This window comes from Prionailurus viverrinus, chromosome B2 (assembly GCF_022837055.1).
Source record: "Prionailurus viverrinus isolate Anna chromosome B2, UM_Priviv_1.0, whole genome shotgun sequence".
NCBI classification, from domain to species: domain Eukaryota; kingdom Metazoa; phylum Chordata; class Mammalia; order Carnivora; family Felidae; genus Prionailurus; species Prionailurus viverrinus.
Window position 1 is genome coordinate 72,922,571 of NC_062565.1, and position 72,089 is coordinate 72,994,659.

Sequence of the window (72,089 nt, forward strand, 5' to 3'; positions counted from 1 at the left end):
TTAAGACCACCTCTTTTTAATGCTTTAATCCTTCAGATTTCTGGAGTGGAAAGGAGAGAGTTTGGTCTGATATTCCCATGCACACAGGCATCATGAGACTATGAGTGTCTACAATCTTGGCTCAGAGGGGTACATTTGAAAAAAAAAACTTATGTAGGCCCCCAGAACTTCTTTTCCTTCTGCAACTTTTCATTTATTTCCAGATGGCCTCCCTCCCATCAATATAACAACTCATATTTCAAATCTTCATCCAAGATGGAAGAAGGAGTAAACTTTATGTCCAACTTCCCCTCAGTGGGTTTATAACATCTTCTGTGAGGCATCAGAGACCAATGACACACAGGAAGGACATCTGTAGACTTTGGAGAGTTTTAGATGGACCCAGCATATACACAGCAACTGGATACTAACAGAAACAGCAAGAATACATGTGAACGCATTTCAGATCCTGTGTTAATTACATTTCCTTTTAATCTATAGAACAATCTTATTAGGTAGGTGTACAATGATATATAATCCAAATGTTACAAAAGAGGAAACTGAAACACAGAGAGACAAAAGAACTTGCTCAGAGTCACAGAGCTGAAGTAGTAATCAAATTGGGTATGTCTGATTATAAAGCTCTTTCATTAAAAGTCTGCTATTATTCTGCTAAGTAGGGCACAGCTTTGGTGTTTAGCTTGGGTTCTCCAATGTGTTTGGCTTTATTCAATCTTAAAAAAATAATAAAAATACATAAATCTTGGGGCGCCTGGGTGGCTCAGTTAGTTAAACATTGGATTCTTGATTTCAGCTCAGATCAAGTCCCACATCAGGCTCTGCACTGATAGTGTGGAGGGATCCTGCTCGGGATTTCCTCTCTCCCTCTCCTTTGCCCCTCCCCCTCCTTGCCCCTGTGCATGTGTTTACTGTCTCCTCTCTTTCTCTCTCTCTCAAAATAAATAAACATACAAAAATAGATAAATCTTACATAAAGACTAAGAGAAAGGTGAAGCTAAACTATACTAAACAACAGAGATGTACAGTTTATCATCAGGTGACTCTATTTAACAGAAAAATATATGAGCTTTTACTGGGCAAGCATTGTTAGCAGTTTCTGATCCTGGATAATAAAAGGGAAGATGTATTAACATCTTCTCAGATGTTAATCTGTTCTCAGATCTCTATTGAGCAGAGTAAGTGAAAAAGTACAAGATTTCTTCTTAATTTTGGTTGAGGAACCCACTCAATGTGTTCATCCAGTCTTGGATTTTTAGGAAATTTATACCAGAATTATGAAATTAAACCAAGCACCCAATTAGCCTGACTTTTAAAAAAATAACCAGATTCTGTTCACACTTTTGAGCATATCTTTGTAAATAGGTGCTATAGAAGTAGTTTTAATTTTTTTTAATATTTATTTATTTTTGAGAGAGAGAGAGAGGAGAGTGCAAGCGGGGGAGGGGCAGAGTGAGAGGGAGACACAGATTCTGAAGTAGGCTCCAGGCTCTGAGCTGTCAGCACAGAGCCTTACACGGGGTTGGAACCCATGAACCATGAGGTCATGACCTGAGACGAAGTAGAATGCTTAACGGACTGAGCCACGCAGGTGCCCCAGAAGTAGTTTTATCTAATACTTAATTCTAACAAAAATAATAATAGCAAGAAGATTTATATTCATGAAGAAATGATGACACTTCCTCAAACAGTTTAAACTTCTTAAACTCTAAAGACAGTTTTAGCATCAAATGCACTGGCTAAAAAACCAGAAAAATAAAATTACAATGTAATTTACACAGTAACTGCAATAGACATAAAGCTGTTTTTTTGAATATCAGTGGCAGAAAAATTTTGGTTACCTTTCTTGCAAAAAGTTCTTCAAGTCTTGGGTGCCTGGGTGACTCAGTCAGTTAAGTGGCCTACTCTTGGTTTCAACTCAGGTCATGATCTCACGGTTCATGAGTTTGAGCCCTGCATCAGGCTCTGCACTGACAGTGGGATCCTGCTTGGGATTCTCTCTCTCTCCCTCTCTCTCTACCCGTCCTGTACTCTCTCTCTCTCTCTGTTTCTCTCTCTCTCTCTCAAAATAAATAAATAAAACTTAGGGAAAAACGTCATTCACATCTCTACTTCTGTTGTTAATACACCTTCCAAACCATACTACAGTCAAAATAATTTTTACAATGACTCATTTGACCACATTTGGTTTGAGCTCTCTGTTGGTTCTCCAGTGCACATAGACAACTTAGCCTGGCATTCAAGATCCTACATAATATCTTAGTAATCCACTTACTGAGCTTTCCTCTTACCTAAGCAAACATCAGCCAGCATTGGTTTTTTTCTTTAAATATTACATATAGTCTAATTTCTGCATCTTCATTCATCTTTATTTCCTTCCAGATTTCTTTAACTGTTGTCTGTATATCTAAACCCTATTATTTACTCAAGGACCAGCCCACATCTCATCTTTTTAAAATTTCTTTTGTGCTCAACACAAATTTTTCTCTTCCTGCTCAGAATTAGCCAACTTTGTTTTTTATATTACTTAATGTTTATCAATCTCATGCTATTTTGTAACTTATAATATATTCAATTCTTCTCTGTTTATATTGCCAGTTCAAGAGCATGGTGACTATGTATGGTTAATTATAACTAAAAAACAATAAATGATAGAATAATTTATTTTCAGTCTCTGAACAAGGCTTTTTGAGGGGTTTTTAATTTTGATGCGATCTGAATAACTAATTTTTTTAGTGAATTACATTTTTAGTGTCTTATCTAAGAAATTTGTACCTCACCAAAGCCACAAATATTTTGCCAATGTTTTTGAGAAGTTTGGCTTTTACTTTTATGTTTTATGATCTGTTTTAAGATAATTTTTGTATTAATATTGAAACCCATTTTTTTCATGTGAATATCTAGTTGTTCTAATATAATTTGTTGATAAGATTATCCTTTCTTCACTAAACTGCTTTGCATCTTTTTCCAAATCAGTTGGAGAACTGACTTTTGGGTAAATCTGTTTTTGGACTTTATATTCTGTTTCATTACTCTATTTGTCCATCTTGTTGAATACCACACTACACACTAGCTAGGTTACAGTTGCTTAAATAACTATTGAAATCAACTAGTTTTAATTGTTTAACTTTGTTCTTCCTTTTCAGGTTGTTTTGATTCTTTCTTTATGTTTCCAAATGGATTTTGAAAAATTTATCCATTTATATTAAAAAACTGACTGGGATTTTGATTGAGATTATATTAAATCTGTAGATGAATTTGGAAAGAATTGACATTTTAATAATACTGAGTCTTCTGAACCATGATCCTCGTACATTTCTCTATTTATGACCTGATTAATTTCTGTCAGCAATATTTTATAATTTTCACTGCATAAATTTTTCATGACTTCTGTCAAAATCATCCCTACTTTCAGGGGTGCCTGGGTGGCTCAGTACGTTAAGCGTCCGACTTCGGCTCCAGTTATGATCTTGCAGTTCACAAGTTTGAGCCCCGTGTCAGGCTCTGTGATGACAGCTCAGAGCCTGGAGCCTGCTTTGGATTCTGTGTCTCCCTCTCTCTATGCCTCTCCCCCACTCATTCTTTGTCTCTCTCTCTCTCTCTCTCTCTCTTTCTCAAAAATAAATAAAAGTAAAAAATCATCCCTACTTTCATACTTTGACTGCTACTGTAAATGGTATTAGTTATTAATTTTAATTTATGATTATTTATTGATATTATAGAAAGACAATTGACTTTTGCCTATAGATATTGTGCCTCATTTAATAAAACTTTGTAAATTCACCTATTAGTTCCGGTAGCACTTTTGTAGATTGCTTTGGATGTTCTATATACACATTCAGGTCATGTATGAGTAGTAACAATTGTACTTCCTTTCCAATCTGGCTGATAATTTTTCTTGCTTCCTTTCACTTGTTAGACACTTCAGTCCAACGTTAAATAGGAGAGACTGAAAAAAATTAAATAAATAAATAAATAAATAAATAAATAAATAAATAAGAGAGAATGGATATCCCTGTCTTGTTCCTGAACTTAGGAGCAAAGCATTTGTGTTTTACCATTAAGTATAATGAACCTATAAAATTTCCTCATAGTTGCCCTTTTTAAGTTAAAAAGTTTCTTCCTGTTTCTACTTTTATGAATTTTGTATCTGGAATAGATACTGGATTTTGCCAAATACTTTTTCTGTACTCATTGAGATGATTCTATTTCAGATTTATTTTAGTTTTGTTTTCTTGTCAATATGGTAAATTGTACTGACTGATTTCCAATCTTTTTTTTTTTTAATTTACATCCAAATTACTTAGCATATAGTGCAATAATGATTTCAGGAGTAGATTCCTTGGTGCCCCTTACATGTTTAGCCCATCGCCCCTCCACAACCCCTCCCATAACCCTCAGTTTGTTCTCCATATTTATGAGTCTCTTCTGTTTTGTCCCCCTCCCTGTTTTTATATAATTTTTGTTTCCCTTCCCTTATGTTCATCTGTTTTCTCTCTTAAAGTCCTCATATGAGTGAAGTCATGTAATTTTTGTCTTTGACTAATTTCATAGCATAATACGCTCCAGTTCCATCCACGTAGTTGCAAATGGCAAGATTTCATTATTTTTGATTGCCGAGTAATACTCCATTGTGTATGTATGTGTGTGTGTGTATACACACACACACACACACACACATACACACACACCACATTTTCTTTATCCATTCATCCATCAATGGACATTCGGGCTCTTTCCATACTTTGGCTATTGTTGATAGTGCTGCTATAAACATGGGGGTGCATGTGCCCCTTCGAAACACACACCTGTATCCCTTGGATAAATGCCTAGTAGTGCAAATGCTGGGTTGTGGGCTAGTTCTATTTTTAGTTTTTTGAGAAACCTCCATACTGTTTTTCAGAGTGGCTGCACCAACTTGCATTCCCACTAACAATGCAGCAGAGGTCCTCTTTCTCTGCATCCTCACCAACATCTGTTGTTGCCTGAGTTGTTAATGTTAGCCATTGTGACGGTGTAAGGTGGTATCTCATTGTGGTTTTGATTTGTATTTCCCTGATGATGAGTGATGAGCATTTTTTCATGTGTCAGTTGACCATCTGGATGTCCTCTTTGGAGAAGTGTCTATTCAGGTCTTTTGCCCATTTCTTCACTGGATTATTTGTTTTTTGGGTGTTGAGTTTGATAAGCTCTTTATAGATTTTTGATACTAACCCTTTATCTGATATGTCGTTTGCAAATATCTTCTCCCATTCCATTGGTTGCCTTTTAGTTTTGCTGATTATTTCCTTCACTGTGCAGAAACTTTTTATTTTGATGAGGTCCCAGTAGTTCATTTTTGCTTTTGTTACACTTGCCTCTGGAGACGTGTTGAGTAAGAAGTTGCTGTGGGCAAGATCAAAGAGGTTTTTGCCTGTTTTCTCCTCGAGGATTTTGATGGCTTCCTGTCTTACATTGAGGTCTTTCATCCATTTTGAGTTTATTTTTGTGCATGGTATAAGAAAGTGGTCCAGGTTCATTCTTCTGCATGCCGCTGTCCAGTTTTCCCAGCACCACTTGCTGAAGAGACTCTCTTTATTCCATTGGATATTCTTTTCTGCTTTGTCAAAGATTAGTTGCCCATACGTTTGTGGGTCCATTTCTGGGTTCTCTATTCTATTCCATTGATCTGAGTGTCTGTTCTTGTGCCGGTACCATAGTGTCTGGATGATTACAGCTTTGTAGTACAGCCTGAAGTCTGGCATTGTGATGCCTCCTGCTTTGGTTTTCTTTTTCAAGACTGCTTTGGCTATTCAGGGTCTTTTCTGGTTCCATACAAATTTTAGGATTATTTGTTCTAGCTCTGTGAAGAATGCTGGTGTTACTTTGATAGGGATTGCACTGAATATGTAGATTGCTTTGGGTAGTATCGACATTTTAACAATATTACTTCTTCCTATCCAGGAGCATAGAATCTTTTTCCATTTCTTCGTGTCTTCTTAAATTTCTTGCATCAGCTTTCTATAGTTTTCAGTGTACAGATTTTTCACCTGTTTGGTTAGACTTATTCCTAGGTATTTTATGGTTTTTGGTGCAACTGTAAATGGGATCGATTCCTTGATTTCTCTTTCTGTCACTATTGTTGGTGTATACGAATGCAACCGATTTCTGTGTGTTGATTTTATATCCTGCAACTTTGCTGAATTCATGAATCAAGTCTAGCAGTTTTTTGGTGGAGTATTTTGGGTTTTCCATATAGAGTATCATGTCATCTGCGAAGAGTGAAAGTTTGACCTCCTCCTGGCCAATTTGGATGCCTTTTATTTCTTTGTGTTATCTGATTGCAGATACTATGTTGAATAACAGTGGCAAGAGTGGACATCCCTGTCTTGTTCCTGACCTTAGGGGGAAATTTGTCAGCTTTTCCCCATTGAGGATGATATTAGCGTTGGGTGGTTCATATATGGCTTTTATGATCTTGAGGTATGCTCCTTCTATCCCTACTTTCTTGAGGGTTTTTATCAAGAAAGGATGCTGTATTCTGTTAAATGCTTTCTCTGCATCTATTGAGAGGATCATATGGTTCTTGTCCTTTCTTTTATTGATGTGATGAATCACGTTAATTGTTTTGCAGATATTGAACCAGCCCTGCATCCCAGGTATAAATCCCACTTGATCGTGGGGAATAATTTTTTTAATTTATTTTTTATTTTTATTATTATTTTATTTTTATTATTTTTTTCAATATATGAAATTTATTGTCAAATTGGCTTCCATACAACACCAATGCTCATCCCAAAAGGTGCCCTCCTCAATACCCATCACCCACCCTCCCCTCCCTCCACCCCCCATCAACCCTCAGTTTGTTCTCAGTTTTTTTTGTTTTTTTTTTTTTAATTTTTTTTCAACGTTTATTTATTTTTTTGGGACAGAGAGAGACAGAGCATGAACGGGGGAGGGGCAGAGAGAGAGGGAGACACAGAATCAGAAACAGGCTCCAGGCTCTGAGCCATCAGCCCAGAGCCCGACGCAGGGCTCGAACTCACGGACCGCGAGATTGTGACCTGGCTGAAGTCGGACGCTTAACCGACTGCGCCACCCAGGCGCCCTGTTCTCAGTTTTTAAGAGTCTTTCATGCTTTGGCTCTCTCCCACTCTAACCTCTTTTTTTTTTTTTCCTTCCTCTCCCCCATGGGTTTCTGTTAAGTTTCTCAGGATCCACTTAAGATTGAAACCATATGGTATCTGTCTTTCTCTGTATGGCTTATTTCGCTTAGCATCACACTCTCCAGTTCCATCCACGTTGCTACAAAAGGCCATATTGCGTTCTTTCTCATTGCCCTGTAGTACTCCATTGTGTATATAAACCACAATTTCTTTATCCATTCATCAGTTGATGGACATTTAGGCTCTTTCCATAATTTGGCTATTGTTGAGAGTGCTGCTATAAACATTGGGGTACAAGTGCCCCTATGCATCAGTACTCCTGTATCCCTTGGGTCAATTCCTAGCAGTGCTATTGCTGGGTCATAGGGTAGGTCTATTTTTAATATTCTGAGGAACCTCCACACTGTTTTCCAGAGTGGCTGCACCAATTTGCATTCCCACCAACAGTGCAAGAGGGTTCCCGTTTCTCCACATCCTCTCCAGCATCTATAGTCTCCTGATTTGTTCATTTTGGCCACTCTGACTGGGTTGAGGTGATATCTGAGTGTGGTTTTGATTTGTATTTCCCTGATAAGGAGCGACGTTGAGCATCTTTTCATGTGCCTGTTGGCCATCTGGATGTCTTCTTTAGAGAAGTGTCTATTCATGTTTTCTGCCCATTTCTTCACTGGGTTTTTTGTTTTTTGGGTGTGGAGTTTGGTGAGCTCTTTATAGATTTTGGATACTAGCCCTTTGTCCGATATGTCATTTGCAAATATCTTTTCCCATTCCGTTGGTTGCCTTTTAGTTTTGTTGGTTGTTTCCTTTGCTGTGCAGAAGCTTTTTATCTTCATAAGGTCCCAGTAATTCATTTTTGCTTTTAATTCCCTTGCCTTTGGGGATGTGTCGAGTAAGAGATTGCTACGGCTGAAGTCAGAGAGGTCTTTTCCTGCTTTCTCCTCTAGGGTTTTGATGGTTTCCTGTCTCACATTCAGGTCCTTTATTCATTTTGAGTTTATTTTTGTGAATGGTGTGAGAAAGTGGTCTAGTTTCAACCTTCTGCATGTTGCTGTCCAGTTCTCCCAGCACCATTTGTTAAAGAGACTGTCTTTTTTCCATTGGATATTCTTTCCTGCTTTGTCAAAGATTAGTTGGCCATATGTTTGTGGGTCTAGTTCTGGGGTTTCTATTCTATTCCATTGGTCTATGTGTCTGCTTTTGTGCCAAATAGTTTTTTTAATGTATTGTTGGATCCGGTTGGCTAATATCTTGTTGAGGATCTTTGCATCCATGTTTATCAGGGAAATTGGTCTATAGTTCTCCTTTTTAGTGGATTCTTTGTCTGGCTTTGGAATCAAGGTAATGCTGGCTTCATAGAAGGAGTTTGAAAGTTTTTCTTCCATTTCTATTTTTTGGAACACCTTCAAGAGAATAGGTTTTAACTCTTCCTTAAATGTATGGTAGAATAACCCTGGAAAGCCATCTGACCCTGGACTCTTGTTTTTTGGCAGATGTATTCTTTTTATTATTTTTTAAATGTTCATTTTTTTTTGGCAGAGAGAGAGACAGAGCATGAGCAGGGTAGGGGGAGAGAGAGAGGGAGACACAGAATTTGAGCAGGTTCCAGGCTCTGAGCTGTGAGCACAGAGCCCAATGCAGGGCTCAAACTCACAGACCGCGAGATCATGACCTGAGCTGAAGTCGGACGTTCAACTGCCCGAGCCACCCAGGCACCCCTCAGATTTTTGATTACTAATTTGACTTTCTTACTGGTTATGGGTCTGTTCAAATTTTCTATTTCTTCCTGTTTCAGTTTTGGTAGTATATATGTTTCTAGGAATTTGTCCATTTATTCAAAATTGCACATTTATTGTCATATAATTGCTCATAATATTCTCCTATTGTTGTTTTTATTTCTGCTGTGCTGGTTGTGATCTCTCCTCTTTCATTCTTGATTTTATTTATTTGGGTCCTTTCCTTTCTCTTTTGTGATCAAACTGGCTAGTGATTTATCCATTTTGTTAATTCTTTCAAAAAACCAGCTTCTGGTTTCATTGATCTGTTCTACTGGTTTCTTTGGTTTCGATAGCGTTAATTTCTGCTCTTATCTTTATTATTTCCCGTCTTCTGCTGGTTTTGGGTTTTATTTGCTGTTCTTTTTCCAGCTCCTTAAGGTGTAAGGTTAGGTTGTGTATCTGAGATCCTTCTTCCTTCTTTAGGAAGGAAGATTGCTATATACTTTCCTCTTATGACCGCCTTTGCTGTACCCCAGAGGTTTTGGGTTGTGGTTTTATCATTTTCATTGACTTCCATATACTTTTTAATTTCTTCTTTAACTGCTTGGTTAGCCCATTCATTCTTAAGTAGGATGTTCTTCAGTCTCCAAGTATTTGTTACCTTTCTAAATTTTTTCTTGTGGTTGATTTCAAGTTTCATAGCATTGTGGTCTGAAAATATGCACGGTATGATCTTGATCTTTTTGTACTTACTTAGGGCTGATTTGTGTCCCAGTATATGGTCTATTGTGGAGAATGTTCCATGTGCACTGGAGAAGAATGTATATTCTGCTGCTTTAGGATGAAATGTTCTGAATATATCTGTTAAGTCCATCTGGTCCAGTGTGTCATTCAAAGCCATTGTTTCCTTGTTGATTTTTTGATTAGATTATCTGTCCATTGTTGTGAGTGGGGTGTTGAAGTCTGTCACTATTATGGTATTACTATCAATGAGTTTCTTTATGTCTGTGATTAATTGATTTATATATTTGGGTTTTTTCACATTTGGTGCATAAATGTTTACAATTGTTAGGTCTTCTTGGTGGATAGACCCCTTGATTATGATATAATGTCCTTCTGCCTCTCTTGATACAGTCTTTATTTTAAAGTCTAGATTGTCTGATATAAGTATGGCTACTCCGGCTTTCTTTTGTTGACCATTAGCATGATAGATGGTTCTCCATCCCCTTATTTTCAATCTGAAGGTGTCTTTATGCTTAAAGTGGGTCTCTTGTAAACAGCATATAGGTGGATCTTGTTTCCTTATCCATTCTGTTACCCTGTGTCTTTTGATTGGAGCATTGAGTCCATTGACGTTTAGAGTGAGTACTGAAAGATATGAATTTATTACGATGATGATGCTTGTAGAGTTGGAGTTTCTGGTGGTGTTCTCTGGTCCTTTCTAATCTTTGTACCTTTTGATATATGTATATGTATGTGTATATATATATATATATATATATATATATTCACCTTTTCTCCACTCAGAGTCCCCCTTAAGATTTCTTGCAGGGCTGCTTTAGTGATCACCAACTCTTTTAATTGTTGTTTGTCAGGGGAACTTTTTTTTAAATTTTTTTAAATGTTTATTTATTTTTGAGACAGAGAGAGACAGAGCATGAACAGGAGAGGGGCAGAGAGAGAGGGAGTCACAGAATCTGAAACGGGCTCCAGGCTCTGAGCTGTCAGCACAGAGCCCAACGTGGGGCTCAAACTCACGGACCGTGAGATCATGACCTGAGCCAAAGTCGGACGCTTAACCAACTGAGCCACCCAGGCGCCCCATTCAGGGGAAATTTTTATCTCTCCTTCCATTTTGAATGACAGCCTTGCTGGATAAAGAATTCTTGGCTGCATATTTTTCTGATTCAGCGCACTGAATATATCCTGCCACTCCTTTCTGGCCTGCCAAGTTTCTGTGGATAGGTCTGCTGCAAACCTGATATGTCTTCCCTTGTTGATTAGGAACTTTTTTTCTTGCTGGTTTCACGATTCTCTCCTTGACTGAGTATTTTGTGATTTTGACTATGATATACCTTGTTGATCGTCGGTTTTTGTTGAATCTAATGGGAGTCCTCTGTGCTTCCTGGATTTTGATGTCTGTGTCTTTCCCCAGGTTAGGAAAGTTTTCCACTATGATTTGCTCACATAACCCTTCTACCCCTATTTCTGTCTCTTCGTCTTCTGAGACCCCTGTGATTCTGATGTTATTCCTTTTTAATGAGTCACTGATTTCTCTAATTCTTATATCATGCTCTTGTGCCTTAATCTACCTCTTTTTTTCTGCTTCATTATTCTCTATAAGTTTGTCCTCTACATCGCTGATTCTCTGTTCTGCCTCATCCATCCTTGCTGCTGCTGCATCCATCTGTGATTGCAGCTCAGTTATAGCATTTTTAATTTCATTCTGAGTAGTTTTTACTACTTTTATCTCTGCAGAAATGGATTTTAGTCTATTTTCGACTCCAGCTAGTATTCTTATTATCATGATTCTAAATTCTGGTTCAGAGATCTTGTTGTATCTGTGTTGGTTAAATCCCTGGCTGTCGTTTCTTCATGCTCTTACTTTGGGGTGAATTCCTTTATTTTGTCGTTTTTAAGGGAGAAAATTAATTAATGAAGTAGAAAAATTAAAAAATTAAAATTAAAAAATATTAAAATTAAACAATTAAACACACACACACAAAAATCTAATAATTGATGCTAGCTCCTAGGTGTGTTTTGGCCTGGGTGTTGAAAGTGGTTTGACAGATTAGAGAAAAAAAATAGGGGGGAAGGAAATTGTTTGAGAATTTGAAAAAATGAATACGCTGGAGTGGACTAAAATGAGATGATGGGAGTAAAATAGAGTTTGAAAAAAATTACCCAGAAGTAAAGATATAGTAGGAAAATAATTAAAGAAAAATATTTTAATAGAAATTAAAAACAAAAATGAATTTTTTTCTGTGTTCAAGAAAAAGAAAAGAAACAAACAAGAAAAAAGAAGAAAAAAAACTCGTTTGAAAATTTGAAAAAATGAAAACACTGTAGTAGACTAAACTAAAATGATGGAAGTAAAATAGAATTTGAAAAAATTTACACAAGTGTAAAAAATATAGAAAAAAATAAAGAAAAATATTTTAAATAAAAATTGAAAATAAAAATGAATTTTTTCTCTTTCTGTATTCAAGAAAAAGAATAATGTAAAAGAAAAAAAAAAGAAAGAAAATTGAATAGACGGACCTGCTAACAGATTGAAATGGGACTGAAATTACTTTGTTTTCCCCTAGAAGTCAGACTATGTAGCACTTTATCATCCATAAACTAAGTAGGCAGTGAGACTTGTGTTCTTGAAGAGTGAGGTTGGCCCAGTTGGGCGGGGCTCGGTGTAACGGCTCCATTCTCCACTAGATGGCGCTGCTAGCCTACTGGGGTGGATTGTTGCAGTACTTTTAGGTGCGTATGTGCATGCGCGGGAGCAGTGAAAATGGCATCACCCAGGTACCCAGTCTCTATATGGGAGCTCTGTTCTCTCCCATGAGCAATCGTGCACCCGACCTCTGTCTTCAGCTTTCATCCACTCCCACTTTTTCACTCTCTGTGACCAGGCCCCAGGCAGTACCTCTCTCCCGAGTTTTGTCTCAGATGCGGCTGTTTTCCCCAGCCCCTTACTTCTGAAGGACTGCAGCTTTGACCTGTTCTGCCCCTCTGTGGGAGGGTCTCACTGAGCAATGGCCGAATGCCGGCTGCACCCAGGAATATCTGCTGGACCCTGCTGGTGCTGGTGCCCCGAGACTGTGGCCAGGTGCCAGCCTACCCCAGAAAAAGTTCACGAGATAGTGTAGCAGCAGCGTTTCAGGGATTATGGAAAATCACAACACACATCTGCGACCAGGCTTCACCCTTAAGGACCTTGTTCTAGCACCAGTGGATGTGGCCATTTTCTGGGATCTGCTGGGACCAGGTGGCTTCAACAGTCTCTACCAAATGTCCTTCCAGCAGTGGAGCTGCTTTTCCCTGTGTGGCCTGAGAACCTCTCTGACCCCACTCTGTTCATGGGGATTTGCCTTTCCATCAGAGCACCGCCAGGTATCGAGCTGCAGAGTTGCAGACTCTGTGCTCCCCTTGTTTATAGTCTTAGTGGAATTTAAACTCTCTCCTTTCTCCCTTCTCCCTTTTTAGTTTAGTCCCTGCAGCTGTTTCCAATTTTCCACTTTCTCTCCAGCTACTTTTGGGGAGGGGTGCTTTTCCCATATTCTTCCCCCACTCCCAGTCTCCATCCTCTCTCCACTCGCCAAAGCACCTCCCTTCCTGAGCCTTCTCGCTCCCCAAGTTCACTTCTCTGCGCCATGTACCTGCTGAATTCTGTGGCTCAGGTTGTGCAGATTGTTGTGTTAATCCTCCAGTCAGTTTTCTAGGTGTGTAGGATGGTTTAGTGTTGGTCTGGCTGTATTTCATGGACGCAAGACACACAAAAAACTTCCATGCTGTTCCGACATCTTGGCTCCTCAAAGTCAAATTTTTTTTGAGAGAGAGAGTGCAAGCTTGGGAGCGACAGTGAGGGAGAGAGAGAGAGAGAGAGAGAGAGAGAGAATCCTAAGCAGGCTCTATGCTGTCAACACAAAGTTGGACACAGGATTCGATCTCATAAACCATGAGATCATGACCTGAGCTGAAATCAAGAGTCACATGCTTAACTGAGCCACCCAGATGGCCCTGATTTTAAAATCTTAAATCAACTTTACATTCCTAGGAGAAACCCCGTCTGGTCATGAAGTATTAACTCTTTATATATTGTTATATTTGATTAGTTAAGATTTTATTTAGAAATTTTGCATCTATATTCATGAGGAATACTGGTCAGTGGTTTTCTGATTTGGGTATCATGGTAATCCTGGCCTCAAAGAATAGTGAGGAAGTACTACCTAAATTTTCTTCAAGAATTTTTGTAGAATTGCTATTAGTTTTTTCTTATTTTTTTTTAAATAAAATGTACCAGAGAAACCATGTGCTCTTGGAGTTTCTTTGTGTGAACTTTGTTGTTGTGTTGTTCTTAACCTAAATTTCAGTTACTCTAATAGACATAATTCTATTATGTTTATCTGTAATTAAGGTTATCTATTTCTTGAGTTAGCTTGAGTGAGATATGTAAAGTAGCTTGGGTCTTTCAAGGAATTTGTCCATCTTATTTAAGTAATTGTAATTTTTAGCAAAAAGTTTTCATAATCTCTTAGTATCCTTTAATATATGTAGAACCTGTACTGATGTCACCTTTCTCATTCCTGGTATTGTTAATTTGTATTTTCCCTCTTTTTTCCTAATATCTCAGTCTAGGGGTTTATTAATTTCATTGAATTTCTCAAAGAACTAGATTTAGGTTTTAAATAGAAACTATTTCAAACCATTGTTTTAGTTTTATAAAAAAATTTTGTTGATTTCCCCCTGGTTCTGGATGGCAATTTTTTTTCAACGTTTTTTATTTATTTTTGGGACAGAGAGAAACAGAGCATGAACGGGGGAGGGGCAGAGAGAGAGGGAGACACAGCATCGGAAACAGGCTCCAGGCTCCGAGCCATCAGCCCAGAGCCCGATGCGGGGCTCGAACTCACGGACCGCGAGATCGTGACCTGGCTGAAGTCGGACGCTTAACCGACTGCGCCACCCAGGCGCCCCCTGGATGGCAATTTTTGTCTCACTATTTTGAAAATGTTGCTTCACGGTCTTCTTACTTCCATTGTTTACAACAGGACATATGCTTTCATCCTTATCTTCATTCTTCTGTACATACTATGTCTTTATTCTCTCCCTGAATTTAAAATTTTCTGCTTCTCACTGGTTTTGAGAATTTGATTATAATGTACCATGGTATAGTTTTCTGCATGTTCCTTATACTTTGGGATTCTTGGACTTATGTACTTAATAGATTATTTTCAAATTAAAAAAAAAGTATCCATTAGGTTTCTTTCTTTCTTTCTTTCTTTCTTTCTTTCTTTTCTTTCTTTCTTTCTTTCCTTTTGCCTCCCTCCTTTTCCCCACTTCTTCCAGAGTGCAAATTATATACATACTAAGCCATTTGAATTTTTCCCACGTTTCTCTGATGCTGTATTCATCTCTTTGTTTCATCTTGGACAGTTCTATCACTTTACTATCAAGTTCATGTATCTTTTATTCTGCAGTGTCTAATCTACTCTGGCATTAATCCCATCAGTGTATTTTTTTATATCATACACAGTTTTCATCTCTAGAAGTATACTTTTTTATGTCTTTCATATCCCTATTTAACTTTTGAATATATGTAATATATTCATAATACATACTTACTATTCCTATCTGCAATTTAACATCTGTGTCAGTTCTGGCTTGGTTTTGATTAATTAGCCCTCATTCTGGGTCATATTTTACTGCTTTGTTGTTACCTGGTAATTCTTTATTGGATACTAAACATTGTGAATCTTACTCAGTTTGGTAGTGAATATTTTTTATTACCACAAATGTTGTTGAGCTTTATTTTAGAATGAAGTTGTTACATGAAAAAAGTTGATTTTTTGTTTTGCTTTTAATATTTATTAGGCAAGACTAGAACAGTTATTAGTCTATGGCTAACTATTCCCCACTATTGAGGCAAGACCATTTTGTGTATTCTACCTACCGACCCATGAATTTTGAGGTTTTCCAATTTGGTTAGTGAGAACAGATATGATCCCTTCTCCTGTATGAGTGGTGAGGAATGTTATCTCTATCTTTTTTGGTAATTTTTCCTCTTTTCTTGGGTAGTTTCCTCACATGGCTTTGTTGATCACTACTCAACTGCATACTTAAGATGGACCCTCTTCAAAACTAGATCTCTCTCTGTGATTCTCTTTCCTCTCTGGTACCTCTTCCTGGGAACTCTGGCTGCCTTGTTCTCCCCAGAATTTCAGCTCTGTTTTCTCATTTTACATAGTTTGCCAGTCTGTATCTGGATTCCTCCCTGTATTGTGACCTGAAAAGTCTCCTAAATAACATGCTGGGGCAATGGTAGGTCTCATTTGTTTGTTGTCCCTTTTTTCACAAATCAGTGTTTTTCACTGCCTGATGTGTAGTATCATGTAAACCCTTTTTCATATGGCTTGTCCATTTTGGGTTGTTTCAGGCAACAGAGTAAATTTAGACTCTTTTACTTCTTCTTGTTCAGACGTGGAAGTCCAAGATAGATTTTAGTCCAAATATCCCTTAAGAAAATGAAAATATACATTGTTATCATTTTGTGTGAAACTTATTCACACCTAAAAACTGCCAGGGTTCTTGCTTATTATAGTAATGACAGTAAACAATTTTTTTCTTAGAAACCTTGAAAATAATTGCAGTCTCATACCCTTGGCCTAAAAGAAATGAGGGTGGAGCAAATGAGAATCAGGCAACAGGCTAATGATGAAATTCTCAATATATTTAGTCTGTCTTTTCTTTTTGTCTGGTTTTCATGCTAATCTGAATTTGTGCAAGATTCCAAATATACTTGGGATACAGAGATTCCTCTGTTCCTTTTAACTCTTTCTTTTTTAAAGTTTTATTTATTTAAGCAATCTCTACACCCCACCTGGGGCTAGAACCCACAACCCTGAGGTCAAGAGCTGCGCAGTCCTCCAACTGAGCCAGCCAGGTGCCCTTGTTCCTTTTAACTCTTAATATGGATAGGTAGGGAAACATAGTAAAAATTAACTGAAATGATAAATGATATGGGTTAAATAGACTATTGGAGGCCATAATCAATTTTTGAGAATTAATTGTGAGCTTGCATTAAAATAATTTCATACTACAGAAAGTAGTAGTAAGAATAGCCTATCCCAGCCCTCTAGAAATGTCAATTCTTTCACTCTGTCTTGGTAGAAGTGCAAGTGGTGTGGCTGACATTTGAGAGCCGAAGGCCATGAAAAGGCCAGTAGTGGTGCTACAGATAAGATGCACTGTGGATATGAGGAAAAACCCAAAATGGTAACACATTCTGAACCTCAGTTCATCTTTTTGAGTATGAGCCCTTGTGCTGTGGCCATAAAATAAACGTATTTGAAGGTGTGGTGGAGTATTAATAGTAATATTTTATTTTGTAGAGTGTGTTTTGCCACCTAGTTTCTGTTCTGATAATCTATTCTTGTTCTGCTCTGAGACATTATCATTGTGGATAAATATTTACATTTTTCTTTGTCCAATTCATTACTTACGTCTCATCTTTCCCGGTTACATTTACCTGTTCAAGTCATAAGGGTTGAACTTGGGATATGAAAATGTCAGCCTCCAATTTTGTCAGAACAATAGAAGAGTGTTGCCCTTTCAGGGATGAGGGGGAGGAAGGGGAATGAGTGCACTGAAATGTCAACCCAGGCTTTGGACTGTGTGAGGGTAGCCTGCCACATGTGCTGCTTTCCAAGTTTGTCCCTCCTACTGAATCTGTGTTTTGAATTATTTTTCCTCTAGATGTGTTAGTTCTTTTTTCCAACTTGAACCTTATTTTATTTTCCTTGCTAGGGCCCATTTTATTATTCCAACATTTCCCATTTTAGTATCGTCTGCAGAATTCATTTAGACCCTGTTTACTTACTTGCTGAGGTCTCTGAGACACAGAGTGGGACCAGCCCTGAGTCAGGCCATGCATTCCCTCTCTTCCATGCAGCCCTCATCACCCACGCTGGCCTGCATAAAGAAGGATTTAATCTCCTACAAGATTTCCCTATGGAAGGTGATTTTTTAAGCTTCCCTATAACATAAAACTGAAGTGGAAAGTGGGAAGAATAATAACAACAATATGCTTGACTTTGCTGCTTGGGAATAGAACAATAAACATTTATATTAATCATCATTCAAGGCATGTCCAGACCTTGGCTAAGTAGTATGGGTGATATAAAAGGAGGAAAACCTTTGACCCCTTCTTTGAAAAGGATGTAGTCTAACTTGGAGGAAAAAAGCATACACACATACAAATGATATGCATGTACTTCTGGAACCATGAGAAGACACCACGTATGGATACCCTGACTTGAGAGATGCAAATGAATTGCCCAGAGGCTAGAAAGCATCCACATGGATCATAAAGTTCAGGAAAGATTTGGCAGAGGTTAAAGAGCTTGTATGCCAAGTATTTATCCATAAATTCATACTGTCCTATTCCAGGTATTTATTGAGCATCTGCTGTGTGATTGGAATTCTCCTAGGGGAGAATAACAGACAGAGCCTATGCCATCACTAAGCTTTCAGCTGACAAGAAAAAATATAGTGTGATCTGAGCTACCAAGACTTTTAATTCTGGGATGCTTTTCCTGATACCAAAAGCCAAGAAGGCAAGATATGATCTGCATGGGTTGTCAGGTATATAACTTTTTGACTCATTTATTCACTTACTCACCTTGAGTGTTTACCCTGTGTAAAAAATTAGACAAGACGTTATATAAACATGAAGAAGAATTGGACTTCAACCCTCACTTCAAGATTTCAGTCTGATATAGACAAGTATACTGAAAATATATAGTGCAAAGTAGAAGACAATTGCTCTGTTTTTACTTGACTTACATTTCAGTAGGCGACATAAGTCTAAGAGAACAATTCAAAAACATTTGTGTTATATGGGAAAGAGGTTTGAGTCAAATGTGCTGGCAGGAGAAGTAGCCATACTGGGGACTTGGGTAGAAATCTGGCCTCACCCTGTGGTGAGGAATATTCAAAGAGCCACCAACCATGGCCATCTCTCCACTTGAAATGTTTGAATCGCACGGTTAGTAATCAGAGAAGTATGAGAGCAGCAGCAGTAGCTGGAGTAACAGTATATATTTCAGACATATTCTATGCTAAGCCCTTAGTTAATAATTTTAAATTGCAGAATCTCATTTAGTCTTCCCCACAATCCCATGAGATAGCTGATATTATTTTCTATAATTCACATAAAGTAATCTCAACATTAGAAACTAACAAGGCCCCTCCCAGCTAGTGGGTGCTGAGAATGAACTCAAACTTAGGCATTTCTACGTCTAAGATCAAAATTCAAGAAGTAGTCACTGTCATGGGACCAAAGAGGTCTGGCTTTGCACAGTGGCCAAAAACAATGATTCTTAACCTCAGATGCACATTAGAAACACCCAGAAAGCTTAAAAATACCATTGTTCTAATCCAATAGACTCAGAATCTCTGGAGGTAGATTTCAGGCATCAGAATTTCTAAAAGCTTCCCCAGGTGATCCAATAGCAGCCAGGCTTGAGAACAAATGACTTTAGATCTTCCCCAGAGCAAAGGAGAAAAATCAATATCCTATATTAATATATGATATAATATAATATATTATATATTGTATTGTGTTATATATTTTATTATATATTATTATATTGTATTGTATTGTATATATATTGCATTGTATTATATATTGTATTATATGTTATACTGTATTATATATTATATATATTATATTATATATTATATTATATGTATTATATATTATATATTGTATATTATATTATATGTATTATATATTATATATTATATTACATATTATATATTATATGTAATACAATATAAAGAAATGTATTGTATTAATTTTATTATATTATATATAATCTCCATAGTTGTGATAAGAATTCATATGTACATCCATAAGTAAATTCTGAGAGCTGAAACCTACCCTAGGAAATATCAAATTCCCTGCTGCTATGAATTGTCCTACAATAGGCAAAACCCACACCATTTAAAGAGATTATGACCTGGGGTGCCTCTGTGGCTCAGTCGGTACCCACTCTTGATTTCAACTCAGGTCAGGATCTTGCAGTTCAGTTCATTAGATCAAGCCCTGCGTTGGGCTTTGCACTGACAGCACGGAGCCTGCTTGGGATTCATACTCTCTCTCTCTCTCTCTTTCTCTCCTTCCCTCTCTATCTCTCTGCCCCTCCCCTGCTCACTCTCTCTCAGAATGGGTGAATAAACATTAAAAGAGAGAGATTATGACCTTCCACTAAGTGCTCCAAGAAATCAAAATGTCTATGTCTTCCTTACCCCAGTGGGTCTGACAGAATTTTTTACATCAGGACTCTGTGGTTTATTTATAAATTATTGAAAATACTTTTTATTAAGTAGAAGGAATGACCACTTCATTCAGAATATAAGATTTTGGAAGACCTAACATCAGGTGAGGGTCCTTTAAATGAATACTGAGCTCATTACCACAACCATCCTATGGTTTTCCCTTGCCTTTCCTTGGCACATACCTCAAGGACACATATTATAGAAGCTTAAGAGAAATGTTCAAACACATATATAAGAGATCATGTATGAAAAAAAATCTGTCCTGGACATTACTAATGATCCATAGAAAAAATAATATTTTCCTATATATGATAGCTCTCTTAATTTAGAATTTTAAAGAAAATCCTGATCTCTTCATTTGACAGTTAAATTTGGAGAGTTATAACTATACATAATCCTGGAATATACTGGAAGTGAAGAAGCAGGTAGGAACATCTCTACATTGGTGTTATAAAATATTAAAGTTTCAGCAACATCCTTTGTGAAAATTTTGGTTGGTATATTGAAAATTTAAATCTCATTCCTTGCTGAAGGTAAAGGATAAGAGATAATTACTGATAAATATATCAAATTTATGGGGCGCCTGGGTGGCATCCGACTCCTGATTTTGGCTCAGGTCATAATCTCATGGTTTGTGAGCTGGAGCCCCACATGGCGCTCTGTACTATCTGTGGAGCCTGCTTGGGATGCTCTCCTCTCTCCATCTCTCTGCCCTTCCCCTGCTCATGCTCTCTCTCTCTCTCTCTGTCTCTCTCTCTCTCTCTCTCACTCTCTCAAAATAAATAAATAAAACTTAATTTTTTTAAATATCAAATTTATCAAATTATACAAAATATAAAATGTCTTTTAAAATTCAGTGTTGGGCTTAAACTAATACTTTTCTCTTAAGACACAGCCCTAATTCACAGAGGCTACACATTTTCTTAAATGCTGCAAATAAATTTTGCATTTTAAAGATGTCAATTAATTCATTCCAGTAGATTACAGGATTTTAGATCTCAAGCCAACGCTTTTACTTGACAATTGAAATTGGTTCCTGGAGTATTATTATTTTAGGCCAGCTAAATCTAATGACCTTTCTGCTCTCCAAGTTTCAAGCCACAGATTTCAGGAAGAGAGACCAATGAAATGTGTATCCTACATTCCAGCAGGCAAAAGTAGCAAGGAGCTTTTCCTGTGGCTAGTAAAAAGCATGTTTCTTAATAGGAAAATGACTGAGCACTGTAAGACATCGAGTCATTTCCTGGCCTGTGTTTTACATGTGGCTTTCTATTATTATCTGATACACTGACTTTGCACCCTTGATACGTCTGGCCTTCATCTCCATCTGCATTAGAAATCTGCTCTTAAACCTCTTTCCTCTACCGGTGAATTCAGTTCCTTGCTTCCCATCTCTGACCAAGTATTGAAAAGGAATGGAGGATGTAATAAATGGGCACACTAATCAAAAAGGTAGTCTCTTCAAAGGAGACTGGAAGTCATTGTTAATACTTTAGTTTTATGCAGGGTTCTGATATCAGTCTCTGTGCCATCAAGTTGTCAATTGCCAATGCTTTTTGTGTACAGTCTGTAGCATCCCACTAAGAGACCACTCCTCCCTTCCCTGCCCTTAGTCCTTTATAGTTCAGCACTTCTCCATATAATCTCCAGAAGTATTTTTCTGTGAAATAAAGGGACTCAGAAACAGAATAAAAGAGAGGCTAATGGGTGAGGCAGAGATGATAACGTGCATATATACCTTCTCTCCCCCGCTCCTTTCTTAGCGAGCTGTATTTTTAGTATTTGACTTCTCTCTTCCTAAACACTTTGGCTTCATTCCTCCTAAAAGATCACTAGTTTACATCTATTTACAGTTTATAAAACAGTAAAAATAGACAGCAAGGGCCATTTATAATTGAAAGGATAACTTACATTGAAATGGATGGACCCAGATTATTCTTCATATCCTTTAATTCATCATCAACTTACTGGGTGTTATGTATGGTAGTGGCTGTGAGATGTAAATATAAATAAAACCATATTCTTTTTTGAAAAACACATTTAAGTTCTACTCTTAGCAAAATTCAATTACACAATACAGTGTTATCAACTACAGTCATCATGTTATACGTTAGATCCTAAGACCTTGTTCATCTTATAGCTGAAAATGTGTATCCTTTTACCAACCTCTTCCTAATTCCTCCCACCCCTTAGTCCCCCACAACTGGTTTTCTACTCTCTGTTTCTATGAGAATGACTTTTCCTTTTCTTAGATTCAACATGTAAGTGAAACCAACCAATATTTATCTTTCTTTGTCTGGCTTATTTTACTTAGCATAATGCTTCAAGATCCATGTGTGTTGTCACAAATATTAGAATTTCTTACTCTCTCATGGCTGAATAATATAATAATATCTCATTGTATATATACGCCACATCTTCTTTATCCATTCATCTATAAATGGGCACTTACATTGTTTCCATATCTTGGCTATTGAAAATAATGGGAGTGTAGATGTCTCTTTCGTATCCTGTTTTCATATACACCCAAAAGTGATTGCTGGATCTTATGGTAGTCCCATTTTTAATTTTTTAAGGAACCTCCATCCTACTTTCCACAGTGGTGGCACCAACTTGCATTCCCACCAGTGGTGCACAAGAGCTCCCCTTTCATCACATCCTCACCAACACTTAATTCTTCTTTTTGATAGTAGCCATTCTAACAGTTGTGAGGTGATATTTCATTGTGATTTTGCATTGTCCTGATGATTAGTGATGTGAAGTACCTTTTCATGTGCTTTTGGCCATTATCTGTCTGTTTTGGAAAGATGTCTGTCCAGTTCCTCTGCCCATTTTTAAATTGGATTGTTTTGTTTTTTGCTATTGAGTGGATGAATTCTTTATATGTTTTGGAAAATAACTTATCAGATATAAGATTTTGTCTTTAGGCTGAGTCTTAGATCTGTGTATTTTCTTCCTTGTTATCTCTATTTTTTAAACTTCCTGAAACTGAAAATGTTCAAAAGCAAACCAGACTTATGTTAATTTGTTTAGTGTCTTCTATTTCCTTGGAACTACCATCTACTCAGTTTTCTAAACTGGAGGTGATCTCTGATTCCTTTATCCCCCTCACTCCCCGTAAGCAACCAGTAACAAAGTTTTGTGGATTTTCTTTAAAACATATGTTTTGAAACTGTAGGATCTTCCCTAGGATCATCATGGTAAGTACTAGTAAGTACATGAGCACTATCATGCTCATGGTAGGTCCATCATATGATGGACTGTCATGGACCCCCATATGGTCTTCTTGTATCCAATCTTAGTCTTAACGTTTATTTATTTTTGAGAGACAGAGTGCGAGTGGAGGAGGGGCAGAGAGAGAAAGGGAGACACAAAATCCGAAGCAGGCTCCAGGCTCCGAGCTGTCAGCACAGAGCCCGATGCGGGGCCCAAACCCACGAACAGCAAGATCATGATCCGAGCTGAAGTCAGTCACCCAACTGACTGAGCCACCCAGTCACCCCAAGATCCAGTCTTAGTCGTTAAGTCCATTCTTCACATCAGAGCAAGTTCTGACACTACTTTCAGGCAGACAAAAATCTTCAATATCTTCTCACTGCTTTCAGGACAAAGATGAAATTTATTGATACGCCTTTAAAAAGTATAGTTCCTGCTCAGCTATATAGTTTTTGGGGTTTTTTATTTTTTTTTTGTTTTTTTGGGTGTTTTGCTTTGTTTTGGGTTTTTTTTTTTTTGCACACATGCTTTGCCCCCATGCACTCTATGTGCCAGCACAATTCTATTCTTTCAAGTCCTAGTGCCTGTCGATTCTTATATACCTCTACTTTCACATGGGCTTTTTCTTTTGTCTGGAGTACCTTTTCCTCCTTATTCTGAATAATTCCTCTTCAAACTTCAGGACTAACTGAGACCATATCTCTTTTATGAACTGCCTCCTGCTTCAGTTCTTGGTCAAGTGCCTCTGCTATATCACTTCATAGCACTTGACACCTTTCACCAGTTATTTTAATCACTTGCCTTTGGTAGTAGCTCACCATAATATTGCCACTATTTGATATCATACATGATTATTCTGAGTAGTAAATATGAACCAAATGAACAAATGAATGAAACTCACTGAATCTATAAACTAGAAATTATAGTGATGGTCTGCCTTGTCTCATGGAAATCTCTTCTAAAGACAAATGATATGAAACATGCAAAAAGACTGAGAAAACATCATGAAAAACAAATAAATACTAAATAAAATAAAAAGTAAATAAATGTGGCCTTCAGGTAAACATAGTAAGGAGATTTTATCTATTTTAGATTGTAGTTAATCGCTGAAATGATTCTGGATTATCCTAAATTTTAAAATCCATAAAGCTCTCAGAATCTGAGAAAATCCTATTTAGATTATTTCTAAATGGGCATACAAATCTTTGTATGAGCAGATATGCATAACATGTTTTATTTGTGTGTATTATGTGATATTCACAGTGACATAAGAATTGAAAATTGTAAAATGTTAGTGATTTGGAAATTTCAACCCGTAAATCTATAGTTATGTTGGGAAAACTAAAATTGGAATTTTACTTTCTTTTCAAATAGCTTTTATTTTTCAAGCTTCAGTGCTTTTCTTGCAAAATTTATTTTGTTCCATTGATTCTTGCATTCCTGAAAAATCTTTCCAGAGACATGATTTCCAGATTCTACTCTAACATTATCCTTTGCAAATTTTACTAGATATTTTTATATTATTTTGATATTCCTGTATTCCTAACCTTTTCTCCACATAGGCTTTACTCATTTAATAGGATAATGAATTGTATTTGGAAAAGCTCGTGGGGGTTATCTTACAGCAACCCCATCTCCAGTTACATGGTTTTCCAGCCTTAGCTTGAGCACTTTCAGGAACTTGGCATTCTTTATTTCTAAGGGAATTCTTTTTAGAGTTGAAAAGGTTTTACTGTTATTACTCTGTGTTACTAACATCTATCTGTTGGTCCTAGAATTTCTTCCTATGGCAAAACTGGTTGTCCATAAGGCAACACTTCCCATTATCTAATTAATTAAAACAATTCAAAATGGACTTGAAATGTTTATTGCTACATTTTTTTTCTAATTTATGCCACTTTTTCTAAATATTCAGTTAACAAAGTTAACTCTGTTATTCCTTATCTATGTTCCCCCCACACAAGCCCTTATAATGTCAATATAATATTGCTTTGTATAGATGACATTCCCTACCTAGTAGATAAAAGTCCTTCGTTCTCAAATGGGTACCATTACTTAGGTTTTGGATTCTGCTATGTTCTGGCTATTGTTCTCAGGATACTTTCTTGTTTGCCAATGTCTCTCCTCAAGTGAATCTTCTAGAACCAGATACAGTGTTGTAAGGCTGGAATGGTAATAATAGATCACAATTCTGAAATTCTTTTGAATTGATACCATGCACAGAACAAGAAAGTGACAGGCTTACGCAACTGAGTGGCTTCCTCCACATCTCTCAGCTCTTGAGTCATAATGCTAGGACCAAAACCTATGGCACAGTGATTTAGCTAAAGTCTAACTTTTATGACAAATATTGGGTTCCAGTGTCAAAGATAGGTTCAAATTATGCTGCTGCTAATTCAGGGCTCCCAGTTTGTAACTAGCTTTCTGAATCCAAGTGAGAATTTATCAATTGCACTTATTCTTATAGTTTGGCTTACCTAGCTTAGATAATTTTGAATCATAATTCTGTTGTTCAAAAGACTACATTATTTCTTTCAGCCAAGTCTAATTAAAATGTATAACAGGATCAAATCTTATGGCCAACCAGTGGTGAACATTTTTCTGATCTACAAGACACTATTAATCATTAATGCAATGCAAAATTATAATTTGGCCATATAATCACCCAATAACTGTATAAATCTAGCCTATTTTAAAAAATTCTACAAAGGTATTATAACTAACTGTCAAAATGCCTTGCCTAAATAAATTCCACTATATGTAATTTATGACCCTAATCAAACAGTGAAGGAATTTGGATTTGTTTTAGTGAAAATAACACATTATTTTCCTTATTAAAAGACTTTCTTTCAGTCTTAGTATTACAGCCTCTTTCCCTTCATTGCTCATCTTCTTGCTTAAGGAGTATCTATAAATCCCTTTATAGTGTTCCTATTATTTTTCACAAGTCTCAGTTTGTTCTGAGCTTTATTGTCATGGGTGCTATTTTTAGAGGTGGATACCACTCTTGTATGTTTACCCTTCCATGATTTTCCATCCATCTGTGGTACATATTCTTTGAAAGGATTGCCTTTGATAAATCCAATACATTTCTAATATCTGCATTTATTTATATTATCCTGAGAGTAAACATCAAGGCTCTGGATTAGGGACAAGGTATTATCTCTTGTAGCAATAACATTAATTCTCCATGCCCTATTCTTCCCCCTTTGGGGTGATGCAGTCAGGGTCACATGGGCATATATGTGCAAGGGAATTTTTTGCCTTACAGGATAAGAAGCCCCAAATTATGAATGTGGGAATTTATATAGGCTACACAGTTCCCCCTCCCTCCTGAAAAAGGCAGAGAAATCTTTACTCCCTAATGATTTAAAATTCTTTGAAATGTGGAAAAAAAAAAGACTCTGGGTTTCGTCCTTTGAAATGTAAACAAACACCAAGGAGGTAAATCCTTTAAATCTCTCTGGAGATCGCTCACTATTCACTCATCTTTTTTTTAAAAAAATGTTTGTTTATTTATTTATTTATTTATTTATTTATTTAGAGAGAAAACTCACAAACATGGGGAGGGGGCAGAAAGAGAGAGGGAGAGAGAAAATCCCAAACTGTCAGCGCAGGGCCCCATGTGGGGCTCCATCTCATGAACTGTGAGATCATGGTCTGAGCCAAAATCTAGTCAGATGCTTAACCAAGTGCGCCACTCAGGTGCCCCCACTCACCTTTTAACTAGCAAGCCTTTTCCTTTAATCCACCTTCCAGTTTTCTTTTCTCTGAAAAGCCTAACTGTACAGAAACACAAAAATATTCATTTCTCTACACTGTCCATGAGATCTCTAATCCTTGTGTAAGGAAGTTCCAATTAAGAAAAATATGCTATAGGGGCGCCTGGGTGGCTCAGTAGGTTAAGCGTCGGTCTTTGGCTCAGGTCATGAATTCGCTGTTTGTGAGTTTGAGCCCGCATCAGGCTCTGTGCTGACAGCTTGGAGCCTGGAGCCTGCTTTGGATTCTGTGTCTCCCTCTCTCTCTGCCCCTCCCCTGCTCACACTCTGCCTCTCTCTGTCTCTCAAAAATAAATAAATGTTTAAAAAAAAAAGGAAAAAGAAAAATATGCTATTACTTTCCATCATAAAATGTTTAAATAATTTAGCAAGCAGATTTTTAATATGAAGAAATAAAGGTTAATAAAAGGGGAAAAATATATTGGGTACATGTAGAAAGAGGAGAAGAACACATATATTCTTTGTCCAAATGAGATCCTTGCCTTCAAGTTTTCATTTAGGTTGGTAAGCATCTTGTGTTTTTAGACAGCAGTTTCTTATGTCTCACAAAGAATGACCATCCAAGCGATCCATGTAGACCTAATTAATGGCTTAGTGATATATATAAGGTGAGATTTTTCTCCACTTTTCTTCTGCACATTCTTTACTGTCTTATCAAGATTAGTATGATTGTCTCATTCTTCTGACCATTATATCTACCACCATTCTCCATACAGCAAACAGGAATTTTTTAAAACTCCAATATGGTCTTTAAAATGTCTAATAATTTCTTTTTTTACTTAAAATATATTCTAAACTATTACATTTAAAATTAAATTCAAATCTGTTAATTCTCTCTGCTTGATCTGTCATGAGCTTACCTCTCAGTATCACCTTTCCCTATTTCCACTATTCACTCTGCGTTAGGCACAGTGACCCTCTCTGAGATGTTTAAAACAACAAAAAGCCAGGATCTTTCCACTTCAAGCCTTCCTATATCAATCTGTCTGACGGAAGTGTCTCTTCAAATGATAGCCAACCCTACCCAACCACCCCCAAATGTCTTCCCCTTCTTCTCATCTACTACCAAGTCAACAAGTTGTAGCAGATTTGGCTAATTGTCCATCAACAACAACAAAAATGTGGTTCCCCTTCTGAAACATACAGTCATTAAAGGGAAGTAGTGCATTTCTCATCTTTCTTGCAGTTAGGTGGAGCCATGTAAGTAGTTCTGGCCAAGGAACTATGAGCAGACATGTCATGTGACACTTAAAGGTTTAGCTGCTAAAATCTTTGCCTATGCTTCTTTATCCCTTCTATACTTTCTCTCTGGCTAGAATTAGGGTAATCCCCAGGTGCCCTTGAAAACAACATGTTGAAAATGTCAATGGCTCCATCAGAATGGGTTCTTGACTATTTGTGTGTACAAGGATGATCCCACTAAACTGTTCAACTACCTAATACTTCCACATGAATAGAAATAATCTTCTATTATGTTTACAACAGTGTACTTTTTGGGTTCCATGTTTTATGTCAGTTAGTCTAACTGTATTATTAAAGAGAAGTATAGCCTTAAACTATTTAGAAGGCAGAGTAAGTGCCTACAAAGTTTATAACTCTAGAAGAGGTTGGACAGCAGAACATTAGTAACATGGGTTGTTTGTTATTTACTACATTTGGGAAGATATTCTACACAAACACTATAGAATTTAAGCAAGATTGACTAATTCATGAATAGAAACAAAAGGGTAAAGAGTCTAAAATTAAACAGTATGAAACAAGATCTAAAAAGGGCATAAGTAACAAAGGGTCATCCAGGGTTCTCATTAACTGAGGAACTCAGCTTTGAAAGATTTAAATTCAAAATTCTTCCTTTCCACTCAAGTGTGTCACTTCATGTGGCCTCAAGATGGCTGCCATGAAGGGAGACATAGAGGCATGGAAGCAAAGAAATAAATCAGTCTTGAGAATTATGTCTAGGAGAAAATGTAAGTTATAGTTACTGGCACCTGGTGCTGACTGGAGGCAAGTAAATCAGAACCCTACTGTTTTTGAAAGACTTATGTTTCCAAAGAAATGTTGGATGGCTCAAACCTTATAGCAACTCCTTAGCTATCAAATTTGTATTGTAACAAGAAGGGAGTTGTGAAATCTGTGCATCCTTCAAGGAGGACATACTCTTCAACACCACTGTTGAGATATGGCTCTGAAGGACAATAGATGAAAACAGCTTCTTCCAGATAATAGTCTCTGGGTAAATAAAGGACTTTTCATCACTGCTAGGGTAGAGACCTCCACAATAACTGCCAATTAGGATGCCTTATTGCTATGAATGAGTGATTGCTATCTTGTATTCTTCAACATTTTGAATGGTAGTTCTTATTTCCATCCTTGCTCCACCTTATAAAATAGGCATGTCAGGTTGGAGGATGCAAATAATTGACCTTTTAGTTCATAGGTCATTAAATTATGAGAAGTCACATCTAGAATGGATGGAAAAGATAGTGCATCTCCTATATAGAGAAGGACTTTGTAGTGAACACAGCAACTGGGTTGGATTTTGAATTGTCTCCTTGGGGATGGGGTACAGAATAATATTTGGTGGTAAGAGAGATAGATTATAGAAGAAATGGCTATCTACCAAAAAACACGTTTTTTTCTTCCATGTTATGAAGTGCTGATGGGAAGCAAAAGACAAAATTTCCCACACCCTCCTGCATCCAGCTGACCAGTTCTAGTCATAAAGTGAGTAGATGAGCCTTGGGTTGCTTCCAAGCCTAGACCATTAAATGTCCCTGGCTTTCTCCTTGACCATCCACCACTAATTTTTCTCCATTTCAGCAAGCTAGAATGGAGACAACTTCTAGAGTGATCTTAGAAGCCATATATTAAAGATGGCAGAGTCTCTTTTAATTTCATTCTGAAAGATGGCATGGAAGAGGGTTGTTTTGATGACAAACCTACCTGCTCAATGTGTCTTAAGAGCAAGAACTAGGTTTCTGTTGTGTTGGAGTGATGATACATACATGAAGCTATTTGTTGAATGTTAGTTCCACAGAGAACATTCCTACTCATATATTACCTATAATAAGGCCTGGGCACATAGAAGATGGTCTTGTCAGTAAATATTTTTTGAATGAGCTAATAAATGTGTGTGTGTGTGTGTGTGTGTGTGTGTGTGTGTGTGTATTCATTCTTACTCACCCAAACTCACCCATTTTCTGTTCATTATATATACTCGATGAGGTTTCTGTTTTTCTCTCAACTCTTAATATAGTAAGTGCATTGTAACATTTTTCTAATTTTATCACCTCTGGACAGTTTCTCAGAACTGTTACACACACACACACACACACACACACACATACACACACCATAGAGAAATAGAATTCCTGGAATTAGCATGGGGGATAAAAACCGCTGGAACTACCAATTCATTCTTTTACCCTCTGAAGAAATTTAATGTAGTCTTAAGCTACTGATGATGTGATGGTCTTTCTTCTAATATGATAAACATTGAAGGTTGTTGACATTTGACTGAGAATTTATTTGGTTCTTTACAAAAATATCTAGGCTCTTTCTCATTTCCCTCTTTTGGCTCAAGCTAACAATGAATTGGCCACAGATTTTGGAAAAGGGTTTTCCTTTTTATCCCTAGTTCTATGTTTGGTTCAATGCATTTCTAGAGTCTAACTCCTTCACCATATGGCCTCAGAACTCTCCTAAGAACTAAAAATATAGGAAATGAACAATACAATATTATTAAATAAAGTACTGATTCATTTTAACTTAGAAACTTATGAGATTTATTTTTCATTACAGCAGAAAGACTGTTTTCAACAGACCTGCTATTTCAAGCTACATAGAAATTATCATGTCCTTATCATCAGAGTTTAAATGATCAAAGTTGACCTTGTGGCCACATTATTGTAATTCATGTTTTTGAAAGAAGCAAATCTCAGGTCTTTGATTTTCTTAGTATCTGAAACAATGCTAAGGTTGGGGATGAGGAGGTGGAATGTGTAGCAATAAATTAAAACCCTTTGTAGGGGATTTTTATTGCTCAGCAAAAGCATCATGGAACACAGATTCATTCTTTAAATGCTTTGTGTGTGTGTGTGTGTGTGTGTGTGTGTGTGTGTGTGTGATTTGTTTAAAGATGTTTTTACTGAATAAGAAACCTTCGTTTTAGTAAAACACAACAAAAGTTCCAAAAATAAGTGTTTCTAAAAACTATTTCATGGAAACAAAAATAATTTTTGTATTTTGAGATAGATATACTCCAAGAAAAAAAGCAGTCATATTCTTGGTAGGCCTGCAAAACTAATCAAGTTATAGATTTATGTGAGAATTTGCTAAATGTGAATATCTCAAATTTTAGCTATAGAGAATTTTTAGTGAAGTTCTGTGCAACACCTAACATCCAGTAGGTGACAATTCTCCCAGTTTGCTTGGGACTGAGTGTGATGGTCTTTTTTAAAATTTTTTATTTTTTAATGTTTATTTATTTTTGAGAGAGAGACAGAGACAGAGAGAGGGAGAGAGCAGGGGAGGGGCAGAAAAAGAAGGAGACACAGAATCTGAAGCAGGCTTCAGGCTCTGAGCTGTTAGCATAAAGCCTGACGCAGGGCTCAAACTCACAAGCTGTGAGATCATGACATGAACCAAAGTTGGATACTCAACCAACTCAGCCACCCAGGTGCCCCGGGACTGAGCATGATAGCCTTAACATTCTCCTCAGTTTGACTAAACTTTAGATATGCTTTTTTTTTTACTCTAGGCCCAAATCTCCCTTTCTCTTTTTTTTTTTTCAACGTTTATTTATTTTTGGGACAGAGAGAGACAGAGCATGAACGGGGGAGGGGCAGAGAGAGAGGGAGACACAGAATCGGAAACAGGCTCCAGGCTCTGAGCCATCAGCCCAGAGCCCGACGCGGGGCTCAAACTCACGGACCGCGAGATCGTGACCTGGCTGAAGTCGGACGCTTAACCGACTGCGCCACCCAGGCGCCCCAGCCAAATCTCCCTTTCTTAGAGCATTAACTTTAGAAAACGTTCCACTGAAAATTTTCTCTGCCTCTTTGAAATTGTAAATCTTCTCACAGCCACTTGACAGTTTCACAACCCAGGAATATCTTTCTGGGGGACCTGAGAATCATCTCTTTGACAAGTGACCATCAAGAAAGATAGCATGCTATTTCTTAGTTTTTGTGGGAAGGTAGGAGCCTAATTTCAAAAAACAATAATTAACAAACATAAATGGCCTAATCCCACTGACCAATTTCCCTCCTAATGTCCTCCAATACTTTCCCACTAGCTTGCTCCAAAGCTTAAAAACTCTTTCTTTTTTGTAAAATTTTTAAAAAGCTTATTTATTTTGAGAGAGAGAGAGAGAGAGAGAGTGAGCAAGGGAGGGGCAGAGAGAGAGAGAGAGAGAGAGAGAGAGAATCTCAAGAAGGCTCTACACTGTCAGTGCAGAGCCCAATGCAGGCCTCCCACCCATGAACCATGAGATCATGACCTGAGCCAAAAGCAAGAGTCAGACACTTAACCGACTGAGCCACCCAGGTGCCCCAGCTTAAAATCCCTTTCTCCCAGGGGTGCCTGGGTGGCTCAGTCAGTTAAGTGGCCGACTTCGGCTCAGGCATGATCTTGTGGTTTGTGAGTTCAAGCCCTGTGTGGGGTTCTGTGCTGACAGCTCAGAACCTGGAGCCTGCTTCAGATTCTGTGTCTCCTTCTCTCTTTGCCCCTCCTCCACTCATGCTCTGTCTCTCTCTCAAGAATAAATAAACATTAAAAACAATGTAAAAAATTCCTTTCTTTGAGCCCTGCATCAGTGTCTGTGCTGACAGCTCAGAGCCTGGATCCTATTTTGGATTCTGTGTCTCCCTCTCTCCGACCTTCCCCTGCTTGCACTCTGTCTCAAAAATAAATAAACATTAAAATTTAAAAAAGAAAATCCCTTTCACCTTTGTTTCAGTAGAGATGAGTTCATCCTCTCTTATTGCAGGAGTTTGAATAAGGTCTTCCTTGCCTTAACTGCACCTGATGCATTTTTCCTTTGACAGGATTTTCCCAGAGATAGTGTTAAAAATCCAAGTCCCAGGAAACCTCTCACTCCCTGGGACAGTTAAGCTTGTTTCTTAGCATAACCCTTTAGTCCACTTCTAGATAGTTCTGAAGTCTGCTGTTCTCTTAGAAGAGCAAGAGTTGTCAAAGACCATGCTGCTCTATGTGCTGGTGTGAACATCATTATTCTGCTGGCTATTATTTTTAGGTGTTCAATATTTGTACAGTAAATATAGATCACTTAACAAGAATATAGACACACTAATGTCATTGCAGCATTTGCCTTCATTGTTAGATTCATGCAGAATAGAGGATGATACTATTCACTTATTTATTCATTAATTTATTCATCTATACATTCAACAAATATACATTGAGAGCCTCCCATTTATCAGCCTAATAGACTTTGTCCTTGACCTTTAGTAGTTTACCAACTAGAAGGAGCTATAGCAATGATTCAAAAACAACAAAAGCAACAACAATCCCGTGTGTGTGTGTGTGTGTGTGTGTGTGTGTGTGTGTGTATCTTTGTCTCTCTGTTTCTCTCTTACACACACACACCACAATTTGAAATGTGAAACCTCTGGATAAATTTAGAACGTGATATGAGAGAATGCAAAGTAGGCATTGATTATAATTTTCTATTTTAATCCTTTACAATCATGTAAAGGTTCTAAAACTCTTTAGAAGATTTGAGATTAGCTTTTTAGCATGATTATTCAACTATTGTCCTGAATGTCATGACTTGGTCCAATATATTTTTGTCAATATACCAAATTGTTAAGAAGGAAAGAACACATGTATCTACTGAGGCTCTTACTCTAGCTACTATAAAAATAATTTGGCATATGTTTAGAAACCATTTTGGTATCTTGAATTTCAAAGATTTATTTACAATATTAAGTAATGAATTTCAAATTCATGTTTTAGAATATGAAGATGAGTCCTTTGGGAGGGGTTATCTTGTGGGCTAACAGGCCTCACATGTCCAAACACATGGAATTTTGCTACGAACATCCATTTTTCCTATTATTCCAGGAAAGAAAAAGTGATTACTATTCCAAGTAATACAGGAGAAATAATGATATGGCCATGTATGACTAAGATTTGTGGTTGAAAATTGGAATATAGGCCACTTCTATGCCTTTCTTTTGGTACAGTAGGATAATAGTTCAATGTGTGTGTGTGCATGTGTGTGTGTGTGTGTGTGTGTGTGTGTGTGTGTGTGTTTGACCTGTGGAGTGCTACCTCTAAATGAGTAGATAAAGCTAGAGCTACTATGTGCTTGCTATGACTATTAGGTTAGAACTTAGGATGCTGACAAATGACTGGAAAAAAATGTTTTGCAGCAATGTTTTCCATTGCTATCCTCATGTTGGTTACTCTAGCATGCTTTATTTAACCTCTCAGAGATTCTTATGGACTCATCAGATAGAATTAGATTAAAAATTTGTGACATTTTTCAGCAGAGGGGTCAGCTAACAGGATGTGTGCCTCATAATAAACAAAATAACTATATGCCTGAACACTTGTTAGTCAAGTGCAAGCCTAGGATATGGATGTGAAATTACTATTTGTGTTGGCTGGACTATTTTAATTGCAAATAACAGAAAACTCAACATAAACTGGTATAATCAAAAACCACAAATGAATTTATTGACTTCATAAACTCAGTAGTCTCAAAAAAGGATGTTATGTACTTGGCACAGTGAATAAGTCACTAACCATCTCATTTTTTCTTTCTCTCCTTGCTCCATCTTCCATGGCACTAGTGTTCTTTTCACAGTTCTACATGGTGGCCCCTTTACCTTCTTTTATGATGACTGAAGTCCTGCACCTTACATTATCTGATCAATTCATGCAGTTGAAGAAAAACTGTACTTCCATGTGATCTCCCTGGCTTGAAATGGGTTATGTTTCATTCTTAAATACCAAACCATGGTGATGAGATGATTTGACTGGATTAATCCAGTCTGCCAGGCCCACCTCAATAACATTGCTACTACACTGTGGGGAGAGGTAAACTCCTTCTCCAAGGAAAATCAGGCTACTTTTGATAGAAGGAGGAAATAGATCCTTTGCATTCTAATATTTAGAAGCAAACACTAATAATTTATACAAAGTCCCTTTATAATCTATACAATGATTTGTGGTCAAATATACTCTTTCAAAATGGTTCATAGACACCAAAATAATGTACTTTTAATGTTCTTTCTTTTTCCCACTCACTTGGTGCTTTCCAGAAAGGACTTTAATGATTATTCTCTAATCGGCTACTTCTTTTTATCCACCCAAGGCTCTCCAATCTCCCTGCATCTACTCATTGATGCACATCGAACTCCTATTCTTTAATCACTCACACAGCAGAATTTGATGGTTTATCAGGTAGAATCTCAGGGAACCTTTATAACTGGAATCCTCACCATTGTCTAAAAACTACTTTTCCTTTTCTTGAAGATACGTTATCATAAACCATAATTATCTTTTCTAATCTTTTCCTCTTGGAAAGGAGGGAATTTGTTTTTATCCAGTCCCAGAAAAATATTCCTTTTTTATAAAAATAAGCAGAATTATTTCTTAAGATGCTAAGAGAAAGGTAAAATTAATTTGAATTTAACATTTCTACCCTGTTACAATATTACCAACTTATATCTTTGATAAGAAGAGATGCAAAGAGAAAAGAAGGCTGTGAGTTACTAACTCTACTCAATTTTCCTACTTTCAGAGAAATTAATTAAAAGATTAGATGATAGTAGTAATAGCAAACATACATATAACATCTATTATGTGTCAGACAATGTTCAAACACATAATAATTTATTTAATTCTCACAATAGCTCTATGAGGTAAGTAACATTATGATCCATATTTTACTTTTTTAATTTTATTTATTTGTTTTGAGAAAGAGAGAGACTGTGTGCGTGAGCTGGGGAGGGACAGAGAGAGGGAGAAAGAGAATCCCAAGCAGGCCCCCTGCTGTCAACACGGAGCCCAACACAGGGCTTGAGCTCATGAACTATGAGAACGTGGTCTGAGACAAAATCAAGAGTTGGGCACTTAACCAAATGAGAACCCAGATGACCCAGTATTATCCATATTTTAAATAGAACTATATCACAGAGTTGATATAGTCAAGCAACCTGCCCAAGGAGCATAACTAACAAGTGGCAGAATTGAGGTGGGAACCTGGACAGTTTAACTTCAGAATCTATGTTTCTACTTTGAACATATATTACTACAGATGATTAATTTTTCTGAGTTGGTGGTAAGCCACAAGTGACTTAGATGAAATGATAGAATATATGGTCAGAAAGATGTTTTTATTTAGTTTGCTCTTTTTATATAGATTAGGATCTTGAATGAGCCTATTCAGGGAGAATCTGAGACTTTTGTCAACTTTTATAATAATTCCAGGGAATACCAACTACTTATGTGTCCCACCTGGTATGTGAAAGCTAAGAGGGGATCATTGAATTTGAGGATATGATGGGCTTTCATATCCTGTAGCCCAATATCTTATCATTTTGTATCATTTCTGTGAGTCTCCCCTAGAGATTCTCTTTGTTGTATTGTGATAGAGATCTAAGTTTTGGTTAAGTATCTTTGGACACAGAGAGAAAATAAACAGAATTGGTCTTTTAATAATTATTAGAACTCAACTGACATATAGACTCCATAGAAAGAAAAAAAGTAGAAATAATTTAGCCTACATTATATGCTATTTAGGTTTTTCTATTCTCCATCTCTCTCTCTCTGGATTTCTCTCTCTCTCTCTCTGCTTTTCCTCTTTCTTCTTTTCTCTCTCTCTAACTTACTGCTATTAAAAATTTGAATAACTTGGATAAGTGTATTTGGGTTTAAAAGAATGAATGTACAAAAGAAAGCATCAGGCTTCATGATTTTATGAAAAACAGCCATTTTTTTAAACATAGGAAAAAATTAAGGGATCTATAAAAAAATCTGCTATCTGTATTTTGTCAATAATTCAGAAGCTAATTTTTAGCATATGATAAAATAAGCTGTGTATTATTATTTTATCTTTTAATTTAACTTTATTTTTTATTTTTTAAAATTTACATCCAAATTAGTATAGAGTGAAGCAATGATTTCAGGAGTAGATTCCTTAATTCCCCTTACCCATTTAGCCCATTTCCCCTCCCACAACCCCTCCAGCAACTCTCAGCTTATTCCCCATATTTATGAATCTCTTCTGTTTTGTCCCCCTCCCTGTTTTTATATTATTTTTGTTTCCCTTCCCTTATGTTCCTCTGTTTTGTCTCTTAAAGAAGTCATATGAGTGAAGTCATATGATTTTTGTTTTTCTCTGACTGACTAATTTCACTCAGCATAATACCCTCTAGTTCCAGCCACATAGTTGCAAATGGCAAGATTTCATTCTATTTGGTTGCCAAATAATACTCCATTGTATATATATACCATATCTTCTTTATCTATTCATCCATCGATGGACATTTGGGCTCTACCCATACTTTGCCTATTGTTGATAGTGCTGCTATAAACATGGGGGTGCATGTGTCCCTTCTAAACAGCACACCTGTATCCCTTGGCTAAATGCCTAGTAGTGCAATTGCTGGGTCATAGGGCAGTTGTACTTTAGTTTTTTGAGGAACCTCCATCCTGTTTTCTAGAGTGGCTGCACCAGCTTGCATTCCCACTAACAATGCAGCAGAGATCCTCTTTCTCTGCATCCTCACCAACATCTGTTGTTGCCTGAGTTAATGTTAGCCATTTTGACAGGTGTAAGGTAGTATCTCATTGTGCTTTTGATTTATATTTCCCTGATGATGAGTGATGAGCATTTTTTCATGTGTCGGTTGACCATCTGGATGTCTTCTTTGGAGAAGTGTCTATTCATGTCTTTTGCCCATTTCTTCACTGGATTATTTGTTTTTTGGGTGTTGACTTTGATAAGTTCTTTGTAGATTTTGGATACTAACCCTTTATCTGATATATCATTTGCAAATATCTTCTGCCATTCTGTCAGTTGTCTTTTAGTTTTGCTGATTGTTTCCTTCACTGTGCAGAAGCTTTTTATTTTGATGAGGTCCCAGTAGCTCATTTTTGCTTTTGTTTCCCTTGCGTCCGGAGACATGTTGAGTAAGAAGTTGCTGCGGGCAAGATCAAATAGATTTTTGCCTGCTTTCTCCTCGAGGATTTTGATGGCTTCCTGTCTTACGTTGAGGTCTTTCATCCACTTTGAGTTTATTTTTGTGTATGGTGTAAGAAAGTGGTCCAGGTTCATTCTTCTGCATGCCACTGTCCAGTTTTCCCAGCACCACTTGCTGAAGAGACTGTCTTTATTCCATTGGATATTCTTTCTTCCTTTGTCAAAGATTAGTTGGCCATTCATTTGTGGGTCCATTTCTGGGTTTTCTATTCTGTTCCATTGATCTGAGTGTCTGTTCTTGTGCCAGTACCATACTGTCTTCATAGGTACAGCTTTGTAGTATAGCTTGAAGTCTGGGATTGTGATGCCTCCTGCTTTGGTTTTCTTTTTCAAGATTGCTTTGGCTATTCAGGGTTTTTTCTGGTTGCATACAAATTTTAGGATTTTTTGTTCTATCTCTGTGAAGAATGCTGGTGTTACTTTGATAGGGATTGCACTGAATATGTAGATTGCTTTGGGTAGTATTGACATTTTAATAACATTTCTTCTTCCTATCCAGGAGCATGGAATCTTTTTCCATTTCTTTGTGTCTTCTTAAATTTCTCTCATCAGCTTTTTATAGTTTTCAGTGTATAGATTTTTCACCTGTTTGGTTAGATTTATTCCTAGGTATTTTATGGTTTCTGGTGCAGCTGTAAATGGGATCAAATCCTTGATTTTTCTGTCACTTCATTGTTGGTGTATAGGAATGCAACCGATTTCTGTGTGTTAATTTTATATCCTGCAACTTTGCTGAATTCATGAATCAGTTATAGCAGTTTTTTGGTGGAATCTTTTGGGTTTTCCATATAGAGTATCATGTCATCTGCGAAGGGTGAAAGTTTGACCTCCTCCTGGCCAATTTGGATGCCTTTTATTTCTTTGTGTTATCTGATTGCAGAGGCTAAGACTTCCAATACTATGTTGAATAACAGTGGCGAGAGTGGACATCCCTGTCTTGCTCCTGACCTTAGGGGGAAAGCTCTCAGTTTTTCCCCATTGAGGATGATATTAGTGTTGGGTCATTCATATATGGCTGTTATGCTCTTGAGGTATGCTCCTTCTATCCCTACTTTCTTGAGGGTTTTTATCAAGAAAGGATGCTGTATTTTGTCAAATGTTGTCTCTGCATCTATTGAGAGGATCATATGAGAGGATTAATTGTTCTGCGGACATTGAATCAGCCCTGCGTCCCAGGTATAAATCCCTCTTAGTCGTGGTGAATAATTTTTTTAATGTATTGTTGGTTCAGGTTGGCTAATATCTTATTGAGGATCTTTGCATCCATGTTTATCAGGGAAATTGGTCTATAGTTCTCCTTTTAGTGGGGTCTCTGTCTGGTTTTGGAATCAGGGTAATGTTGGCTTCATAGAAAGAGTTTGGAAGTTTTCTTTCCATTTCTATTTTTTGGAACAGCTTCAAGAGAATAGGTGTTAACTCTTCCTTGAATGTTTGGTAGAATTTCCCTGGAAAGCCATCTGGCCCTGGACTCTTGTTTATTGGCAGATTCTTTATTACTAATTCGATTTCCTTCCTGGTTATGGGTCTGTTCAAATTTTCTATTTCTTCCTGTTTCAGTTTTGGTAGTGTATATATTTCTAGGAATTTTTCCATTTATTCCAAATTGCACATTTTATTGGCATATAATTGCTCATAATATTCTCTTATTATTGTTTTTATTTCTGTTATATTGGTTGTGATTTCTCCTCTTCCATTTTTGATTTTACTTATTTGGGTCCTTTCCTTTTTCTTCTTGATCAAACTGGCTGGTGGTTTCTCAATTTTGTTAATTCTTTCAAAGAACCAGCTTCTGGTTTCATTGATCTGTTCTACTGTTTTGTTTTTTTTTTTTTTTTTGGTTTTGATAGCATTAATTTCTGCTCTGATCTTTATTATTTCCTGTCTTCTGGTTTTGGGTTTTATTTGCTGTTCTTTTTCCAGCTCCTTAAGGTGTAAGGTTAGGTTGTGTATCTGAGATCCTTCTTCCTTCTTTAGGAAGGAAGATTGCTATATACTGTCCTCTTATGACCACCTTTGCTGCACCCCAGAGGTTTTGGGTTGTGGTTTTATCATTTTCATTGACTTCCATATACTTTTTAATTTCTTCTTTAACTGCTTGGTTAGCCCATTCATTCTTTAGTAGGATGTTCTTCAGTCTCTAAGTATTTGTTACCTTTCCAAATTTTTTCTTGTGGTTGATTTCGAGTTTCATAGCATTGTGGTCTGAAAATATGCACAGTATGATCTTGATCTTTTTGTACTTACTTAGGGCTGATTTGTGTCCCAGTATATGGTCTATTGTGGAGAACGTTCCATGTGCACTGGAGAAGAATGTATATTTTGCTGCTTCAGGATGAAATGTTCTGAATATATCTGTTAAGTCCATCTGGTCCAGTGTGTCATTCAAAGCCATTGTTTCCTTGTTGATTTTTTGATTAGATGATCTGTCCATTGTTGTGAGGGGGGTGTTGAAGTCTCCTACTATTATGGTATTACTATCGATGAGTTTCTTTATGTTTGTGATTAATTGATATATTTGAGTTCTTTCACATTTGGTGCAAAAATGTTTACAATTGTTAGGTTTTCTTGGTGGATAGACCCCTTGATTATGATATAATGTCCTTCTGCCTCTCTTGATACAGTCTTTATTTTAAAGTCTAGATTGTTTGATATAAGTATGGCTACTCCAGCTTTCTTTTGTTGACCATTAGCATGATAGATTGTTCTCCATCCCCTTATTTTCAATCTGAAGGTGTCTTTATGCTTAAAGTGGGTCTCTTGTAAACAGCATATAGGTGGATCTTGTTTCCTTATCCATTCTGTTACCCTGTGTCTTTTGATTGGAGCATTGAGTCCATTGACGTTTAGAGTGAGTACTGAAAGATATGAATTTATTGCGATGATGATGCTTGTAGAGTTGGAGTTTCTGGTGGTGTTTTCTGGTCCTTTCTAATCTTTGTTGCTTTTGGTATTTATTTATTTATATATATTATATATTTTCATCTTTTCTCCCCTCAGAGTGTCCCCCTTAAAATTTCTTGCAGGGCTGGTTTAGTGGTCACCAACTCCTTTAATTTTTGTTTCTCTGGGAAACTTTTTATCTCTCCTTCCATTTTGAATGACAGCCTTGCTGGATAAAGAATTCTTGGCTGCATACTTTTCTGAATCAGCACACTGAATATATCCTGCCACTCCTTTCTGGCCTGCCAAGTTTCTGTAGATCGGTCTGCTGCAAACCTGATCTGTCTTCCCTTGTAGGTTAGGGACTTTTTTCCCTTGCTGCTTTGATGATTCTCTCCTTGCCTGAGTATGTTGTGAATTTGTCTTTGATATGCCTTGTTGATGGTCGGTTTTTGTTGAATCTAATGGGAGTCCTCTGTGCTTCCTGGATTTTGATGTCTGTGTCTTTCCCCAGGTTAGGAAAAGTTTTCCACTATGATTTACTCACATAACCCTTCTACCCCTATTTCTCTCTCTTCCTCCTCTGGGACCCCTATGTTCTTGATGTGGTTCCTTTTTAATGAGTCACTGATTTCTCTAATTCTTAAATCATGCTCTTTTGCCTTAATCTCCCTCTTTTTTTCTGCTTTTCATTCTCTTTAAGTTTGTCCTCTATATCGCTGATTCTCTGTTCTGCCTCATCCATCCTTGCCGCTGCTGCATCCATCCTTGATTGCAGCTCAGTTATAGCATTTTTAATTTCATTCTGACTAGTTTTTACTTCTTTTATCTCTGCAGAAAGGGATTCTAATCTATTTTTGACTCCAGCTAGTATTCTTATTATCGTGATTCTAAATTCTGGTTCAGACATCTTGCTTGTATCTGTGTTCGTTAATTCCCTGGCTGTCGTCTCTTTGTGCTCTTTCTTTTGGGGTGAATTCCTTCATTTTGTCATTTTTAAGGGAGAATAGGAATTAATGAGGTAGAAAAATTGAAATTAAAAAAATTAAAATTAATACAATATTAAAATTAAAAACTCGGGGCGCCTGGTGGCGCAGTCAGTTAAGCGTCTGACTTCAGCCAGGACATGATCTCGCGGTCCGGGAGTTCGAGCCCCGCGTCGGGCTCTGGGCTGATGGCTCAGAGCCTGGAGCCTGTTTCCGATTCTGTGTCTCCCTCTCTCTCTGCCCCTCCCCCGTTCATGCTCTGTCTCTCTCTGTCCCAAAAATAAATAAACATTGAAAAAAAAATTAAAAAAAAAAACAAAACAAAAACTAAAAACACACACACAAAAATCAAATAGATGATGCTAGCTCCTAGGTGTGTTTTGGTCTGTGTGTAGAAAGTGGCTTGACAGATTAGAGAAACAAAAAACAAAGAAACAAAAAAAAAAACAAAAAAACAAAAAAAAAAGTGGGGGAGAGAAAAAAAGGAAATTGTTTGAGAATTTGAAAAAATGAATAGACTAAAGTAGACTAAAATACACAAAAGTAGAGAATATAGTAGGAAAAATTATAGAAAAATATTTTTAATAAAAATTAAAAAGAAAAAATATGAATTTTTTCACTTTCTGTATTTAAGAAAAAATAAAAGAAATGAAAAAGAAAACATCAAAAAAAGAAAAAAAGAAAAGACAAAAAAGAGAAATCGTGTAGTAGATTGAAATAAAATGATGGGAGTAAGATAGAATTTGAAAAAATTTACATAAAAGCATAAAATATAGTAATAAAAATTAAATAAAAATATTTTTAAAAGAAATTGAAAGTAAAAATGAAGTTTTTCTCTTTTCTGCAGTCAAGGAAAAGAAATGAAAAAGAGAAAAAAAGAAAAAGAAAAAAAGGAAATTGTTTGAAAATTTGAAAAGGTGAGAACCCTGAAGTAGACTAAAATAAAATGATGGAAGTAAAGTAGAATTTGAAAAAATTTACACAAAAGTAAAAAATATAGTAATAAAAATTAAAGAGATATTTTTAATAAAAATTGAAAATAAAAATGAGTTTTTTCTCTCTCTGTATTCAAGAAAAAGAAAAGAATTGTAAAAGAGAAAAAGGAAAAAGAGAGAGAAAAAAATTGAATAGATGAATCTGCTAACAGATTGAAGTAGGACCAAAATTGCTTCGTTTTCCCCTAGAGGTCAGTCCATGTGGCTCTTTATAGTTGATTAATTAAGCCGGTGGTGAGGTTTGTGTTCTTGAAGAGCGAAGTTGGCTGAGTTGGGCAGGGCTTGGTGTAACAGCTCTGCTCTCCCCTAGATGGCACTGCTAGCCTACTGGGGTGGATTGTTGCGGTGCTCTCAGTGCACATGAGCAGGAGTGGGGAAAAATGGCGTCACCCAGCCATCCAGTCTGTTCTCCCGGATCAGCAATCGACACCGGACCTCCGTCTTCAGCTCTCGTCCACTGCCCGCTTTTCCCCTCTCCGTAACCAGGCCCCAGGCAGACCTCTCTTCCAAGTTTTGTCTCAGATGCGGCTGTTTTCCCTGGCTCCTTACTTCCGAAGGACTGCAGCTTTGACCTTCTCTGCCCCTCTGCGGGAGGGTCTCACCGAGCAATGGCCGAATGAGCAATGGCCGAATGTTGGCTGCACCCAGGAATGCCCGCTGGACCCTCCTGTTGCCAGGTGCCAGCCTGCCCCCCCAAAAAATTGTGAGAGTGTAGCCTCAGCGTTTCAGGGACCATGGAAAATTGCAACACACATCTGGCACCAGGCTTCACCCTCAACAACCTTGCCCCAGCACCAGCGAATGTGGCTGCCTTCCAGGGTCTGCTGGGACCAGGTGGCTTCAACAGTCTCTACCAAATGTCCTTCCAGCAGTGGAACCACTTTTCCCCATGTGGCCCAAGAACCTCCTGGACCCCACTCTGTTCCTGGGGATTCACCTTTCCCACCAGAGCACTGCCAGGTATCGATCTGCGGAGTTGCAGCCTTTGCGCCCCCCTTGTTTACAGTCTTAATGGAATTTAAACCCTCTCCTTTCTCCTTTCTCCCTTTTTAGTTTAGTCCCTGCAGCTGTTTCCAATTTTCCACTTTCTTTCCAGCTGCTTTTGGGGAGGGGTGCTTTTCCCATATGCTCCCCCCCTCCTCAGTCTCTGTCCTCTCTATGCCTGCAAAAGGAGTTCCCTACCTTTCAGGGCTTCTTGCCCCCTAAGTTCAGCACTTCGTGTGGCATACATGCTGAATTCTGTGGTTCAGGTTGTGCAGATTGTTGTGTTAATCTTCCAGTCAGTTTTCTAGGTGTGTAGGATGGTTTAGTGTTGGTCTGGCTGTATTTCATGGACACGAGAAACACGAAAAGTTTCCATGCTGTTCCGCCATCTTGGCTCCTCTCAAAAATGAGGTTTTTTTGGAAGATTTTTCTGTTGGGGATTCAGATAGGGTTTACATTTCAGAAAGATGACCCTAGAAGCAGAAGGAAGAAAATAAAGTAGAGGTTGAGGGGAACAAACCTGGAGTCAGGAGGATGTTTAATATGTTGGAGCAGTGAAGCTCACAAGAGGTCTAAGCTGTGTATTTTTAAATGTAATTGTTTAAATGATGATTTCTGTCTTTCAGTTGTAAATGTCTACCTTATTTAACAGACATACATCCTAAAGTTTGGAAATTTCATGTTTATATATGGAAATAAATCTTTAAGTTGTATGTTGATGATGAAAAATTTAAATTGCATCACTAATGTTGCCAGATGGTTGGATTTATTCCATACTTAATAACTTCTAAAACCCATGAAGTTAAAAGTTTCTGTCATATTTATATTAATTTTAAATTTGTGAGAGTCCTAGAACTATCCATGGCACCAAATCAACTGAAACTCCTCCTCATTTATATAAGTCAAAGAATGCATTTAGTCTAATTTATTGATAGCATTTATATATCCACAAATGTAAAATAAACTCATTTGTCTCTTGAGCTCACCTGCCACTCCTTAGAAATATTCCTCTGCTCTGCAACTATTGTAACATTGGTCAATAAACACTTTTTCATTTGAGGATTCGAAGTAATCTTCAAGGATTGTTTATATGTTGGCCCCTTCTTACTAGTGCGCATACTATTAAGCCAGCACTTCACAGAGCTGACCCAAGCTAAAATTGTGATGTAAATGAAGTTGGTCTTTGGTGCTCCTCCTTTATTTTCATTTTGGGCCCTCTTGCTCTAGTGCCTAGTTATCACACCCAATGTGTTGACATTACCAAAGTTTTCTCTTGATCACCTCAACTGGACCTACTCACCATCCCAGAAGCAGTACTGCCCCTTCTGCCTTGATCTTGTATCCAGCAGATCCACTGGTGTTTCTCCCATTGCTTGTTTAGGTATAGACGGCTCTCATTGACAAGGAGGGATTGAGGGTCCAGATATTGTTTAGGAAAATAGTGTGAATGATTTGAAAATGGATAGATGATAAAAGGAGATGGTAGAAAAAGAGTGTGCTATACATAGATATTTTACAATAATGGATATAGTTGGTTCTTGCTTATCTCATGGAAAAAAGTTTGTATAGAGAATTTTTCCTGCAATGAGGTTTTAAATCTAGTTTATCTTCCCACAATCATTGATAGATTCTATTAAATATTAATAATCAAAATCGATTCAAAGGTTGTAAATGAGATAATCAATTAGTTTATTTAAAAGATTTTGATTATAAAGGTAATAACTTTTTGAAGTGTATTATGAAAGTTGAGAAAATAAAAAAGAAATTTAAGGAATATATTCTCCTCCATCTCTGACTGTTAGGACACCACTTTTAAATGTTTGACACATTTTCTTTTAGTATGATTTCCATATTAGTTTCTACATAGCTAAAATAATGCCGAATATATAACATACATCCGTCTGTTTATGTAACATTTTATTGTGATTAGAAAATCTTTTACTGAGCTGTATTATACATCCACTGGCTTTTGATGTATAATTTACTTACCTAATCTATTTTTATGTTGTCTTCATTTTTTTCTTATGAATAATGCTATTTAAAAAACACCTGAGAATACATGCAAATAGAACATTTTTAACCATAAGTCACTTTTTTTGTTTATATAGAATTTATGGCCAGATAAGTCTCCTGAATCTCTTTTCTTCAATTGTTGTCAGGCCAGGTCTACCCCATGTCATCCTTACACAATTGGTTTCTTTTGCTCCCAGATCAAGACTTTACCTTGTTCTTATTCAGTTGTTTGAACCCATCATTGATCAGAGTACTCCTACATCTCAGTTTTGTCATTTGATATTTTAGTTATTTCCTTCACCTTTAAACTTTATACAGTTTTAATCTCCATGGCTTCTATGTTGTCATACAAAATTCTTCATAGTAAAGAATAAAGAACCAAGCCCTATGTGGAATACCCATAAACACTCTGTTATAGGTAGACTTCTATCCATTTTCAATATCATTTTTGTATTCGGAATATCAGCCTGTTGAATATAGACTCATATTACTTATGCTACTCCAAAGTAGCATAAATCTGACTTACAGAATTTAAATCCCACTGTATGGACAGTATTTCCTGAATTGCCAGCTTATATAACATTACAATCCCTGCTAGAAGCAGATACTCATCTTTCTCCTCACTCTAGAGCACAAGGCTTTACCTTTAATAAGTGCTCAGAGAATGTTTATTGAATGGGTGAAATTGGGTATTAGTTTGAATATCATGAGTTATTCTTAATGATACTTTTTTAAAGGCTTCATGTAGCATCTATATTTGCAGGTTTTCAGAATTTCAGGGTCCTCTGAAAATCTTTATAGTTTTGAAAATTACAATTTACAATCACATTCCCAATATTTTTTTTGAGGATGTAATTGATCTAGGCCTAAACAACTGGACTGATTAAAGTGGCTGTTAGTCTTTTTAATTTCAAATTCCCCTTCATTCTTTTAGACTTTCTCTTGTCAAGGATGACAGAAGCTAACTAGAAGTTGAAGAACATGTTCCTTTGTGAAGATTACAATGAACTCTTCAAACATTGACAATGGTTCTTGTGTGTCTTTCTATACTATACATTTTTTTAGGTTTATTTATTTTTTTGAGAGAGAGAGAGGGAAGGGGAGCAGCAGAAAGAGAGGGAGAGAGAGAACCCCAAGTAGGCTCCTCGCTGTCAACACAGAGCTTGATGCGGGGCTCCAACTCATGAACTATCAGATCATGACCTGAACCCAAATCAAGAGCCAGATGCTTACCTGAATGAGTCACCCAGGGGCCCTTATGCTATATGAAGCTTTATGAAGCTTTTTGGACACCCTGATTTGCTATTTAAATTCAGCATATCCTGAGCCTAACTTCCTCAACACTTTTCCTATGGAATTTTTGTGTGTGCATCATTCTTGATGACCGTGTTATACCTCATCTTATTTTAAGATGTACCATATGCAGGGCTGATATAAAACTGCTACGTAATGTTAAGTGGGACTGGTTGGTTGTTACTACTGTTCCAATTTATATGTGTCCATGCCATGCTGATTATTTAATATTTTGAATCTAATCTTGTCTCTTTAAATGCCAGAGCTGGTAAAACAAGTCCCTCAGCAGCCATGTTATTTTTTATAGTTGGTGCATCTTTTTATTGCTTCCAGTTCCGTAGCCAGAATTTTATTTCTTAGAAGCTCAAGTTTCTCTAAGGCCACCTAACATAATATGGAAAGCTCCTTATGTACAAAACTTTGTGCTAGGAATTAAGGAAGAACACCATAAAATCACTTTTTTTTTCTTACAGTCCTTTTCTTACAGTCCTAAACTTATGATTTAGGTCAGATTTATAGTTATATCTCAATGTTCAAAAATTAAAATGTAAATATAAATTTACAGATTCTAGACTTTATGTTTGATATGCCAGCTTTTTATTCAATAGTATGAAAGGTAACATAACAGGATGGGTTTCTTTGTATATTTATTTTTTTGGTACTCTTCACTAAAAAGGCTTTCATGTTGGCTATGTATAAAGTAGCAACTGTAACTTTTCCTTCTCCAAATTTCTGAGACACTCCTTTTACTGAAGTCAAATACTTTCTACTATAATTAATTGATTCATCAAGTACTGACAGAACACCTTTTCCAAATATCAGACATAATACTAAGATATTTGGTTTAAACAATAAATGTGGTAACTGCATTATATTTTTAATCCCACCATTTATTTATTTTGTGGCCTTTCCAATCAGATGAACATATTTTTTCTTTTCCTTCCTTTTACTTACATATTCCTTTTGAACTAAGAAAGCACCATTTGTTAACCCCATATCACAACTTATGATGGAATATAAAAATATGTCCCACGTGTAATTAAGATTGTATGATCATTTTGTTTGTTGTGGTTCTTAACTACTGAATACCCATAACAATCTTCTGAGGAGGCTTGTTTGTTTGCTTGGCTGTTTATTTTTAATTATAGACAAGAGTTCTACTTCAGGTCCACTCATTGAATCAGAGTATCAGTGAGGTTGATGTGCAGCAATAGGTGATCTTTTAAAAGCTCTGCAATGAAATCTTATAAGGATCCAGTGTTGAGAACCATTGCATATACCTACTGTGAAACATTTCAAACTTTATGCATTAATAGACCTTCCCTGTTATTTTCTTCTAGGAATTACTAGATACATTATTAACACTCTATTTCCTAGCTGTTGTCTTTTGGGATATATGGTTTTAGAGTTTTATTTGGCATGTATCGTCTCTATCCTTAAGATTTCTGACTCTGCATGAAAGCCTTTTGAATTATCTTTAAATATTTTAATGGTCTTATGTTACTTTTACTCATTTTTGTGATGGTTTCTATAGATGATGACTGTCTCCATGAATATTTAACCAAAGAAAAGTAATAAACTAAGGTAATTCTCTGCCTAGTTTAATATCTATTTTATATGGTGATTCACATGGCATGTTTGTTTTTTTTTGGTAAATATTAGGCTGATTAAAATACAATAAAAAATTTTTAAAAGCATCTGTTAAACTCCTTCAAAGTGGGTAGAATTCTCTTAAGTAATAAAATATAGGTTCCTTTTTATTATGATTATAAATAGCATACCTGTTGAGAATGTAGATTACAAATTACAAATGTTTCATTGTGTCTCTAGTAGAGCATTGTGGAACACACAGAAGATTTAAAAAAAATTAATGTTTATTTTTGAAGGTGACAGACAGAGTGTGAGTGGGGAGGGGCAGAGAAAGAGGGAGACACAGAATCTGAAGCAGGCTGCAGTCTCTGAGCTGTTAGCACAGTACCTGACATGGAGGTCAAACACACAAATCGTGAAATCATGACCTGAGCTGAAGTGGGATGCCCAACCAACTGAGCCACCCAGGTTCCCCCACACAGAAGATACTGATGATAATAAATACTTTCTCTTTCTTAAATTCAGTTTCTTATTTATTTACTTACTTATTTGTTTGTTTATTTTGTTATTTATTTTGTTTATTATGTTATTTATTTTTTTCAGATTTGAAATCTAAGGGTTTTAGAATAATGCCTTATCCTCAGTGTCAGAGATGTTGACCTGAAGAATGGAATTTGAAACTTGGTTCTTTTAATTTGTTGCATGAATTGAATCCTCAAAGCTTTGTCTCTATCAATAGTAAGGTAATAATAATAATATTTATCTCACTATTATTTTAAGGAGTTTCAGTGGGATAGTATAAGTTAAATTATCATGGTTATTGCTTGGCAAATTACAGGGAACTTTTTGAATATCTACTTCACAACTTAGTATTGTACTTATCATTATAGCTATTAGTTTGAATGAATAAATTCTCATAACCTCATTAGGAGACTAGGGTAAGTGGTCTATTAACTTTATGAACAAGGGGGAGAGGGCTTACAAAATATGCTTTGTTACTATTTCAGTATAGGTGACTCACAATCTTCAAACATTGCACTGTTACACAAAATGACCTTCACAGGTCATTTTGTAAATAGTACTTGAGGTATGCTTGGGTTGCAAGGAGTAAAATGGGGGACATTAGTCTGACACAACATATTCTGTGGAATCAGAGTGTAACTTTTATTTTCTCATTTAGCTTTCATTGAGTGAAGAATACAATTTCAATTGAGCACTGAATTGGAGATTCAGAGACCTGGGGTTTTATTACCAGCTCCATCACTGACATATAGTGGGCCATTAGGAAAAAATTACTTTTCTGCTTTGAACATCAGAATTCACTTCTTTAAAATAGAAATAAATTTAGTGGCTTGGAAAATAATGTTAGATTTAACAAATATAGATACATTCCATATTCTAGGGCATTTGATTTAATGAAATTCATGCTGTGTTCATAATGCACACATTATGAAAACACACACATATATATATGCACATATATATATGGTTACTTGCTATATATAATATATAAATATTTGCTATATATAATATATAAATATTTGCTATGTATAATATATATATTATATATAGCAAGTAACCACACATATATATATATATATATATATACGCACACACACACACACATATATATATATAGTGATGATGATAAATAAACTACATAGGAAAGTATATTAGCCACTGTAGCCATATTTTTGAAATATGCTATGTGGTATTATGAATATGGAAGAACAAATTTATCTATCCCCTTCAAGAGCATGGCCAGCCATCCAAATTAACCCTTTCCAGTGTGATCCAACCTGGCACCAGTACCCAAAGAAGCTGACCTGAATGCTCATGTTTGATGTTGGTGCTTGAAGGCAGCGGTATCATTCAGTATTTGTATGATTGAGTATGCACAGGTGTATGTTAGTGTATTTGTAGGTCCCCAAACTGGGGATCAATAGGGTGTATATAAAACAAGACATAAATGGGTTTAGCTACAGAAAGACTGGGATGAAACAAGGCAGGGAGAGGAACAATTTCCTTCAACAACGAGTGATTCTAAACCAGTCTTTAAACCCATCAGGAGATTTTGTAAGAACAGAGGCCAGAAAAACGTATAGAAGCCTAGGGAGATGGATAGCCAGACACAACAGGGAGCTGATTAATTGTTCCCTGATACTTCTGTGGACGTGCTATGGTGAGAAGGCTATGCATGTGAAGACAAGTATAATAGTAAACTGGGAGGAGGCTTTTTCCAAGCCCTTAACCAAAGAGGAAGGAGATTTTAATCAGTTCCAAACTGACTCAGTTGTGTGGCACTAATCAGGGTGAGGCTGTAACTTACTATCCTGAGCAGAAAAGAGTAAGGCATTGGTCACCAGAAAAGGTCAGTGAATAACAAATATAGTGATATTTCTGGTTGTTAATGTCTCTGAGTTATTTATGCATCCTATAAACATGGATTTACATGGTTTTAACCCACTAGATAAAGTTACGTTTAAAAACACATATTTACTGGGGTGTGTGGGTATCTCAGGCGGTTAAGTGTCCGACTTCAGCTCAGGTCATGATCTCATAGTTCATGGGTTCGAGCCTTGCATTGGTCTCTGTGCTGACAGCTCAGAGCCTGGAGCCTTCTTCAGATTCTGTGTCTCCCTCTCTTTCTGCCCGTGCCCTGCTCATGTCTGTCTCTCTGTGTATCTCAAAAATAAATAAACTAAAAAACACATATTTATTATTAAATAAGTCTGGAAGACTAAAGTGGCAAAAATACTGAAGAGCAATCTAAAGAGAAGAAGCAATGAGATATCACTAATTTAATGCAATAAATCACAACTCCAAAAAGAGAATTAAAAACTGTGAGGCATCTGCGTGGTTCAGTAGGTTAAGCATCCGACTCTTGATCTTGGCTCAGGTCATAATCTCACAGTTCATGAGTTCAAGCCCCATACTGAGTTCTGTAACAATGATGTGGAGCATGCTTGGGATTTTGTCTCTCCTCTCTGCCTTTCCCTGCTAATGTGCATGCTCAATCTCTCTCTCCCATTCTCTCTCTCTCTCAAAATAAATAAACTTGAGAAAAAGGCAGAAAAACTGCTAAAAGATATCTGTTTTCCATAGAAAGGAAATTCTATTTGTCTTTTAAATAATGGCAGATGTAACTGGATAGACTTTTTTGTTGTTGTCTTTTAAATAATGGCAGATGTATCTGGATAGACTTTTTTGTTGTTGTTGATAGGGACGATTCGTCTGAAGCATAGCTCAGAAAATATAACAAAATTCAGACATGTTAAATTGAACATGAAAATAAAAATCCTTTATTTTACATTTATTTGCTGAGTGCCTACTATGTACCTGTCATCAGTCTAAGCTTCAGGGTAACAAATAGAACATAGATATTGGCCCAATCCTCATGAGCTTTACATTATAGTGGGAGAAAGATAACAGTAAATAAAATTAATTAAAAATCAATAAAACAATGAATAAACAGAAAGTCTATAAACCTAGATTACACTTGTGAAGGACAATAACAAAGTTCTATGTGAAAATTATTTTAAAAATTAGCCCTCTAAGAAAAGATTAATGGATTGATTTATTTGTATTTTTACCAACTAACTTCTGGGAAGTTGGCAGTATGTTCACTCATCCCTGAATCTCTCTCCCTCCCAACCTCTCTGTATTATGGAATAATATAACAGAGTGAGGCATAAAAACCACTCTCAAGTGAAATCCATCAAACTGTCCCTGAATGTTCCAGGGGAGAAAGCAGGTATCAAATTATATTATCCTTAGTGCTCAGGGAGATCCAAGTAACCAGAGATTCCTACGTAATATTGGCTTTTTTTTTACTTGCAAATGCCAATCAGTGAAAAATATAATCACCACCAGTACATTTTGGTGCCACTACTTTGATTTATGCTAAGGTACCACCAATTTTGCCCATCATTGCTTTTGTACCATCATTGCAAAAGTAAACACAGCTCTTCCACAAGGTCCAAAAAAATTATGAAATTCAAAAACATTACTCAACACTTTGAATATTTCAGTGCCACTTGTGCTTGAATGCCAAACATTCATATAAAACAAGATCTTCCTGGCTGCTTAGTTGGTGCCCATACCAACTAAATAGAAACAAATGAGCAAGTCCAGCCATATCTGTAGATTCATTGATTTGTAAAAGTATAGTTCTGAAGATACTATCTCATCTCCATGCATGCAAGGAAAATTCTCATTTGACAAGATGCTGTAACGTTGAAAATTGACACTGATGTGTGTGTTTTTACTGAATTTTTGTCAGTAGGCTTTATACAGTGTCAATGGTCCAAAGCTTTATTAAACTCCAGCTACCATGTGGTCTTCTCCAGCCAGTGAAATATGATAATATAACCTGTGATATATTTCAGTGTCTTCTGAAACTCTAGTTTGAAAAGCTATTACAAATAGTTTTCACTGTTAAAGACTTCAACCGCACTATATTTTAAACATTTAAATATTCTTTTCTTTAACTTCTAAATGTTTGGTCTCAAAATGACATTGCAACTTAACTGTCACTATAAAACCATTTTTAAATATTCTGTTTCAAAAGATACAATAAAGTGGGCCCCTGGGTGACTCAGTCAGTTGAGCTTCTGACTCTTGATTTCAGCTCAGGTCATGATCCCAGGGTTATGGGAAGGAGCCCTGCATCAGACTATGCGCTAAGTGTGGAGCCTGCTTAAGTCTCCGCCATTCTCTCTCTCTCCTTCTTCCCCTCTCCCAAGCTCATGCTCTGCTCTCTCTCTAAAAGAAAAAAAAAAGTGCATATATATATATATATATATACACACACACACATATACATATATGTATATATACACACACTATATATATACACACATGCACATATAATAAAGACTATATACAATAAAGAAATAAATATAAAGAAATGCATATGTACAATTATTAGCATATATAGAGATGAGGGAAATAGCATTTTGTCATAGTTTTATTTCTGGGTTATAGTTTTAACCAGGTTCTTTGGAATAGATTTTTCTCATTCATGAGTCAAATAATATGAAAGTTTTATTTTTCTCAGCATCTTTACATATAGAAGGTGCATCTGTGGGTTGAGAAAATTAATGTTCTTATATCTTTTTAGTGAATAATCATTCCTTAAATATAAAATATCTTTCCTTAATTTCACAATATTAAATATTTAATATTAAATTAAATTAATATTAAAAATTTCAAAATATTAAATATTCTAAAATAACAAGCTTAAGATAATAATTAAAAGTTTAGAATGTTTTTCAAAAATTTTAAAATATTATGCAAATCCAGACAACTTGAACTTCTTTTTGTATTTCTATATAGGTACAAGGAGAATTTCAGGGTATCAACATAAGATTTATTGGATCATAATGATTTTACAAATATTATAAAAAATATAAACAGCAAGACTAATAGAAGTCTAAGTACTAGTTAAAAGTTTACTTAAAAGATGAAAATGAACATATTTATATGATAACATTAATTTTAGGAAACAAGAATACACAAGCACGTGTTCCGTTAGCAGTAAGAGCAAATGACATCCTACATGGCCTGTGGTTTCTGAAAAAGTTGACCATATACTTGTACATGAATAAAAGTAAAAGGTCAAATAATGTGTTCATATTTTTATGGAGATAGTTTTGGCCTTGAAGAACTCCTGAAATGGTCTTGGGAACTTCCAAAGCTCTTGCTTGCCCTTCTGGAAAAGAGGGAGTGACCCGTGAGTATATTAAGCTGAATTATAGAACAGTACTAACAATTACAATTTGCACATTTTCTCTTTGACAAAAGTTTTCAATTCAAACTACATTCATATTAATAAAGTCACAAAAATATTTTCCAAGGAAAACATTGATCCACATATCTATATTTATACATACATGTGTATATCTGTGTGTGTTTGATTTATAAGAAGAAATTTCTGCTTTTTCATATCACAATTGACTTTAACTGTAATGAGAACATGAACTTAGTTAAATTTTTTTGGCAAATAAGAATAAATACTAACTTTATGAAAGTGTTTTTTCCTATGACATCCATGTATGCTATTGACAGGGCTTCTAAAATAGTGTCTTGGGCAGCACCAAAAAACTCTGCAAGCACAACATGCTAAGAATACCAGTCCCACAGTTGTAAAAATCATCTCTTCAGAACAAATGCCCAAATGTGTAATCAAGATGATAGAGTCAGAACAAAAGAATGACACTTTTAGAAACAGCGTGATAGTCAATGAATTGTTAAATCGTGTTCTCTGGCATGGAGGGAACTTTAACTCTAGTTCAGTTACCCATCAAATGCTTAAATATATTCTACAGCCTCCTGACAAGTTCAGTCTCTGCTTAAGTGCCTCTGAATTAATGGAGAATGTATAATTCTTTAGTTTGTCATTTTTATATGGCACTTTTGCTAAAGGTCTTTCCTTCTATAGAGCTGATATTGGCCTTTTCCTTCCCATGTATGCCCTTTCATACTAGTTTGATCTTTAAGACACAGTAAGACAATAACTAGTTACACAAGCTTTGAAAGTCACCTAAGTGATCTAGCTTCACTCTTCCATAATAAATACTTGGATTTAATTATCCTTAAGGTTTCTTTAGGTTGTTCCTGCTCTAAAAATTGGCAGTTTTCTCTCTGCACACATGCACGTGGGGGCACAGACACACACACACACACACACACACACACACACACAAATGAATACATACCAAGTGTGTGATCTTACATTATCTTCTAATCTTTGGGATTATAATTTCCTTTTCTCTAAACTGTTAAAAATTCTATCTACCCTGTTTTTTTCATGGGGTTATTTTAAAACAGTAAACATGGTATAAGTGAAAATACTTGGTAAGTTGTGAGTACTCTACGTAATAGCAATGAAAACAGTAACTCATTTAAAATAAAAATTAACATTATGGAAAATGAGGAAATTGAAGTAATAAGTAGCATTTGCAACAGTCTAGTTAGTCAAAAGTACAATGTATTGATATATAAAATAATAGAATTTGGGGTATTTCTGCCTTTACTATGATAGAATAAGATTATAAGAGATTGACTCATCAGCAGATAACAACTGTATACTCTGGAGAAAACGCACACATACAATTCTACTTGATAACTCGGGAGAGTGAATGAAAGCAGATATGTATTGGAGGTGACTTGGAATTCTGAAGAAAAGTCTTTCATGGATTAAGCTTCCTATTTGTATGACCTGAGCCTGAAACTAGCCACAGTCACAGGTGCAAGGTGGTAAACAGCAGCTAAAGAACTGGAAGACAGAGCCCAGGGTGTCAATATCCTCTATAGATTGGAAAGGAAGTCCTGAAGAGGAAAAAGCCAAAGAAAGGAGCCCTAAAGTGTAGACTCTACCCAAATTTCCTGATTGACCCTGGGACCATGCATACATGGAGCAAAATCAAAGTAGCTTCCCTTAAAGTAAAAGGACTGAACTGAGATCTACAATACAACCCACTGCAGGTGAAACAGAATTTACAGTTTAGGTCTAATCAATTTAACTGTCTGCAAAAATAAACATATCAAGAATAATGGTCAAAAACATACCAAATTGGTGACTTAATTTTACAACTTCAAGAAGTTTGGTGAACCACTCGTACAGTAAATACAAACATACTGCCTGGTCACATCAAAACAAATTTGCTTGAAAACCAAAGAGAAAGAGGATCCTGAAAGCAGTTAGAAAAAAAGATGATTTAAAAGACTATAGTTTTCACATCAGATACAATTAAGACCAGAAAACCATGGATCAAATCTTTGAAGTACAGAAAGGAGGGGTACCTGGGTGGCTCAGTTGGTTAAGTGTCCAACTCTTGGTTTCCGCTCAGGTCATGGTCTTGGGGTCAAGGGATCAAGTCCCATGTCAGGCTCTGCTGAGTATGGAGCCTGCTTGGGATTCTCTCTCTTCCTCTCTCTCTGACCCTCCCCGGCCCACACGCACACATGCCCTCTCTCTCTCTCTAAAAAAAAAAAAAAAAAAAAAAGAATTTGAAGTAAAGAAAAAACAAAAAACCTGTTAAACCAAAATTCTAGTCCAGCAAAATATATGCTTCAAGAAAGAAGGTGAAATAAAAATACTTTTGGTTAACACAAAACAAACAAAAATAAAAAACAATAAGAAAAAATCACCAGCAGGTCTGCACTTCAAGAGGGTGGTTCTTAAAGCTGAAAGGAAGTGTGATACCAGAGGGAAACACAAATCTTGAGAAATAAATGAAAAGTATCAGAAATGGAAAATATTCAGGTAGGTATAAAGGATGCCTTTCTCTTTATTTAAAATGAGTATAATGGTTTAAAGCAAAAATTAAATTTTCTTGTGAGGTATAGAATGCATGTATTGCAATGTATTTGGCAACTATAAAATAAAGATTGTCAGGAGGTGGTAAATAGACATGTGTTCTATTGGAATCACAAATATACAAACACAGCTAGACAGACAAATAAATATAAATTTCTGTGTTAGTACACATACATATATCTCCTGGTTCTGTCCACTGAGAAGGTACAGAAGCAGTGACATTCCTCATTCATATCCAATTGGCATGTATAACACCCAGATCGTGGTTCTAAATGTCATTCTCAATAAATGGAACCAAGGAGACGTAGTTGATTCCAAATCTGGGACAGAAAAAAATACAAGATGAGCAAAAAGCACATTTTAGTGCCATAAAGTATGAGAGTGCTCAGAAAAAGATGGAACCATGTTAAAAGGACACAGGAAGCAACCTAAAAGAGTTTCCAATGGCCAAATCCCAAATAGTCTGGCAAAAAAATAAGTAATGATAGTATTATTGTGTAATCTATACAACAAAAATATTCCACTAATACACATAAATATAAATAAATAATACTTAAGGGATAAGGTAAAGTTCTTTCTTAGAGAACAATTCCAGTCAATAAATGTATAATAAATGAAAGAAATAGACAATCTTCATTAGAATTTTTGCAGGAAAGATCACTGATGTGTGCTGAAATTACTGGATCAAAGTCTGAGGAGAAACTCAGGACATTTGCATAGTCACAAGGTATCTGCTCCAAGATACTTATTACCAACAAAAGGAAAGATTGTAACTTTACAGTGGAGAAATTCAACAGACATCACCTTAACCAAATGATCATAGTTAACATTACAAATAATAAGACTTGTCGACATTATGTACCCCTTGAGAAGGGAATTTTGCTTCAGTGTTATTCTTGCCAAGAATACATAACTTCAATCTAATCATGAAATAACATTAGGCAGACACAAATAACCAAGAAGCTGTCTTCAAAATGGCCAAGGTCATAAAGCATAAGGAAGAGGGGGAAACTATCACTCCTTTGGAGGAGACAAAAATGAGAGACTCAACATACAAATGGACAATGGCCAAACCATGTATAAAAGTAGAACTCTGACCAACAATCTGCAGCCACTAGTCTAAGAAGTCAGTCCATTATGTGTAATAACCAGTCTAAGAAATCAAAGTACTATTAGTAACAATCACTCCAGAAAGCCAAACAGCACCCCCATAGCAACTGGCCCCCAAAAGCCAGCCAGATGACTATCAGACAGCCTCCATTATTCTTGCCCCAGCTTCTAAATTAGAACCTGGAAAAGCCAATTATCACCCCCTAAGGAATCACATCTGATACCTAACTTCTGGTATCCCACCTACCGCTTCCCTATGCCAACAGCCTCAAATCCGGGCATACCCAAGTCTATCCTTTTTTTCCTCTGTAAGCTTTCTCATTCTTCTGCCCATCTTTGAATCTCTGCCAAGTACAAGTGATGGTAGCTGACCGCCGTGTTATAGCAAGTGCTATAATAGCTTTTGCTTGTTCTTTTTTTTTAAATTATTTTTATGTTTATTTATTTTTGAGAGAGAGAGAGAGAGAGAGAGAGAGAGAGCAGGGAAGGGCAAAGAGAGAGGGAGCACAGAATCAGAAGCAGGCTCCAGGTTCTGAGCTGTCAGCACAGAGCCCGACATAGGGCTCGAATTCACAAACCGTGAGATCATGACATGAGCTGAAGTCAAACACTTAACCGACTGAGCCACCCAAGTGGCCCTAGCTTTTGCTTGTTCTTATTTGGATGGTCTTCATTTATTTCCACAAAGGAAATATAACAACCGAATACAATGTGGGATCTCGGGATAGAAAAACGGCATTAGTGTAAAAACTGGTGAAATCCAAATAAAATCTCCAGGTTAGCTAATAGTATTTTACCAATCTTATTGTCTTAGTTTTGATTATTGTAATATGATTACAAAAGATGCTAAAATTAAGGAAAGCTCTGTGAGGGATCCTTGGGAACACTCAGTATTTTGGACTTGGGAGAATTTTCTATGTGCCCAAGTATTCTCTCAAAATAAAAAGTTAAATCATAAATTTCTAGAAAAACACCAAAAAGAGAAAATCTTTGTAATTTTGAGAAACAATAAATAAATAAATAAATAAGCCATAAAAATACATACTTGGCTTTATCAGCAAATTTTGTTTTTATCTTCCAAAGACACGGTTAAGAAAACAAAAACATGGGGTGCCTGGGTGGCTCAGTTTGTTAAGCGTCTGATTTCAGCCCAGGTCATGATCTCATGGTTCATGGGTTTGAGCCCCACATGGGGCTCTGTGCTGACTGCTCAGAGCCTGGAGCCTCTTTCAGATTCCGTGTCTCCCTCTTTCTCTGCCCCTCCCCCACTCATGCTCGCTTATGTGCGCACTCTCTCTCTCTCAGAAATAAACATTAAAAAAAGCAAAACAAAACAAAACAAAACCAAAATCATGCCAAAGATTGAGAATGGATATTTGCAATATGTATATTTGACAAAAGACTTTTAACCAACATATATGAGCAGCTTTTATGACTCAACAATATAAACAAAGACAATGATCGCTTCTCAGCCTTTTGGGTAAGATCAAGTGTAAAAACAAAGACAATGAAAATGATAAAAAAAAAAAACCTTTACTGACACTTCACAAAGTAATATAAAGTAATGGCCATAAGTGCATGAGAAAATGATTAACATAGTCATCAAGGAAACGTAGATAGAAATGAGAGCTACACATGTATATTAGAATGGATGAAATAGAAAAAAATAGTAATACCAAGCGTTGGTGAAGATTTGTAAGAATTCTTGCATAATGATGGTGGGAACGTAAAATTTGATGACTACCTTGGAAAACAATTTTACACTCTCTTAAAAATTTAAATATACAACTAACATATGACCCAGTCATTCCACTCTTATGTATTTACCTGGGAGAAACAAACAAAGACTTGTATGTGCATGTTATAGCAGCTTTATTCAGAATAGCTCCAAACTAGAAATAGCCCAAATGTTCATCAGCGGATGCGTGGTTAGAAAAACAAAACAAAAGAAAACAATTGGAATAAAGAAATTACTGATGCATGCAGTCACATGGATGAATCTCACAATCATTTAGCTGAGTGAACAAAGCCAGACATAAAAGAGTACATGCTATATAATTTCATTTACATAATTACAAAACCTTTATATTGACAGAAAACAGAACAGTGTTTGGCTGGGTTGGAGATAGAGGAATGGATTAACTACAAATGGGCACCAGAAACTGTTTGGGGGTCATGGAAATAGTTTGTCTTTTGATCGTGTTGGTGGTTTCATGGGTGTGTACATCTGTCAAAATTCATTTCATTGCATACCTGAGATGCATGCAGTTTGTTGTACCTAAAATATACTTCAATAAAGTTGATAAAAATAAAATGAAATAGCAATATTATTTAGAATTTAAAGGAGTTTCGGAAGTCATTTAGTAACCTTCCTTGAGGAGAGAAGCTTGGTTCAAATCCACATCTTTTGCTTCCCAGTCGATAATGTATTATCAACATAAATACACATATGTGTACATCTATGCATGACAATTCAGGATAGTATAGGATAGTATATAAAACTTTATCTCCTCTCGTTTCAATTCTGAAAGCAGCTTATTCTCAAGTATGCGCTGCCTGGACTGGCTGCTATATCTTTCTTGCTAAAAGGGGAGGGGAAGGCCCTGCATTCTCAGAACATATTGGTTTGTCTGGATTTTCCAGAAATGATAGGAATTCCTATTAGGATATATTTCCAAGACGTGGAAATGTTTTCAGTAAGTCATGAGAAGTTTTGGCTCAACCTTCTGTTCAGTTCATGCCTTTTGGGCTTCACAGAACACTCGATCTACAACATGTGCTAGAAACCTGGATGAGACTATGATTGAAAACTGCTGTCTATCATCTGCCACTTTGCTTTTTCCTTCATTCAGTGGTCCACGTCCACCTGCTTGGGAAAAATAAACCTCAGAGCAGCAGCAGAAATGAGAGGCATAGGTTAACCCTTCCCTGGTGTTCAGGCTGGCCTTCATGGCCTCTCTTGTGTCCGGCATATCTGAGTTACTCTCGGAAACCCCATCTTGTCATTTGCAGCACTCTGCTCAAAAGGAGAAGCATTTGAATGTTATTTTACATGGCACACTCTAACAGTTATCTGGAACAAAAAAGTTCAGTTCAGCTCAAACATGTGACAAGAGCTGTCTGTGGACCATGCAAAGGGTTACTAAGCCGTTAGGGGGCTTAGAGCCCTGTAAGGGAGACAAATGCAACCACTTTTATGGATGGAGACATACGTTGGATATCTTGGAGGTATGTGCAGGATGCTCTTTCTCCCTGTCAGACTGAATAAAGTGTAACAGAGGGATTTTGACAAAGAAAGGTGTAAACTTTATCTTGAAAAGTTAGAAAAGGGCAATGTACAACTGTGCACTTTTTGGGTTGTGAGTTTCCTCAGTTGTGAAGTGAATGCTTGGATAACCATATAACCAATGCTACCACCCTGTCCTTTGATGATGAGAGCAGTCTGTCCTGTTCAATAGGATTATGGGATGGGTCACCTCTACAGTCCAACTCTTGGAAATGACTCTGTGTTTATAAGTCTTAGATACTGCCGACTTTCTTTCAGGTCTCTGGGACTCTAACAAGGAGAGTTGTTTCCTCTAATAATTCTATCTTCCTGCATGTGGCTGTATCTGTTCTCAAACTTTTGGCTCATCCTGCTAGGTCTTTACAAAGATGCAGATGTTTCTTAAAAGTGGCAAAAAGATCAAAGAGACTTTTTGTGCCTGATGTGCTGGAATGGGTCTGAGTTCTGTTAAATCTAATTTGGACATATTAAATAAAACCAGAAACTGGTGGTTTGCAAAGGTTGTTGGTGAAAGTATGGAGATTCAAAGGTCAAAATTACAAAATTCATAGGTTGAAAATGCCTATGAACTGTATTTTTCTTTTTAATTGTATCTAGAGATAGAAAACCAACAAAATGGATGCTGTTCCACATTATAGCTGATGTATTTTAGAATATTAGTGCTTCTGTGATTAATTAGCCCAAGTCCATGGACTATTGCTTGCTCTTCTTTTATTCTACATGTGACCAAAGAGTGTATTTGCCAAATGTAATGATGACTCAAAGAAAAATTTAATATACAAACATAAAATAAACATTTTCTTCATGCAAAGCACTTAATAGGAACTGAGGAAACAAATAGAAGCATTATACAGTTCCTACCCAAACGGAGGACACATGCTGGAGGGAATAATAAAATACTCATGTAACTGCAATACACATAAGTCCCATAAAATTGTACAAAAGGTTTATTGAGTCTGAAGAGAAAGAGCTCAAATCCAGTTCATTTAGATAGATTTGACCTTTGATGTACTTAAACTACTTCTAATGCTGTTTTCTCCCTCCATCCTTTAGGTACCTGCTTTGAGCCTCAGGATTGATGTCAAGTGTTTAGTAACCCATATAAGGTTTTGAATGCTCTTTAAGGTGTTTGCAGATATGACCTTTCTCAAGTGTGTTTGTGCTTTGAAGCTATAAAAATCCATAGGAATGAAACTATTGATATAATAGGTATAGGGGTTGATGAGTAGGTCCTTGACTCTCATCCTAACATCTTTTAATTCAACCATTATAAAAATAGTGATAGTGTGGCCTTGGAGTAGGTGAGCACTCTGAATGCATCCTATAGTTCTCTATTTTAAAAGCTGTAGAGGGGCGCTTGGGTGACTCCATTGATTAAGCATCAGACCGGCTCAGGTCATGATTTCCCAGTCCGTGAGTTTGAGCCCCGCTTTGGGCTCTGTGCTATTGTAACAGTTCAGAGCCTGGAGCCTACTTGGGATTCTGTCTCCCTCTGTCTTTGTCCCTCCCCCACTTGTGCTCTCTCTCTCTCTCTCTCAAAATAAATAAACATTTTAAAAAAAGCTCTAGAGTATTAGTTGCTACCTTTGGTTTAAACATTTCTCTCTGAAATTTGCATCGTTCTATTGCAACTGAGCCATAATTTTCTTATAGTTGAGACACACTAAAATTTTAACCTAAGTGGAAAGGAAGGAACATCTGATAAATAGATGACACTTAACACACGGAGTTTTGACAAGGGCTAGTATAAGGGCATCTGGTAAGCAGACTGGACAGAGTTATTCCAATATGAGTGGAAAGGAAATTTTGGATTTTAAAAGATCAGGAAAAAATGCACACAACTGGGGAAAAAACAGCAACTTGAGAACTGGGTTCAGAATCTCTTGATGTGTACTTTACTCCTACTATCTAAAATGGTCCTAGGCACCAAGAGAGAAACCTCATGAGTTTCTTTCACTTCTTAAATTCTATGATCCTATGATCTGTTTCTATTTGGGTAAAATTTACTTACTTTATCACTATATTCAAGTGAAGCTCTGTATTTGAGGGAAAAAGATACTATAATTCATTTAACTTAATATTTACTGAACACCTGGTGCTTCAGGCTTTGTGCGCTATGCTGAAGACAGAAGAGCAAGTGGTCAGGCTCTCAGTTGGACAACGCCCTAGTGAAGACCTAAATAGTCGTTAAACATGTAAACCTACAAAAAAACCCCACAGAAACCAAAAATTATTGCAGGTCATAGATAGGTAGGCATTCATGGGGTGCCTGGGTGGCTCAGTCGTTTGAGCATCTGACTTCGGCTCAGGTCATGATCTCGCGATCTGTGAGTTCGAGCCCCGCGTCGGGCTCTGTGCTGACAGCTCAGAGCCTGGAGCCTGCTTCGGATTCTGTGTCTCCCTCTCTCTCTGACCCTTCCCTGCTCATGCTCTGTCTCTCTCTGTCTCTCAAAAATGAATAAACGTTTAAAAAAATTAAAAAAAAAAGAAAGGTAGGCATTCCATTTTCATGTTAAATATTCTTTTTCATCTTTTTCTCAACACTTTCATGGCTTTTCAATATTTGGAGTGAAAATGTTTCTCGTATTAAGAAATTGATCCTTGGGGAACCTGGGTGGTTCAGTCAGTTGGGCATCTGAATCTTGATTTCAGCTCAGGTCATGATCTTATGGTTTGTGAGATGGAACCCCTCATTGGGCTCTCCATTGACAGTGTAGAACCTGCTTGGGATTCTCTCTCTGCTCCTCCCTGCTCACACACACTCTCTCTCTCAAAATAAACTTTAAAGAAAAAAAAATCAATCCTTTTAAGAGAAAAAAAATAACTTTTAAAAACTGTAAGAAATGACCCAGGTACTATCACAATACTTCTTTAAAAATTTGTTATTCATGGGGGTGCGTGGGTGGCTCAGTCTGTTAAGCATTTGACTTCGGCTCAGGTCATGATCTTACAGTCTGTGAGTCAAGCCCCTGATCGGGCTTTGTGCTGACAGCTCAGAGCATGGACCCTGCTTCAGATTCTGTGTCTCCCTCTCTTTCTGCCCTTGCCCTGCTCATGCTCTCTCTCTCTCTCTCTCTTTCTCTCTCTGTCTCTCAACAATAAATAAATATTAAAAAAAGTTTTTAATAAAAATATTGTTATTTTTAAATGATGGGCAAGAATGAGATAGAAGGAATGTTTTCAGCATAGTTAAACAGGTAACATGTGATGAGATGGCCAAGAGAGTTTACTTATTGGGGTAACAAATGAACACCATTTCATTAGAAAATAAAGACTGACATAGATTCTGGAAATGAATTAATCAAGAATAAGAGAAAAGGCTCAAGAATAGGAATATCCATATGTTTTATAAGGGACAGTAGAGAGAGGCTGGCCAGCTGAGAGAAAGGTTTGTATTAGATGATATTTAAGAAAAAGTTCCACCTCTGCTGGACTCCTGCCATTAACCACCACACATCCCTTTTAAGAAGTTTCCTATTTACTGAAAGTTGACACCCACCCTCCTATTGCTGTCCCCACCCTCTTGTTTCTGTCTTGTCCCCCAAATGTCCCTTTATTCCAGCTGCTAAGTAGGTGGCCTGTAGGCATAGCCCAGTTTGCTGAGCCATTGCTCAGATGGGGTTGTTAAGTCTAATTTGTGATATGGTAACAAGTATGACTTGAAAACCTGGACACTCCTTAACTGCTCATCTCCCTTTGTCTTCAGACAATAAGAAGTCTACTATGTACCTGGATTTGAATTTAAAAACCTGTAAAATCTAAAAATTGAAAATTTTTTTCTATATGTATAGTATTGAATTTTATAAGCCCTATCTAGAGTAAGGACAGGATGTCTGAGTCAAATCCTGGTCTGAATGCTCACTGGCTATATGTCCTCAGGCAACTTAACCACCTTAGGTGCATCATCCATAAGATAATCACTGTACCTCACTCATGTGGGGATTCCTATATTAAATGAGAAAAAAAACCACCTCACAATATCATATGTTTAATATACTATCATACATGTTCACCTATTATCATGCTTAAAACTTCCCATAATGCCCAAACTTTGTCTTTGATCGAGAGAAGACAGGCCAAGTACTTCTTCAGTTCTTTCATCTTTTCTTTCTTAGTTTTTCCTATTCAATATCATAACTGGTATAATACTTTGACCTTGAGTAAACTGGTCACATTTTATTCGTTGGCATAAGTTACACAGCCTCATTTGCAGGATCATGAAGTTCTCCAGAAAATTCTGTTGTTTGTCCCCATAAATTTTAACAAGTAGGTGAGCAAGAAAAACAATGATATTTAGAGAAAAGAACTTTAGGGGAAGTCCTTTGACCTTTGGAACAAATTTACCTTATTCTTTTTGGTTGTTTAAATCACATAAGCTGCACTTACATTTCACACATGTTTTCCAGGAAACTGTATTCCTCATACATTTTAATTTTAATCAATATGTCAACTGAGACAAACGTGTTGAGCATATCAGAGTCAGTCTGAATAATATACATACATATGTGTGTGTGTGTGTGTATATATATATATATATATATATATATATATAACCTATGATGATAATGGATTTTAGTGAAAAACCAAGTTTTGTTTTGCTAAATAACTACTTGGAGTAGTTATGCCTTGATATTGGATTAGAGAGTTTACATGGCCAGAAGCAAACTCAGACCTAAAGAGAATAAGCATCCTTCCCTGCCTCAGGAATGAAAACAAAACAGAACAACAAAAACATCCCAAAGGTAGCACAGGGGTCAATGCTCCAGATGAAAACAGAAATGTTCCTTCGGAAAATGTACATTTTAGGTAATTTGATTTCGGTAAATGCCAGAAGAGGCAACAAACTTCAATATGAAAATGGCAGTTACCTTTGTAATGAGAAAAGATATAGCTTATTTTTTACTTCTTATAACAATGAGAAAGTTAAGTAAATTTTATGGGTCTCACTTTCAGCTGTATACTTACTTATTAAGTATTCATAAGGTAATTATTAATAATATATATTGGAAACAATTAACAAAGCTTTTTAAGAAAAATGAGGCTGTTGGATCCTTCAGTTATTTTTACTGTCTGAATTTACCTATTTCAATCAAGCAATTTATTACTGTCCATTGAGGGGACTAAGTATATGAATATTATTATATAGTAATCTTGTGTTGATATTTGTAATATCAAAGAATGCTAAAACAGAAAGTAGTTTAGAACCACTCTGAGCTTTGCCACCTTCCTGAGTTTAGATTTTATAGATTGCATCTCAAAATTGGGAAGGTGTATGTAGATGAGGCAGCAAAACAAACTTCTAAATTTTTCTACCTTTTCTTTCATGATATCATTAGTGATGTCTTATAGAAATCTGAGATTGCTGGGCACCTGGATGGCTCAGTTGGTTAAGCATCTGACTTTAGCTCAGGTCATGATTTCGCAGTTTGTGAGTTTGAGCCCCGCTTCTGGCTCTGTGCTGACAGCTCAGAACCTGGAGCCTGCTTCTGATTCTGTGTTTCCTCTCTTTCTGCCCCTCCCCCGCTCACACTCTGTGTGTGTGTGTGTGTGTGTGTGTGTGTGTGTGTGTCAAAAATAAATAAATATTTAAAAAAAAGAAATCTGAGATTGCTCAGAAAGTGGTATATCAGAATATTATGATACTATGATTTGCTTTTTCACAGAATTAAAGAACTCTAATTAACCGGTGTATTTACAAGATTCCCTAGAGAAACAGAACTAACAGAAACTAACTGACTAATATATATATGAAAGAGAGAGAGATTGAGAGAGGGAAAGACTGATGTATTTTAACAAATTGGTTCATATGATTATGATAGAATCTGGCAGGTAAAATCTTTGCAGGGCAGGCCAGTAGACTGGACACCCAGGGAAGAGTTGCTGTTGCAGCTTGAGTCTGAAGGCCGGCTGGAGAAGGAATTCTCTCTTTCTCAGGGAATCTGTCTTTTTCTAATTAAGGGTTCAACTGATTGGATGTGTCCCACCCCATGGAAGGTAATCTGCTTTACTCGGAGTCTTTTAATCTAAATGTTAATCTCATCTAAAAAATACCAACAAAAAATATTGGCGTTTGACCAATATCTGGGTACTGTAGCCTAGCCAAATTGACACATAAAATTAACCATCATCACCTCCAATGGTGAAACTGAGTGGCCTATTCAGAAGAATAACCAAATGAAGGATACCTGATAAAGAGATGAATAATGTACTAAAAAAAAAAAGCTAGATATTAATGCATGTGTGTGTGTGTGCACGTGTGTTTATTCACACACACTTAACATATGCCTGACATTATCCTTTGGCCCAAACTCAGAACGATAAACTACAAAGTTGAGATAACTGCTTAATTGATATCCTCCCATTTTACCATTATATATAAAGAATACTATTTCAAAACAGTAAGACTTAGAACTGCATTTTTATTTCTTCTCACATGTTTCCTGAGTATTGTCCCATTTAGGGTACTGTGGAGTAATTGATTGTAATTACTAATGGTAATTAGTAATTACTAATTATTGATTACTCATAGAATGCTTGATTACATATTAATTGGCTACTCTTTTCTCAGACTTCCTTTGAATTGGGGGCAGCCCTTTGACATTTGGAACAAACTTACCTTATTCTTTTTTGGTTGTTGAAATCACATAAGCAACACTTACATTTCACACATGTTTTCCAGGAAACTATTGCTCATATATTTAAATTTTAGTCAGTATATTAACTGAAACAATCATGTGTTGAGCATATCATGCTGACAGTGTGCAATGACAGTTTGAGCAATGTGCACTGACAGTGTAAGCTGATATTCATATTAAGACTAGCTGACAGTTTGTAGTCGTTTTTATAAGTGGCATATGTTAGAGTTATCTCTAAGAATGTTAGGTGATATTAAGAGAAGAATATAAACATAAAGATCAATAGTTTCATTTGTTGTCCGTCATCATGTTTAAATTATAGTGAAATGTACCTTAATATTTTTAGTCTAACTGTAGAATTTAAACAGATTGCTGTTGAGTGGGGGTTTTTACATGAAGATTCCAGATAATCAGCATTCACTTAGTATATGGAAAACCCACTTCTCCCGTGTGTCTCCTTTACTCTCACACTACTACCATACTCACAATACTCCTGACACTGAATATGGGGATCCACCCCCCAATCAAGGAATTCTAGGATATCAGCTGGATGTCCTAAAATTTAACTCAATTCTGACACTGTGTACTTGGAGATAACATCAGATCCTGAAAGAGGACTTAAACTATCTCCAATCTGACCTCAGCCTGTACTTTCTAATTGATTATGTTTTTTTCCAATTCATCTCTTAACTCAACACAAGAGACCCAGTGGGCAAAGCATACTGTGATAGGAACTGAAACTACCTTCTTACGCATTGGAGACTGCCCTGACGCTAGCAAGGTCCCATGTGGCTGACCCCCAAAGTAAAGATCAACCTGACCTTTACTGCCCACCTGCATGTACCCACCAACCTTTGTTTTCCTTATGTGAACACAGAAGTATTTTCAACACTTTGGAGACAGTCTTTGAGATACTAGTCTACTGTCTTACTGGTGTCTGCCTCACTGAAATGAACTCCTTTCTTGTTTCACCACCCCTCATCTCTCTGCCTTTGGATTTTGTCAACAACAAGTGGCTGGCTCTGGTCTATTTGGGACCCCTGGAGCCAGGTGCTCTTGCACTTCTGTGTTTCAGTTACAACCCATAGGTTAGGGACTCAGTTCCTTAAGACTCCCTCCATTTCAGATGCTAATTACAAGTAGTAGATCCCCAGGTTACCCGTAACTTCTGTCTAACTTGACTACAAATTAGAGGTTCCCATGACCTTCTCTCCTTAGATTCAACAATTTGCTACATCAGCGCACAGAACTCAGGGAAACACATTCATCAGTTTACTAAAGAATATGATAGAGAATACAGATGAATGGCCAGATGAAAAGATGTTTAGGATAAGATATGTGGGAGCACTCTCCCCAAGCATGGCACTCTCCCTGAATCTCTCTGTGTTTGCCAACCTGGAAAGTCTCTGAACACTGTCCTTTTGGGTTTTTATGGAAGCTTCATTACATAGGTATGATTGATTAAATCATTGGCCATTGGTGATTGAACTCAGTCTTAAGTCTCTCTCCCCTCCTTGTGGGTCAGAGGTCAGGGATGGGGCTGAAAGTTCCAACCCTAATTACAAGGTTAGCTCTACTGGCACTTGGCCCTTATCCTTATTTTACCTACAGGCTTTCTTAAAAGTCACCTCATTAACATACAAAAAATACCATGATTCCCTCCTGTCAACATTTAGGAAATTCCAATGTTTTTAGGAGCTGTGTGCCAGGAATGTGTGCCACACATCCCAGGAATGGGATGAAAACCAAGTATATGTTTCTTATTATAAATCACAATATCACACTTAGTAAACCTAGGAAATATACATAATACTCAAAGTAATAATTCCTGTCCTTGTAAATGTTTCTGTGTCATATTTAAACTTTTAAACATTAGACTGATTGGTTTTAGAACTGGTTACTTCGTAGCCAAAGAAGTAATGACCAGGAAATGAAAAATGGGTGAGTTTGATTTCCTTTGTGGACTTCCAAGCTGGAGTCTGAATATTTATGGTATGTTCCAAGTTACCCCTTTCTCTCACCTCATCCTTCCTTCCCACATGTGGGGCTAGCTGCTTTTTATGCTGAGAAAGTTTCCCTGAAGATGTGACAACTTTAGGTTCTTTTTAATGGCCTCCTTACCACTACCTCCAACAAAGCCACCATTTTAATAAAGCAGGAAGGGGTGCGAGAATAGAAGGGGAAAAAGGAGACAAGGCATAGAGTAAAATGGGACAACATAATTAATGACTGAAGGTCACAGGAGTGATACAGAATGCACCTGGAGACCCCTGTGGCATGATCAAGAAAGCCGAGATCTTTGGCACCTCTAATTGTACTTTCCTCACTTTTTTTAATGTATGTGAAAACTAAGGAACAATCCCCCTTCCTGGCTCACAAGTGTTTATAATTTATGGAATTTCTCTAATTATCTGTGGACAGAGTAAATGACCTACCATACCATCTTACTTTGAAACATTTCTTTTGACTTTCTTGAGAGATCTCATGCTTATTGCCCCACTGGTCTTCACAGTCATTTGTTGAAGGTTGTGTTAATTTCCTATTGCTGCTGTGAAAATCACTAAATACCTAGTGGCCTAAAACAACATAATTTTATTTCCTCACAGTTCTGGAGATCAAAAGTCTAAAATCAAGATGTCAGTAGGTCTGTGTTCCATGAGGAAACTATAAGGGAGAATCCATTTACTACCTTTTTTCAATTTCCTTGGCTATGATCCCTTCTTCACATCACTCCAACATCTTGCTTCCATGTTCACATCTGCTGCTCATTCTGATCCTCCTGCCTACTGCTTATAAGAATCTTTGTGACCACATTGGCCCAATTTGGATAACCCATGATAATCTTCCCATCCCAAATTCCTTAACTTAATCACATTTGCAACATCCCTTTTAACATATAAAGCAACATATTCACAGGTTTTGTGGATCTAAGACACAGACATCTTCAGGGGTCATTAGTCAGCCTATCACAGGGATTAAGAGGGCATGGGTCATTATCCAGTTTAACAGAGAGAAAAACTGAAATAACAGGTGTCACAGAGAGTTTTATGAAGTTCCACTTGGAGTTCGTGGAAGAGAAAGAGCTAGGATCCGGAGCTCTAGGCTTTTAGATCATAGGAGTTCTCTTTGATCCAATTGGAATTCCTTGGACTGTCACCCTGCCAAGCAGACACTTTCATTCTTATTACATTTCTATGAAGGATAAGCCAGAAAGTCCGTGACAAAAAACTAAAACTCATTACTTCATAGTTAGTTGCCCCTCAGAGTCATGAGATTTGGACTGGGCACTCTTATCCCTGAGACAAGTACAGTACTATTAATAATTTGCACCTCTTAGATCAGAATTGTGAGGGTCAGGGCACCTGGGTGGCTCAGTCGGTTAAGCATGTGACTTCAGCTCAGGTCGTGATCTGGCAACTTGTGAGTTCGAGTCCCGCGTCGGGCTCTGTGTCTCCCTCTCTCTCTGCCCCTCCCCCCCACACTCTATCTCTCTCTCAAAATAAATACACATAAAAAAAAATTGTGAGGGTCACTAAATGGCATGACAATTTCTCGCTGCTGGCTTACTACCTTAATAAGTATTTGAGCAATCAAGTAATTTTTGATTTTGTGAGGTTATTTGTGGATGTTTCCTTAGATTGATCATGAGCAAAATGTTGGGCTGACAATTACTAAGTACAATGAAAAGATAATGCAAGAGTCAACATGACACAATTATCTGTATCCTACCAATTAGAAAAGTTATAATTGATGAGGTAAATGACATTATAATAGGAACATGTTTACAAATGAATTGACCATTTATAAAGTTAATTCTCCATTTGAGAATTACTCACATGAGTACTACTCTG